The sequence below is a fragment of the Castanea sativa genome, chromosome 10, assembly GCF_040712315.1.
Source record: "Castanea sativa cultivar Marrone di Chiusa Pesio chromosome 10, ASM4071231v1".
Classification (NCBI taxonomy): Eukaryota; Viridiplantae; Streptophyta; class Magnoliopsida; order Fagales; family Fagaceae; genus Castanea; species Castanea sativa.
The window spans coordinates 33,078,446-33,150,534 of NC_134022.1; the positions used below are offsets into that span (position 1 = coordinate 33,078,446).

At 36.7% G+C, this 72,089-nt stretch overlaps 5 protein-coding genes and 1 long non-coding RNA gene across 12 annotated transcripts; all 6 read left to right on the plus strand.

Moving 5' to 3' along the window:
* The first annotated feature begins 24,672 nt into the window (after positions 1-24,672).
* LOC142612413 (uncharacterized) lies at positions 24,673-25,119 on the plus strand. The gene has a single exon (XM_075784511.1). The coding sequence runs from the start codon at positions 24,673-24,675 to the stop codon at positions 25,117-25,119; it is 447 nt and encodes a 148-aa protein (XP_075640626.1).
* Positions 25,120-34,864: 9,745 nt separating this feature from the next.
* Positions 34,865-35,596, plus strand: LOC142612414 (uncharacterized protein At4g02000-like). Its single transcript, XM_075784512.1, has one exon. The coding sequence runs from the start codon at positions 34,865-34,867 to the stop codon at positions 35,594-35,596; it is 732 nt and encodes a 243-aa protein (XP_075640627.1).
* Positions 35,597-36,741: 1,145 nt separating this feature from the next.
* Positions 36,742-37,263, plus strand: LOC142612415 (uncharacterized). Its single transcript, XM_075784513.1, has one exon. It carries the CDS (start codon positions 36,742-36,744, stop codon positions 37,261-37,263), a length of 522 nt encoding a protein of 173 aa, XP_075640628.1.
* A 486-nt stretch (positions 37,264-37,749) lies between these two features.
* Positions 37,750-38,824, plus strand: LOC142612416 (uncharacterized). The gene is made up of 2 exons (XM_075784515.1): positions 37,750-38,065; positions 38,187-38,824. The coding sequence occupies exons 1-2, from the start codon at positions 37,750-37,752 to the stop codon at positions 38,822-38,824; spliced, it is 954 nt and encodes a 317-aa protein (XP_075640630.1).
* A 9,351-nt stretch (positions 38,825-48,175) lies between these two features.
* On the plus strand, positions 48,176-55,961 carry LOC142614242 (putative WD repeat-containing protein C2A9.03). Of its 7 annotated transcripts, XM_075786818.1 has the most exons (12): positions 48,182-48,459; positions 48,715-48,880; positions 49,018-49,185; positions 50,152-50,238; positions 51,243-51,330; positions 52,130-52,201; positions 54,044-54,178; positions 54,282-54,392; positions 54,487-54,578; positions 54,656-54,761; positions 54,862-54,948; positions 55,038-55,961. In XM_075786818.1, exons 6-12 carry the CDS (start codon positions 52,199-52,201, stop codon positions 55,449-55,451), a joined length of 948 nt encoding a protein of 315 aa, XP_075642933.1. In that variant the 5' UTR covers positions 48,182-48,459; positions 48,715-48,880; positions 49,018-49,185; positions 50,152-50,238; positions 51,243-51,330; positions 52,130-52,198; the 3' UTR covers positions 55,452-55,961. The 7 variants fall into 7 exon arrangements, with proteins under 7 accessions (XP_075642931.1, XP_075642933.1, XP_075642932.1 ...); XM_075786817.1 differs by lacking the exon at positions 52,130-52,201; XM_075786815.1 differs by lacking the exons at positions 51,243-51,330; positions 52,130-52,201 and adding an exon at positions 48,611-48,624 and having other exon boundaries at positions 48,321-48,459.
* On the plus strand, positions 49,549-49,865 carry LOC142614243 (uncharacterized). Its single transcript, XR_012840385.1, has 2 exons — positions 49,549-49,685; positions 49,764-49,865. It is a non-coding gene; the product is annotated as an uncharacterized LOC142614243 (long non-coding RNA).
* Positions 55,962-72,089: the final 16,128 nt, after the last annotated feature.

Genomic DNA, 72,089 nt, shown 5'->3' on the forward strand with positions numbered 1-72,089 from the left:
GAGCTTATGTTATTGTTTCAAAGAGGAACCTCCGTTGAAGAATTCACCATGTTTCAATTGGCAACCGTTTAAGTCTTTTGCACCCACAAAGGATCGAATCAATTGACAGGATGTATATATACAATAAAATTGAGCCAATTCAACTGCCCTCAGCCCTAAGGGCTTTAATTGTCTTACATTTAAATATATCGTGTTAGTACATATCATGTCATTATATATTAAATGTGGATATATATATCTTTTAAATGTGGATATATGATATGAAAATGTGAACATTGCATGTAGGGAATATACATTATGATGGTGAAACCATTGATTCTCTATTGCATTGGAGGGACTGAGAGAGTGAGGGTAAATTGGCAGAACTGTTTGCACTAAGGCATAGCAATGAACTCCATAAAAATGTGGTAGGACTTTCGCCTGTTGATAGTTTTTAATTTTTTTTTTCAAGCTCAAATGTTTAATTCATTTCAGGATAAACTGATAAAAATAAAGTCTATCAATAATAAAGCTAAGATTCGTAGTTCAAACTTTCAAACATAGGGGAATCTTCTGGCGAAACGTCAAATAGAAAATTATCTTATTTTAGAGCATTAGTATCGGTGGTGCTAAAAAGTTATATTCATAGTTTTAAAAATCGTACCAGACCGGCCAGTCCGACCGGTTCAACAGGAACCAGCCTTCAATCCAGTCCAATTATGGCCTAAAAACCGACCAGTTCAACTTGAGAACCGAAAACCGGCGCGGTCAGATTGGTTACTGACTGGTTTGTCCATTCCCACCTAAAACTACGTCATTTAAGTGTTTAGCCCTAAAAACTAACCCTAACACTCTCACACTCTCATCTGATCTCAGTTCATCTCACTTCTCAGTCTCACTCTCTGTGTTCTCTCTCTCACGCCTCTCAACTCTCAAGTCTCACCGTTGCACACCTCGGCCTCTCACGCGAGTCACACCTCTCTACGACTCTACCTCGCCCTCTCACACCTCTCTGCCTCGCCATCTCACGTCGCTTACTCTCTCTGCCTCCCTGAATATCATGCATGTCGCCACACCCACGATCATGCCCTCAAGCATAACGGCCCCGACGTCTTCTCGCTTCGCCCACGATCATCTCTTCGCCCGATCAAGGTGTTATTGTATTCCTTTTCTTTTCAATTTTCTTTTCTTTTTTCACTTCAATTTCTCATTTCCATGCTTCAATTCTCGTTTGCAGGAGAAATTTCTAGACCTTAGAGCCAAAGGTTGCAATTTACTTGGTATGGTTGTGATTGTGGACCTCTGAAGTGCTAGGTTTTTTTTATTCTTTTTTCATTCTTGTTCTCACCCTCTGAAGTGTTCTGCTCTCTGCTTCTTGGCTTCATCAGGTAACATTCTTTTCTTTTTATTTTGATTTTGATCATTTTCTTTTCTCGATTCTTTTTTTTTTTTTTTCATTTCTCTCAGCTTCATCTCAGGTTCTCCGTTCCGTGACTTCACTGGTAAGTGGTAACTTCTATCTTTCAATTATTAGTTTACAGAGTATGTTGTGGAATTTGTGGATGTTGTGGATTTGATTTACAGAGCATTATTGTTTGTGAAATATAGTTTACAGAGTATTTTACAGAGTATGTTGTGGATTTTGTGTAAGTTTTGGATTTGATTTACAGAGCATTATTGTTTGTGAAATATTGTTTACAGAGTATTATACTATTATTTGTGTATGTTGTGTTGATAAATTTATTTGTTGATAAAATGGTTGCTGCCAATCTGAAATTGTTGACTTTGAGTGAAATGGAGTCCACCTTTGTACCATCTAATGAACATGCTTTTACAACCGGGTCTAATGCTAAGTCTTCATCTTTGAGAGCGAAATGTGATCCCGCATGGGATCATGTAACTGAAGAGTTGAAAGATGGAAAAAGTAGTTATAGATGTATACATTGTGGAAAAAGTTATAAAGAAGGGGGCATCAATAAGATGAAAAGACAACTAGCTGGAATTAAAGGTGATGTGGCTGCCGGTATAGGTGTACCTTATGATGTTAGGTTTCAAATGGTTGAGAATTTGAAGGAAATTCCTGAATCTAAAGAACAAATAAAAAAGATAAAAAGCATCTAATTATTCGCCATTAGAGGACTCACCAGAATTTGAAGATGTCCAAGAAATTACTCCTAGAGGTAGAGGGTTAGGTAGGGGAAATATAAGTGGTCCTAGCAATTTTCCACCAAGATCCAATCTTGGCAAGAGAAAGGTTGGTGACATTGGTAATTACTTCGCTCCTAGAACAACACTGGGAGCTATACCTTCTATTTAAAGTGTGCTTGCTGGCAAAGAAAAGAAGTGGAGGGTTGATATGGCTGTAGCAAGATGGATGTATGATGCTTGCATTCCAATTAATGCTGTGAATTCTAGTTATTATCAACCTATGTTCAATGTTGTAACTTCTTATAATCCTAGATATAGAGGCCCAAATTATCATGCCCTTCGAGTGCCTTTGTTGAGAGAAGCAAAAAGAGAAGTCCAATTGATTGTTGATTCTCGTCGTTCATATTGGGCTGACACTGGTTGTACAAGAATGGCTAATAGGCGAACTGATATTAGGCATAGAACATTGATTAATTTCCTTGTCTATTGTCCTAAATGAATTATTTTTATACATTTTGTTGATGCTTCTAACTTGGTTAAGGATGCTATTAATTTGAGTAACTTGCTTGATGAAATTTTTAATTGGGTTTGTCCTACAAATATAGTACATTTGGTCACTAACAACGCTGCAAATTATGTAGCCGCTAGAAGAATTTTGTGTGGAAAATATAGGAACATTAGTTAGTCACCTTGTGCAGCAAATTGCCTAAACCTAATTTTTAAGGAGATTAGGAAGATGGGTAATGTAGCTAAACTTGCAAAACATGCATCCAAGATCATAGTGTTCATCTATAATCATGTGACTTTGCAAGCTTTTGAGGACTAGAAAAAATTGTACGAAAATTGTGTGTCCAGGGCCAACTAGGTTTGCTACTACTTTCATAGCCTTAGGGAGTCTAAAGAAACATAAGCATGACTTACAAGCATTGGTGACTAGCAAATTTTATGTTGAATCAAGATATGCAAAAGATAAGAAAGCAAAGGCAATGGTGAAAATCATTCTTGACAATCAATTTTGGAATGATTGTCATGTAATTGTGCATATTATGTCACCATTGATTCGTTTATTACACATTGTTAATTCTGATGAAAAACCAGCTATGGGTTATGTATATGAAGGCATGTATAGAGTAATTAATGGAATCAAAAAAAAATTCAAAGACAAGAAGAGACTATGGGAGTCTTATGTTAATATTATCAAGGATCGTTGGGATAATCAATTCTATAGAGATATTCATGCTGCTGCTTATTGGTTGAATCCTGCATTCCAATATGACTTATCCACTCTTAATATGAGGCTAGAGACACAATTTGTTGTGACAGATATTATTGAATCAAAAGTTTCAGTTAGTTGATTAAAGTTGGTGGAGGAATTAAGGCTATTTCGAGAGCGTGAACAAACTTTTGGAACCCAACTTGTTCAAAAATCAGCCAAGACATCTCAGCCGGGTAAGATATTGTTTACTTTAGCTAATAATAAAATGAAAATATGTTTTAAAAATCATAACTCTTTTTTATATTTTTGGAATAAGTATAGTTGTGTTTATTGATTCATTGTATCTTTGTTTTGTGTTGTATATGGAAATTAAATGAGTGGTAGAAGTTGTTTGGATCTTGTGCTTCAACCTTACAAAAGTTTGCAATTCAGATCCTTAGCCAAACAACTGTCTCTTCGGGGTTTGAGTAGAATTGGAGTGTTTTTGAACAAATACATACCAAATAAATAAATAAATTGGAGCATCAATGATTTAATGATCCTGTGTATGTTCATTATAACTACCAATTGAAAGAAATGTATATATTATATAATCTCTTTGTTTCAATGTTTTTGTGGGGAAATATGAGTGATTCACTGATTTGGTCAAGTGGGTTCTTAGTAATTATGAAATATAAGTGATCTGGTTACTAATTATTCATTATATTCATCTTATGATATAGAGTCAAAAGGAAAAAGTTCAATTTTGATCCTATTGATTATGCAAGTATCGATAAAATTGAATTTTAGGTAGTGGAAGATGAGAAACCTCCATTTCTGAATCATGAGGAGATAGAAAATGCATTATATGAAGAGGGAACCTATCCAATCGAAGAAGGGTCTTCTAGCCATGTACAAAGAGGTTAGCTTATAATAATTCTTTGCTTAGTTGCATATTTTAATTTGACTATTTATGATTTATGAGAAATGATTATTAGAATCATTATTTCATTTTTTGTTCTTTGGTTTTGGAATTTGTATAGATATGGACAATGAAGTGATTGTGGATGATGATGACATTAATTTGGAATCATTTGGTGATGAAGATGATGCTCCTCCCGAATTTAGAGATAAAAATCATCCTATTCAAGTTGAAGATGAAGAAGATGAGAATGAGAATGATGATAATGATGCTAGTGGTGGAGCATTTGGTTCACATGATGATATTAATTTCAATTTTCTTCATAGGAAATGAGGCTTGGGTCTTAAAACTTAGTAGTTGTTTGTTTGAAACTTTAAAACTTATTTGCTCTTTGGATGTAAAGAACTTATTTGTTATTTGCCATTTGGATGTAAATGTAATGACTAATGAACTTATTTTATTTGGTTTTATTGAAAGTTTATTATGTTAAATATGATTGTTTTGTAATGTTATTATGTTAAATTCTTTAAAAAGATGTTATATACTTATATACTTGTATTTTTTTTAAATGAAACATATTTATTACTATTGGTTTGTTAGTTTTAGTATATTAAAAAATTATTACTTATTTATATAATTTAAATAATTAATAATTAAATTAATTATGATGTCACCGATCCGACCATAAAACTGGTAATTAGCTCTTTTTCCGATTCTTTCACGGTACCGGTTTTTAAAATCATGGTTATATTGCTATTTTTAGCACCACCAAATACAAAAATTATGACTACATTGGTGGAGCCAAAGCCAAATAATTTGGCTCCACAGTTACAGTACACAACCAAAAATGACTACACGGTAGATCATAGGTAAAAAAAAAATTATTAAGTTGTGTGTTCACACTGCTTTATATTAAATATGTTATTTTATTTATGTGTTCACACTCCTTTTTAGTGGATATATTATTTTATTGTAGTAGATATATTATTTTATTGTGTTGAAAGCTAAAATAAAACTACTGATGTTGGGTGTTTTGTAAAATAAGAAGGTAAGCCGCCGAAGACAAGCCCTTTTTTTTGTGTGCACATCTTTCAAGTTTTAACCCTTTTTTTGTTTAAAATTTTTAAAGTATATATAAAAAAAAAAAATCAACTTTGGCCTTCTCAATTTCTATGACACTGACACTATTGCACACTATTGGCATAATAGTCATTCTATAAGTATAAATTACTGAAGAATGGAGAGGCAAGAGCTAAGATTCAAATTTTCAAGAAAAAATTTTATAATTCACATACATATACTTGGATTAAAGTGAAGTAGGTTCTCTATATTAGATAGAAAGAAAAAAAATCTACAGCCAAAAAATATATATGAAGCCGACTAGGGAGGGAGAATCAGAAATTTTTTATCTTTATTTATGAATAGGGGAAGGGAAATGAAATATTTTTTATTTTATTTTATTTAAAATTTTATAATTCACATACATATACTTGGATTAAAGTGAAGTAGGTTCTCTATATTAGATAGAAAAAAAAAAAATCTATGGCCAAAAAATATATATGAAGTCGACTAGGGAAGGGGAAGGAGAAATTTTTTATCTTTATTTATGAATAGGGGAAGGGAAAGGAAATATTTTTTATTTTATTTTATTTATAAATAGGGGAAAGAAGGATTTAACATCTAAGGAGTCTTAGGTATTTCGTAATTAAAATTAAACAATATCAAGTCTAGAGAGTACGGACACAATGTTTTTCTTTAATTTTTTCCTCCTTCAATTGTTAACATTATCTTTTGATTCATATTAAAAATAGTTTCAATGATGAAATTAGATAAAAAGTAATATTATTTCAATGTTAATAGTTGTAAAAAAATAAATCTTGACATAGAACATAGTTTGGCAAGAAATAACATACATAATCAGATAATGCACTTCTATTCACGAAAAAATAAAAAATCGGATAATGGATTTTTTATTGTGCAACTAGCCATCTGCTTTTGAGGTCAAAAGGTAATTTGCTAGTGATATTCCTCATCCAAAAGGAGATGCTTCCAAACTTTTGGAATTGAGTTATTCTACAGTAAAGTGCCACAATTTTTATAAATATGATACAATAGATTGTGAGTAGATGTTTATCACTTTCACATAAACTCATTACATTTTTCTCCAACATTCACAATCAGCACATTAAGATTGTAACAAAAGTTGTCCACAAATTTCCTCTTTTGGAATTGAAAGAAATGATAGGTAAAATGTTGGCCATAACTGTATCACTGCGTACGGGCTTAGTCTCTTGTGGTAGAAACTCTAGTCGGTTTGTTTAATGACCTTGTTGAGAGCTCAAAAAATAAGTTTATGAACGCACTTAATTTTACACCTAATTAACATATTAATGCATAATAAAAACAATGTCAATGGTTAAAAGGGACGTTGCTTTCATCACAAATTGAAGTCTCTCGCATGATATGAAATTGGTGGTGTCCATGGTATGGACTTTGTACTAAAGGTTGCCGAAAAAGATTCGTCTAGTAAACAAAGCAAAGGGTTGTAAATGTTTCAAAGGCTGAAGAGAAAAAGTATCTTCTAAGGGGTAGCTCCAACTCAAAGGCCCAAAAGCTTGCTTATTCAGCCGAAATAAACTTTAGTTGGGCTTGGGCTTGGGCTTGAAAAAAATTCTGATGATCTAAACCCAATTAGATATGGCTCGACATAGCCGAAAACATGAATGAGGATGAGGTTTAGCACGGAAAAATCTGGCATGTTTTTTTATTATTATTATTTTTTTATAGGAAAAATCTGGCATGTTGTAGATGGTTGGATTAGATTATTTTTTAACTCTTTTGTACAACTCCATTACGAAGTTTCTAAAATTAAATCTATCAATTTTTAGTCCAATACCTTTTTTGGCTCTATTTTACTTTATAAAATAAATAATGAATTTACTACAATAAGAAGTGGAAAAAAAGGCAAGAGACTTATAGCTTAATTAGTAACTCTCTATGGACCCAATGCTTGGAGGTTTAGGGAAAAGGATTAGAACTGCATGGTTAGCAAAATATTATAACTATTTTTTTATAAAAAAAAAAGGAGAAAATCATTTTATGTGAAGGTTTTTGGAGACATATCTTTCACAATACGTGTGGGTTCTATATATATGTTATCAAACAGAACTCTAATGAGATATTTTTTATATAAAGAAAGGAGGTAATGAGCGAGTGGTTTGTAAGGTGATAAGGAAATGAAACACGTATATCTATGCACTATTTTGGATACAATTAAAAATATCATGGTTGTTTTCTTAATTATTTTCTTTGGGACTTGAAGAATTTTTTAGGAATTCAACCAGATTAATTCTTCATTGCTTCTTCTATAATATGGTCAAAGTTTTATTGGGGTTCATATCTTATATAAAAGATCCCATCAAGATCAGAACCATTGAAGAAAGGATAAGGTTTTTTTTTGGGTCCCTTTTGAGCTAATAAAGTGGTAATCTATCTAATAAGAGATATTATATTAATTTATGTTTGGCTGTAATACTGGCGGTAGCACTAATGGAATAGTTGATTTTTTTTTTTTTTGCGAAGTGTATTGAGTTTATTTAATTTTGATTTGACTCGTAAATACATTATATACTAATTTGATATAAAGTGATGGTATGGATATGTCAATTTCTGCCTTATAAACTATAAAGCGGTGTTATGGATAAGTCTTATAAACTAATGTACCAGCACAAAAAGTAGTAGACATTAATTTATTATCTTTTTGAGATGTTTCTAACCAAAAAAAAAAAAAAATCTTGTTGATGTGGTATCAATCTTATTTATTTTCACATCAATTTATAAATTTTTTTTTTTAGTAAAATTTGTAATAGTTTTAGTATTTTTCATAAAATAAAATCTAAAGGAGCCTAACAAAATGTCTAAAATGAAAATAAAAATAAACATGGTTGGTAAAAAGAGAGAGACTAAATTGTAATTTACATCCTAAAAGCTTAGGGTAATTTTGATTTTGCTCCCTAAAGTCTCAAAATTCAAATTTGTATCCTTAATGCTATATATATATATTGTAAGGACTAGAATTAGACCCTCAACCCAAAGGAAAGGAATGATGGCCCAACAAGCCCAAAACGATATATTTGTTAGAGAGTGGATTTTACAGGTACAAGATTCAGTAAATCAAGTCTATGCCACAATACGTTGGATTCGTGCTAGAAAGATAAGAAACACAATTTGAAGGGAATAACACTCCTCAATCAAGTCTAAGGATGAAATGTTCTTATATTTACTCAAGTTTTTTTTTTCTAAGTACAAAGTATTCTCTCTCTTTTCTCTCTCTCTCTCTCTCTCTCAGAGATTACATGCCTCATTTTTCACGGTGGTCATTCTCTTATATAGTCTTGTTCTTTTCAATCCCAGTCTTCCACTTGTTGATCATGCAGGTAATCTTTTGGATGCTTGTCCCATAAGAAACCTCTTGGAAACTCTGTGAGTAGCTGTGAACTGGAATATCTTTGCTCAGATTTCATCTCCACATAAATGTGACCAGTTGATTAGGTATAGGACATTTAATGTAGTGGTAGCAGCATTTTTCTCAGATTTTTCTTAGTTTATTATTGACTCTTTTCCTTGAAGCTTATCCTCAGAAGTATGGTTGCCCCTTGCATGGTAGTTTCTAGTTGTCCGAGTTCCAACCTTCAACAACACATTCCCGAGGATGCTTGGCTCCTCAGATAGCACCGTCTGGTCGTTATTATTCGTCCTTGTCCTCGACCCATTGTCCCCCATACTCATTCCACCATCTAATCATCATCGGGCTCTTACATGTCCTTAGGCATGGCCCACAACCCAACACTCTTGCTCGGCTCACTTACCCTCTCTCTCTCTCTCTCTCTCTCTCTCTCTCTCTCTCTCTCTTTCACACACACACACACACACACACACGCACACACAGATATATATATATATATATATATATATATATCAATTGGATTTAAGCCCTTCTATCCATGTGTTGTGAGCCTATGGCTATGATGAGGTCTCCATTAAGTGTCACCTCTATCTATCTAAAAACAACTAAGTTTCATGGATTTAAATTTTGATACTTTAGAAGGTAAAATCAAAATTAGACCAAACTTGCAAACTATTGATTAAAATGACATATTTTTGAATAATAAAAAAAAAGGCATTGTTTTGAGTTTAGTTAACACTTAGTGGGCACCTCATCATAACGTATTGGTGGCAAAAAATAAAAATAAATCTAAAAAATATGTAATTTTTGGGGCATAGATCCATATTTTGAAACTTAAGTGAAAAAAAAAAAAAAAAAAACCAAACCTTTAAGGATGCACATTGTAATTTAGTAAAAAAAAAAAAATCATAGAAGTATCCTTGACTATTTTATCCTATATGATAGGGTACGATAGAGCGCCTATCCTAAAGTCGTCCATAGAGGTCGTCCGTGACTCAGCCAGTATTGCAAGAACTCCTGAAAAACCTTACCTATAACTACCTCGTCCAAACAGGAAGAACCTTGGACGAGGTCCGCATGATCAGTGAACGAGACGCCTCGTTCTAAGAGTCGATAAGCTCGTCCTGAAGGAAATTCATCCGTAGGAGGAACGACCCCTATTTCTAAGCCAAGTACGCTCAACAAGAAGATACTAGGACGAGGCTGTCACACTTAGGAAAATTTTCGAGTGTAATGTTACGACTCCTTGTTACACGTATAACTTTCGGTAACCGTTGAGTGAGAAGTATATAACTCCTAAACGGTTATGGAAGTTATCTTTAAACCCTTACACCTCCTTGAATCTAGGGGAGGTTACAAGTGCGATAACCGTCTATTAGAATACTATATAAACGCTCATTCAGACAAAACAAAGGTACGCGATATATTTCCCAAAAAGTTGGAACTCCGAAAATATAGAGAAAAACTAATTTTGCCATCGGAGGGTTCTTGGCCGGCAGCCCCGGTCACCTTTGATCGCTTTTCTTTCTTTTTCAGGCCAGCAAAAGAGCAAGTAGTCCTTCCAAGTCCGGAGCATCCAGCCTACTGATTTTCTTCGCATTATCAGTTGGCGCCGTCTGTGGAAAAAACACTATTCACTGTTCTTTTCATTCGACTCTGTTTTTGTTGTCGAGAATTAGCCTTTCCTAGACAAAAGACTGAATGGTTCAAACAAGATCAAGGGCTACCAGCCCAGGCCACCAGGAGAGTAGGGATGCATCTAGCAATCCCCTTCGCGATTGCAGGTCAACACCTGTAATGCAACCGCCTTCTATTCAACATATACAATCCATGGTTGCCGCTATGGCAGAACTGACACGTCAGAATCAAGAGTTGAATAGGGAGATCAACCTTAGGAGGCAACGCTAAGATGGGCACACGGAGGGACGAGCCCAGAGTCAGGAAGGCGGAGGAGAAAATGTCGAGTCCGAAAATCAGACAAGGGGTACCGCTTCAAGAAGAGTGCCGCACTTGGAAAGAAAGATGGACCAGATGAGAAAAGCCATGGATGAGATGAGGGAAAACATGAGGCGAGTAAACCCGGTGGATAATATGGTTCACCGAATGGACTCCCATTTCACAGTTTCCATCAACGATCATCCCCTACCTCCAAAATTCAAAATGCCTTCTTTGGATTCGTATAATGGAAATCGCGACCCGTGCGATCACATTGCTACTTTCAAGACGACCATGCACCTTCAAGGGGTCCCGGACGAGATTATGTGCAGAGCTTTCCCCACTACAATTAAGAGACCAGCTCAGGTGTGCTTTAGTAAAATACCCCTAAACTCGGTAGAATCGTTTGAAGAGTTGAGTAAGTTGTTTGTCAATAATTTCATTGGAGGACAGCGCCACAAGCGTTCCTCTTCTAGTTTGCTGACTATAGAGCAAGGAAAAAATGAGAGTTTGCGATCCTTTATTACCCGGTTTAATAGGGAAGCCTTGACGGTGGACGAAATGGATGACAAGTTATTACTGGCCGCTTTCCACTATGGGGTCAATTCTGACTTGTTCATTCATAAGCTCTACGAGCAGGAACCGCAGACTATGGCTGAGCTCGTCCATTCGGCTCAGAATTTCATGAATGCTGAGGACGCCATCATAGCCAAGAAAAGAAAAAGGGCAGAACGCTCGGAAGTGGGCCACCATCGTTACTCAGTTTAGGGACCTCGTCCAAAGAAAGCTCGAGTAGACGAGAGGAAAGACAAGGATGGTAAGAAGGCAAGTTCCTTCGCAAGGAATCAGCAATACACGCTCCTGACTATGCCACTCAAGCAGGTTCTTATGCAGATCAAGGATGATCCGTCCTTGAAGTGGCCGAATAAGATGAAAGGAGATCCTAACAAGCGCAATAGGAGCAAGTACTACCGCTTTCATAGAGATCACAGGCATGACACGGACGAGTACTTTGATTTGAAGTAACAGATAGAGAATCTCATTAGACAAGAAAAGCTAAGGAACTTCCTTGGACGAGACCAAAAAGATGAGAAACTGAAAGCTAAGGTGGAAGAGTCATCATGAACCCCATTAGGAGAAATAAGGGTAATTATAGGAGGAAACTCAACAGCGCAGTCATCGAAGTCGAGGAAGACATACTTGAAGGTGGTGTAGAACATCCAGTTGTCTAGATGACCTCCTAAGACGAGGGAAGTAGACGAGCAAGCCGTTACGTTCACGGACGAGGAAGCAGGACGACTTCACCACCCACACGATGACGCGATAGTAATCACCCTACTCATCTCTGACTACATGACCAGGAGGCTGCTGATAGACAATGGTAGTTCTGCAGACATTCTTTAGTACCCTGCCTTCCAGCAAATGAGGCTAGAACGAGATCAGCTTCGACCAGTGAATTCGCCATTGGTGGGATTCGGAGGAATGAAGGTGCAACCGAAAGGCACCATCACATTACCAGTGGTCGTTGGAACATATCCACAGCAGATAACCAAGGAGGTAAATTTCCTTGTTGTTGATTGTGCATCGTCATGTAACGCAATTATTAGAAGACCAACTCTGCATAGCTGGAAGACGGTAACCTCTACCTACCACTTGTCCATCAAATTTCTGACCGAGTACGAAGTGGGCCAAGTACAAGGAGATCAATTGGCCGCCAGAGAATGCTACTTATCCATGCTGGCGATGGACGAGCACATGCAGGCAATGAGTATAGACGGGAGAAGGATCGCAGCGGAAACCACTAAAGTGTTAGAAGACGTCCCTTTGGACGAGAACCAGCCTGAGAAGTTCACTAGAATTGGGGCGAGCATGGAAGAAGGGGCAAAGCACGCTTTGGTCCGGTTCTTGAAGAAAAGCCTCGATGTCTTTGCATGGAGTCATGAAGACATACCTGGCATTGATCCAAGTGTTATTACTCACAGCCTGAACGCGTGTCCCTATTCAAAATCAGTGTGTCAGAAAAAAATGGTTTTCGCTTTTGAGCGAGACAATGCCATCAAGGAAGAAGTACAGAAGTTGGTTGCCGTGGAGTTCATCCGAGAAGTTTATTATCCAGATTGGTTAGCGAACGTGGTCATGGTGAAGAAAGCTAACGGCAAGTGGCGAATGTGCGTGGACTTCACCGACTTAAACAAAACTTGCCCCAAGGATAGTTACCCATTGCCACGCATTGACCAGCTGGTGGACTCGACGGCAGGTCACAGAGTACTTAACTTCATGGATGCCTTCTCAGGTTACAACCAAATAAAGATGGATAAAGCGGATCAAGAAAAGACCTTATTCATTACAAGCCAAGGGTTGTATTGCTACAAAGTAATGCCCTTTGGTTTGAAAAACGCAGGGCCGACTTACCAAAGGCTGGCTAACCACATGTTTCGTCCTCAAATCGGGCGAAATGTGGAGGTTTATGTAGATAACATGCTGGTGAAAAGTCCAGACGAGGACAATCATCTAGACGACCTTCAAGAGACTTTTGATACACTGCGGCGGTACAACATGAAATTAAATCCAAGCAAGTGTGCTTTCGGAGTTTCGTCGGGGAAGTTTTTGGGGTTCATTGTTTCGCACAAAGGAATTGAAGCAAAGCCAGACAAAATCCAGGCGATACTAAATATGGAACCACCGAAAAATATCAAGGAAGTCCAGTCTCTTATCGGACGAGTCGCTACCCTTAACAGGTTTGTGTCGAAAGCTACTGACAAGTGTTTGCTGTTCTTTAAAATCCTCAGGAAGGCATTTGAGTGGACGGACGAGTGTCAAAGGGCCTTCCAAGACTTGAAGACATATCTCATGACAGCGCCGCTGTTAAGTCCGTCTGTACCTGAAGAAGAGCTGTATTTGTACTTGGCAGTGTCCCTACACGTAGTAAGCTCAGCGTTGGTCAGAGAAGAGGGGAGAATTCAGAAACCGTTTTATTACACAAGCCGTGCAATAAGAGGAGCAGAAGGACGATACCCGATGATGGAGAAACTAGCATTTGCATTGATTACGGCTTCCAGGAAGCTAAGGCATTATTTCCAAGCTCACATCATCAACGTTCTAACAGATCACCCCATAAAGAAGGCAATGAACAAGTTATAAACTGCTGGACGGCTAATATAGTGGGCTGTTGAGCTTAGCGAGTTTGATATCAGATACCTTCCAAGGAATGCGATAAAGGCGCAGGCATTAGTAGATTTCATCGCAGAGTTCACCCCCAGCCAAGACGAGCTGGACAAGGACGAAGGAGTTGAAAGGTGGGTGATTAATGTAGACAGATCATCTACACTATATGCAGGAGGGATTGGAGTTATACTGAAGTCCCCCGAGGCTGACAAGCTGGAGTACGCGGCCCGTCTACAGTATCAAACCACCAACAACGAGGCTGAGTACGAAGCTTTACTCAAAGGATTGGAATTGGCCAAGTCCTTAGGAGCGGAGTCGATAACAATCAGAGGAGATTCTCAGCTAGTCATCAACCAAGTAAATGGAATGTGTGATGCTAAGGAAGATCAGATGAAGAAATACCTCAGCAAAGTGAAACGACTCGCACGAAAGTTTTCAACAATAAATTTTGTTCAACTCCCCAAGGAGGAAAATATGGAAACGGATGCCTTGGCAAAAGCAGCTTCGGCAAGAGTTATGGACGAGTGCGACAACGTCCAATATATGCCAAGCATAGACATTCCTGATATACGACAGATAGGAGGAGGAGAAAATTGGATGAGTCCAATAGTAATTTATCTTAAAGATGGAAGGCTTCTTGAAGACAAAAATAAAGCTAGGAAGTTGAGGGTCAGGGCAGCCAAGTACGTCCTCATAAATGAAGTGCTGTACAAGTGAGGTTTTTTTCAACCTTATTTGAGGTGCTTGGCTCCTGATGAGTCAAACTATGTTTTGAGGGAAGTTCATGAAGGAGCATGTGGAAATCATTCAGGAGCGAGATCATTAGTCCATAAGATCGTCCGTGCAGGTTATTATTGGCCTATAATGCAAGCAGATGCTAAGGCCTATGTCAAGGTATGTGATCAGTGTTAGTGCTATAGTAATGTCCCTAGACGGCCGTTAAAGTACCAGACCCCAATGATGGCCCCATGGCCCTTTGCACAATGGGGATTGGATATCCTAGGTCCCTTCCCCATGGGAACTAGACAAATGAAATTTTTGGTGGTAGAAATCGATTACTTTACCAAGTGAGTAGAAGCCGAACCTCTTGCAACAATCACCCAGCAAAACGTTAAAAATTTTGTATGGAAGAATATTCTATGTAGGTTCGGAGTACCCAGGGTGTTAGTATCGGATAACGGACGTCAATTTGATAACGTACCCTTTAGGGACTTTTGCAAAAATTTTGGGATCAAAAATCACTATTCCTCACCCTTCCATCCACAGGCGAATGGACAAGCAGAAGTAGCGAACTGATCCCTGTTGAAAATCATCAAGACTCAGCTCGAGGGGGCAAAAGGGATATGACCAAACGAGTTACCAGGCGTTCTTTGGGCCTATAGGACGACTATACGAACTCCGACAAGAGAAACCCCCTTTAAACTAGCCTATGGGAGTGAAGCTGTCATACCAGCGGAGGTTCATATGGCTAATCATCGAGTGATGGAGTATCAGGAGAAAGAGAATGGGGAACAACTTCGTCTTGACCTCGATCTTATTGACGATGTAAGAATGGATGCGAAGCAAAGGACAGCAAGATACAATAATCTTATGGCTAGACAGCATGATGCCATGGTGAAACCCAGACGGTTCAGTGTGGGGGACCTTGTTCTCAAAAGAGTCTCCTTGGCAACTAGGAACCCAGCTCATGGAAAATTGGGACACAATTGGGAAGGACCCTATAGGGTAATCAACTGCAAGAGGCAGGGGTATTACTACTTGAAAGCTCTGGATGGACGGAAGTTAGAGCATCCCTGGAACGTGGAGCACTTAAAGAGGTACTATCAGTGATAAGCAGGGACAAGGGAAGTCAATGACGAAGTTACAGTTATGGCCTGCGTGTTCACTTATATTTACTGTTGTGTTCTTACTACTACTATGGTGTGTATTAAGAATAAAAAGTGCACTAGTTCTTAAACTTTTGCACCACTTACGGACCAGCTTACGAAAGACGAGGTTATGTATTTAAGTATTTTCTTAAGGCACTAGCTTCTAAGTGTGTGCCATATTTATGGATAATGTTCATGCAATAATATGGTTTGAATTTTCAGTGTATTTTATGCACAAGTCTAACTCCCATAATAACACCTACAAGGGGGGCAAAACTCTAAGACGAATGAAAATCTCTAGACGCAGGGATGTAACGTTCATAAACTTTCCTCAAGACGAGGATAAAGTAAAGAAAGGCTAAGGCATAAAAGGCACAGTGAAACTAGTCCATGGACGAGCATCTGGCCAAGACGCTCAGATTCTAGGACGAGGAAAAAATACTTAAAACGTCTATACAAAAGACGGATGCCAACTGCCTAGCCCATGGACGAGGCAAAAGACGCATGATCATCATTGCCATTTCTGAGACGAGTTACACTTAAGAAAATTAAAAGTTAATAAAGACGTCCATACATAAGTAGATCGTCCATGAGAAAAATTCGTGGACGACCATACAACACTTAGAGTGCTCATTGTTTAAAAACTAATAACATCTAATGGTGAAAACAAAGCATAGATTCGTCCATACAATAAAATTCAGTACTGGATAAAAGTATATATTCATCGAAATTTAAAATAAGGGTAGACGACCAACGTCCGAAAACCACTACGAAGTAAGCCTTAAAAGGCAGTTGTAAATATACTCGTCCAGAAAATGTTGGACGAAATAATTGTACTCAAATACATTTGAAAAAAGGTCCTAAAAACAGTGGACCAAAACAAAGAAATAAAATGAACACTTTGAACAGATAGTTAAAAAGTCTTCAAGTAGCAGGGGCATCAGGCATTGGGGTCGTCCTAGGCAGGCTTAGTCGAGGCGTCGTCCTCAATGTTGATATCTTCAAAACTCGTCTGGAGAAAAGAACTAGCAGCACCCCATAATTGAAGGACGATAGAGCTGAAATCAACCTCGGGAAACTTCTCCTTTGCCTCCATGCGAAAATCTTCAAATTCGGCTGCATAGTTAGCGTCCAGAAGGTCGGTTAATTGCTTTAAAGCCCTAAATTCCTCCACAGCATCTTCCTTGGCCTTCTCAAGAGAATTGCTTAACTCGTCGGTCTTCTTTTGAAAGTGATTAAGACGAGTGTCTTTCTCTACTATGTCAGCTCTTAGCTCTTCAACGAGGTTCAGTAAACCCTTGGTTTCCTCCTTAGCCTTAGCCGCTGTTTCAGCCCAGCCTTTACAGTCATCCCTGACTTCCTGTATCCTCCTCTCCAATAAAAGCCTCGTCTTATCCAGCTCAGTAGCCTGCCTGGACGCGGCTATGAACTTGGACATAGCCTGCATAAGTGATTACGAATTTTCATATAAAGTAAAGGAAATAAGCGTATGACGAGGAAGATAAGAAAAAAAAAAACGAAGAGAAGTTTATATTAATTACCTTCAAAAGGTCGTGGACACCTAAGTGTTCAAACTCTCTCAAGGACATGTTATAGCATGCAGCCACGTCCTTGCCAGAAACTGCCTTCTCAAACCTCTCCCAGGCCAAGTCCTCACTCTCGAGGAGGTTTGAAGCAACTTCCATAGGAGGCTGGGACGAGGTAGGAACACCAGTTTTAGACGGAGGAGTATGGGTAGGCTCAGAAGACTCCACGTCAAGGATTTGGATGGACGGCGATTGAGACAGAGGAGGAACAGGGACAGCAGGAGTGACGACCCCAAGCTTGGATGACCTCCTATGCTTCGCTCTCTTCTCCTTCAGACGACTGGGGAGATTTTCAAGATTAATAGCCTTCGACAGGCTTCTCTTGTCACCGACAACAGGACGAGCCCGAGTTTCAACGTCTTGCCTATTGGCCTCGTCCACAACTCCCTTGCCTTTGTTCTCTTTCATAGTAGCCATTCCTGCAAAAAATAAATAAATCAACATATATGTACCTATGATGATATGATTATGGCGATGGCAAGACAAAAAAATGACGAGGAAATCTTAGGGCAAGAGCTTACGTCGACGGATTGTAATTTCGTGAGCTAGGGTTTCTAGAGAGGGTTCAGGGCCAAGTCCCCAAGTAGCAAGACGTTGAAGGGTAACCAAAGAATGGAAGTCCCTCTTTGGGTGAAGACGAGCTTTTTGAACACGTCCCAAGTAAAACTTGTTCAAAGACGGCTTTCTAACACCTACAGTAAGGACGAGGAGTTTAGTTAGTATAGAACGACATGCGATAAAGGTAATACTACAATAGTGATAAGCATACCTTCAGGACGAAGGTTCCCTAACTCTCCTGTATATGAGGCAAATGGATCCCTGCTCACCTCAATAGGGTGCCCTGCCCAAAAACTAGAGACAAAGAAAAACTCTGTCTTCCAATTCCTATCTGATGTGATCAACGATTTTATTATCCTACAATCTTTTCTCCTGGTTATAAATTGATAAAAGCCACGGGATTGGCTAATTTCGGAGGGTTTGTAGCGGAAAAGGAATTCGTCCACGGTAAGGGGACAATCCCCTTCAAAAACCTCTCTCCACAAAATTTGCATAGAAACGATGAGTCTCCATGCATTGGGATTGAACTGACACAGCCCTAAACCCAATCTGGTGAGCAACTCCCTAGCAAATGCATTGAGAGGCAACTTAAGACCTTCTAGAAGATAGGCCTCGTAAACTCCTATGCCAAAGTGAGGTTGGCAACACCACTCATCACGGACGGCCAACCTAGGATTTAGCCCATCTGAAATCTGATACCAGCTCCTAAGAGATGCTAATTTCTTCTCGTCTGTCTTAGCAGGAACCCCCACAGCACAGCTATAGATGGTCTCAACCTCATCCTTCTGAGTGGACGAGGGTGCATTGGAGGGACTAGCCCCAGACCCAGACGCCACTTTCGTCCTAAATTCCTCTTGGAAGACTTCCAGGGGAACCCCAGGAACCCCAGAAACGTACTCGTCTGTGGTGTTACCTCCACTACTACTGCTATTACTACTAGAGCCACTGTAACTAGTCGAGTTGTGGTATTCGTCTATCTCTCTATCAACACTATTACTAGACGAAGAAAAAACTTTAGACATTGTGGAAATTTAAAGGAAACCTAAAGATGAGTGTAGAGAAAATACCTGGCTCTAGACGAAGAAAAACTAGGGACGCTGGAATACTTCTAGATGAGGCGATGGACGAGAAATGTCAAACAAGAAAATTTGAAAAATGCAGAGGGTATGGGAGGAAATCTACTATTTATAGGCGTTGAAAAATGGAACCTGGAACGACGTGCTCAATCAGGAAGAACCACGTGGCAACTTTCTCGAAAACACAAATCGACACGACGGCTAACCAACATAGTGATGACACGTGGCACAATCCAAAGCCATGGGAACTCAACCAACAAGATCGAGACACGTGGGATGACATAATGAAACATGTGTTCAAAAACCAAGAGCTCTAGACGACCTTTGGACGAGGGGGCAACTGATAGGGTACGATAGAGCGCCTATCCTGAAGTCGTCCATAGAAGTCGTCCGTGACTCAGCCAGTATTGCAAGAACCCTGAAAAACCTTACCTATAACTACCTCGTCCAAACAGGTTGAACCTTGGATGAGGTCCGCATGACCAGGGAACGAGACGCCTCGTCCTAAGAGTTGATAAGCTCGTCCTGAAGGAAATTCGTCCGTAGGAGGAACGACCCCTATTTCTAAGACAAGTACGCTCAACAAGAAGATACTAGGACGAGGTTGTCACACTTAGGAAAATTTCCGAGTGTAATGTTACGACTCCTTATTACACAGATAACTTCCAGTAACCGTTGAGTGAGAAGTATATAACTCCTAAACGGTTATGGAAGTTATCTTTAAACCCTTACACCTCCTTGAATCCAGGGGAGGTTACAAGTGTGATAACCGTCTATTAGAACACTATATAAATGCTCATTCAGACAAAACAAAGGTACGCGAGATATTTCCCAAAAAGTTGGAACTCCGAAAATATAGAGAAAAACTAACTTTGCCATTGGAGGGTTCTTGGCCGGCAGCCCCGGTCACCTTTGATCGCTTTTCTTTCTTTTTCAGGCCATCAAAAGAGCAAGTAGTCCTTCCAAGTCTAGAGCATCTGGCCTACTGATTTTCTTCGTATTATCACTATATAAACCGGGTTTATAATACATTACATAATCTATTGTGATAAGATTCATGAAGTAATAGTTTACTACTACAAGACATTAAAGCAGCAAAATGTTTATTGTTTGAATTTATCTTTTTCAACCCGTTATGTGGTGATCAACAAATCATTGACTCATTAAAAAAATATTGTCACTAAAATTAAACATGAAATGTCTCTTTAGTTGCCATATAATGGGTTAAAGCAAGATAGTTTCAAATATGTTTAGAGTCTAACTTATTCTTCCAAGTTTTGGATCATTCATGTTTGTTAAAATTGCATTAGTTCAATTGAATGATTTTTTACTTTTATTAGTATAAAATTTGATAATTTGTATAGAAAATAAAACTTTTTAAGAATTTTAATATGAAAATGGTAAAAATAATTTTTATTAATTTTATGAAAGATTGCCATTAAACATAGTTTTAATTGAAAATATTGAACTTTTTTTTTTGTTGGGTGTGTGTATATATGTGTGTGGGGGTTGTCTTGATAAATATATTAATGCTGCAACTTGGCCCTTAAAACAAAAATTCCTAGCTCCGTGGACACAGTACACACAACCAAAATGGTGACCATGTCTATATTAATTTACCAGTCTGTCCCTGATCTGTCTTCTTCTTCTTCTTCTTTTTCTCCTAACTAATAATGAAGCTTCATCGTCTATAATTGAAAACTACGTAGAGAGATTACATTTCAAACAAGAAATGAAATAAGCATCTTGTGCTTGTCTTCAACCAGCTCCAAGAATCCACATGCTTTTCCCCTAATTATTCTCTTTCCTTTCTCTCTAATGGGATGCTACATTCATGTATATAACGATGCCTTGCAGTTTTTATTTTTTATTTTTTAAATCACACCATTCATTTGCAATAAATATATCTTCTTCTCTTTTTTCTTTTCTTTTTTTCTTTTTTCTCCTGTTTGATAAATTGTTACAACAAATAGAAAATGAGAATTTGAATCTGATTGTTCTTATAAATTAAATTAGGTTATGCCATTAAACTACAAATCCTTAGCATAAATATAAAATATCTATTATTCTTCGGAATGAAACCCCTTGCCCTCGTGCCCTTTCATTTTTGATTTTTTTGTGTCATTCTTTTTTTGGGCCGTGAATAAGTTTATTATATTAATATGTGCTTTCCAAAAGCAAAATATTACAATTAAGAAGTACAAAGTAATAAAGCTTTGTGGGGGAAAAAAGAAGAAAAGGAAGTGTATCAACGGTGATCAAGAGAATTAAAATACCAATTATCGAGTTATAAACCTGCCAAGATATATATTTCTTTAGTTTCATCATGGTGTCCCATATTGATTAAAATATGCATGTAGGTATAGTAGGATTAAAAGATTCCAATAATGAGTTCTTTGGCCTATATGCCTTTTTCCTCATAATTTTCTTCTTACCCCCATAAAAAAAAAAAAAAAAGAATAAATAACTTCTGGTTAATCATCATCATCATCATAACAAAATACAATGAAGTCAAATCGACGCTGGTTATTTTTTTTTGTTCGATATTGGTTTAAAACAATTAATGAAAGGCTTCAAATTGAGGACAAAAGCAACAAATGTACGTAATCATAATTAGGGTTATGATAATGACAATGTTGTTACAAAAATAAATAAAATAAAATAAAAATCTCCTAGCCGCGGTTGGTCAAGTTATTATTGATGATTAAAATAAACTAAAATTGGCTTACCTTTAATATTAATCCTCTTGAATATTTAAATGAAAACATTTTTATTTTTATATTGAGAAAATTTATACTATATGAGATTTTTTTTGCCAGTTGTTTTGTTTTGTTTTGTTTTTTTCTAGGTATTTGTCAAGGATAAGGAAACCCAAAAGATCATCAATCAACATAAAAATATAAAATGCTTGAATATTCTATGAGAAGACAAAAAGCTAAAGCTTATTCAGGTTAAACAATTATAAAGTTCTATAAACTCAATTGATAGTTTGACTCTATGAGAAGTGACAAGCCGTTACACTGGAGTGGGCTCATTATCGTGTGTGAACGATCGAGAAGTGATGTCCCATTTTTTATTTTCGTTAAACTCTGGTAGGGAAGAAGTTGATGCTAATCTCTTATGGGTCAATTTTATAATTTCATTGGCTAGGTGGCTGGCTACCTTGATTTAAAAATTTCAACCCATTGCCTTTCTTATCATGCCCCTTCCATGCTCGGAATGAGCTCCTAGAGGCTCAATCAACTACTTACACAAAGCCCATAGAATGATAAAAACAAAACTTTGAGTGGGGATCTCTTTTTGAAATAGGTGTAAAAATATGGAAAAGAAATCATTTAATGTGACAGTCTGACGAGACCTCATTTTCACAACATGTAAGACCATTTTGTAAGTGAATTCTATATTCTTTAAGATCAAGTAGGTGGTGTCTCGCAAAAGACGTCGTTTACATGTAAGACGATCTGACAAGTAAATTCTATATACTCTGTAAGACCAAGAAAGTAATGTCTCGCGAAAAGACCGACATGGAGGGACCTCGATCAAAAAAATAAATAAAAAATATTTCCGTTGGTTTTAGAGAAGTGGTCTAGTTGCAAAATTTGAGAGGCACCAAAGAAAATTGAAGAAAGAACACGTTATTATTCCTTCTCGCTTAAGTAACACGATTGTTCACACACTTGTACTAAAACTAGAGGCCGACCACGGGATTATGTTCGAAATGGAAATTGGGCCAATTAATTATGTTGCTATCATGCTATGTCACATTTACTTTTACGAAATAATACTCTTTATTTTTCTTTTCGCTGAAAAAAGTTAACAGGTCGGGTTGGTCATCACCGCCTCCAAACTGATGTAATACATGCTAGCTAAAATAAAAGATGTTTCCCAAAAAAAAAAAAAACTTGCGGATTTTAATATAATATTTTAGCCACTATAGGCCAAAACCATGCTTGATATAAAATGAGGAAATTGAATCCAGGAGGATTTCATTGAAAACATCAAGACGTGTGAGTTGAATTACAATACTTTTGATAGCATGAAATTATAAAACCACTTGCCCTTCAAGAAAAGTACCTAAATAGGACTAAAATCTCGTTGGAAACTTTTTTTTGCATAACCTAGTGAGATCCATTATTATAAGAGAAAAGAGTACATCGTTATTATACTTTAGAATATTGTATATATAGATTAGGGTTATAAATGAACTAGACGGTTTATAAACTGTTCAAGCTTGACTTGAAAAAAAAAACTTGTTTATGTTCGTTTGTTTAGAAAACAAGCTAAGTTCAAGCCTTAAGTTTATGCTCGATTGTCAAACGAGCCAAACTCAAGCATAAAAATGTGCTCATAAACAAGCTTGATTTATCTATATATAATATTATATTTTTATGTGTATGCTTTTTAAATTTTATTTATATAGATTTTAAAAAAAAAATTTATACAAGATAGAATTTATATTTTAGCCTAATCTAAGTGTATATGTGTGTGAAGTTCTCTTCTGGAGATTTGAACCCCGACTCTTACCCCCCACACTCCACAAACATTTATACTTGTAGAGTGACCACCGCACCAAGGGTGCGCGGTGGTTATATAAATTTAAAATTAGATTGTATAAGTTTGTCAATAGTTTTATATGATAATAAATTATTATTTGTAACTTATTAATGATATAAATAGTTTATTCGTAGGAAAATCGTGTAATTGTGAAGAGGTAAACCTTACTCTCTATTCTTCTCTTCATCCAACCTTCCAAACATAGTGTTTGATGGGAACGACGAGAAGGGCTCACAGACGGGTATAATGCTACAGACGACCTATACTCCCCCATGACGAGAGAAACATTGCCACGTCACTGACGATGATACCAAAATGATTCAATGCCGGCAGTAATACCTCGAGCGGTTACGACGCCAGCTGGGTAGACCGTTGGAAGCATATTAAAGACCCATTACTCGGCCAGGAGCACCATTAAGCCAGGAATTAATGCCACAACGACTAGACACCAAAAAAGGTATATAAAGCCTTTGCACCACCCACATAAGGGGCAGAAAAACACAATTATATGAAAAACAAAGCGATTCCTGTATAAAACTCTATTTTCTTTTGTGCTAACTTTGGCATCGGAGGTGTTGTGGCAGGCACCGCACCGGTGACCGAGTAAAGAAGCTTCTATCTTATTCGCAGGAGTGATACAGTCATCACCTGGACGAACCCTCCTCAACTGACGATATTCTGCTTCATCAGTTTGGCGCCGTCTGTAGGGACAACGTTCTCGTACTACGATCCGAAAGCGCAGTTCCTACCAACTTCAATATCCAGATGGAGTCCAACCAAGACTCAGCAGCCTTGGCTCAGCAAGTTCAAGCTCTTGTGGCCACTGTGGAAGAGCTCACCAGATAAAATGAAGAAATGAGACAAAAACTTCAACAGGAAGAGAACCAATCGAGAGTGGTCCAAGAAGATGAAGGAGATAGCCACGAGAGAACTGACCGACGAAGGACCATCACTCCGGAGGAACAGCATTCTGATCTCCTCCAGGAAATGAGAAAGGAGATGAATGAGCTGAAAAATGTCATCAAGGAGAAGACGGATTGGAGCCTAGATAGGATGGTCAGGGCAACAGATTCACCCTTTACCATGGCAGTTTTAGAACGGCCAATACCAGCAAAGTTTCGGTTACCTCAGCTCGAACCCTTTGACGGACTCAAGGACCCCCAAGATCACCTTAATACCTTCAAGACGACACTGGGTCTTCAACAGCCCCCTGACGAGATAATGTGTCGTTCCTTCCCTACCACGCTAAAGGGGGCTGGTAGGGAATGGTTCACGAGGCTGCCCACCTCATCTATTGACAGCTTCGAACAGTTAAGTAGCGCCTTCCTGCGCCATTTCGTCGGAGGGCAACGTCCTAAGAGACCCGCGGATCACCTGCTCACTATTAAGCAAGGGGAGAAGGAGACCTTGCGCTCGTACGTGAAGCGCTTCACTCGAGAGACCCTAGAAGTGGACGATGCAGACGACAAAGTACAGCTGACGACATTTAAGGCAAGGCTTAGGTCTCGGGAATTCGTCGTCTCGTTGGCAAAGAATCTGCCTCGGACGATGGCAGAGATGCTCTTGAAAGCGCAAAAATACATGAATGCCGAGGACGCGCTGGCAGCCATTATGGACGAGAGCAGGTCAAAAAAGGAGGGAAGGCACGAAGACGAACGTAGGGGGTAAAAGAGGGAACGTCCGAACCGTCGGGGAAGTGACGTAGACAAATGAAAGGATGAAAAGACGCCACGAACGGTAAAATTTACCCCTCTGATTATGCCTATTGACAAAATTTTGACACAGATCCAGGATCAACACTACCTTCAGTGGCCAAGGCCTTTACATTCATCTCCTAACGTGCGGGACAAGAACAAATACTGCTGATTCCATAAGGATCATGGCCATTACGCGGAGGATTGCCGAGACCTGAAAGGACAAATAGAAGAGTTGATACAGAAAGGAAAATTGCAGAAGTATGTAAAGAAGGGAGAACCCAGCAGGTTTAGAGATGAAGGCAAGGGCCAGCGCGAGTATTCGTCAAAAAATGGGGTCAGCACTTCTCAACTACCACAAGACGTGATTGGAGAAATACACACGATTGCAGGAGGGCCACCGACGGGAGGGTCGTGCAAGTCCCTCAAGAAAGCATGCCAGAGGTAAGTGAATAGCGTCCATATGCAGCCCCCATTCAAGCAGAGATGAACAAACCATGACATATCTTTCAACGAAGAAAATGCCCGAGGAGTAAGGCAGCCACACAACGACTCCCTAGTTATAACACTCACGATCGAGGGATTTAATACCAAGAGGATACTTATAGATAATGGCAGTTCCGCAGACATTATGTACCTGCCAGCCTTCCAGCAACTGAAACTTGATCCCAGGAGGCTACGTCCCTTCGACTCCCCTCTCGTCAGCTTCAGCGGGGACAAGGTATACCCCAGGGGCATAGTAACACTAAAAGTCACGATAGGAACATACCCAAAGCAACAAACACGTCAGTTGGACTTTCTGGTAGTAGACTGCCCGTCGGCGTACAATGTAATCATTGGTAGACCTACGCTCAACAGATGGAAGGCGATCACGTCCACATATTGCTTAAAGGTGAAATTACCAACTGAGGATAGTGTTGGCGAAGTTAAAGGAGATCAAGTCCTGGCTAGGGAATGCCACCAGGCTGTAGTGGCCACAAAGAAGAGTCACACATGGACGATAGAGAAGGAGAAAGAAGACAAAGCATAGGCTTTGGAAGCCGTCGAGCTCGTTGAGGGGGAAACCGCGAAGATGACGAGGATAGGGACAGCACTAAGCCCCGAAATGAGAACGAAGCTCATTCAATTCCTTAGGAAAAACCAGGACGTCTTCGCATGGAGTCATGAGGATATGCCCGGCATATCACGACAAGTGATTCAGCACAAATTAAACGTAGATCCCGAAAAAAAACCCATCCAACAGAGGCGTCGCGTCTTTGCCCTCGAGCGAAGCCAGGCGATCAACGACGAAGTTAACAAGTTGTTGCAGGCAGACTTCATCAGGGAAGTGTATTATCCCGAGTGGGTTGCCAACGTCGTGCTGGTAAAGAAAGCAAACGGGAAATGGAGAATGTGTGTAGATTTCACGGATCTAAACAAGGCATGCCCAAAGGATAGTTTCCCCTTGCCTAGGATAGACCAGCTGGTGGATTCCACGGCCGGACATAAAATCCTGACGTTCATGGATGCCTTTTCAGGATACAACCAAATAAAGATGGCTGAGGAAGATCAAGAAAAAACCGCCTTCATCACGAGCCAGGAGCTCTACTGCTATAAGGTAATGCCTTTTGGACTGAAGAACACGGGGGCAACGTACCAAAGATTAGTAAACAAAATGTTCAGCAAGCAAATCGGCAGGAACATGGAGGTATATGTGGATGACATGCTCGTCAAGAGCAAAAAGGAACTGGCACACCTGGACGACTTGGAAGAAACATTTAACACCCTCAGGAGATATCAAATGAAGTTGAATCCCAGCAAGTGTGTTTTCGAGGTAGCATTAGGGAAATTCTTGGGATTCATGGTGTCTCAAAGAGGGATAGAGGCAAATCCGGAGAAGGTACAAGCAATACTAGACATGACATCACCGAAGTCCATCAAAGATGTCCAGAAGCTCACGGGGCGGATCGCTGCACTAAATAGGTTCGTCTCCAAAGCAACGGACAAATGCCTCCCCTTTTTTAAGACGTTGAAGCAAGCTTTCGCCTGGACTGACGAATGCGAAGCTGCATTTCAAGAGCTAAAACGCTACCTAAGCAATCCACCCCTACTAAGTCCGTCAAAGGAAGGGGAAAGCCTCTACCTATACCTGGCAGCGTCAGCCACAGCCGTCAGCGCAGCCCTGATCAGAGAGGAAGACAAGAAACAGCTGCCAGTTTATTACATAAGCCAAGCCTTCCAGGGAGCAGAAGCCAAGTACCCCAGGATTGAAAAAATTGCATTCGCTTTAATAGTAGCTTCACGGAAGCTGCGACCATACTTTGAAGCACACCCAATATTGGTAATGATGGACCAACCGATCAGGAAATCCATGAACAAGCCAGAGGCAGCCGGGAGAATGGTTCAATGGGCAGTGGAACTTAGCCAGTTTGACACCGAGTACCTTCCTAGAACTGCCATCAAAGCCCAAGCTTTAGCAGATTTCATTGCCGAGATCACCCCTAACGACGATGACAACCGCGAAGATGCTACAGAACAATGGATGATCCAGACTGACGGATCATCAGCCCAAAAAAGGGGGGGAGTAGGGATCGTTATAACAACTCCCGACGGAGAAAAACTCAGATATGGGGTTCAACTTAAGTTCCCAACCACCAATAACGAAGTAGAGTACGAAGGAATATTAACAGGGCTGAGACTAGGGAAGGCAATCGGAGCAAAAAACCTGGTCGTCCAAAGTGACTCGAAGCTAGTAATAGCACAGATCAGAAAGGAGTACGAAGCAAAAGAGGAAAGAATGCAGAAATACCTCAAGATAGCAAAGCATTTGGCCCGGGAATTTGACAAACTGGAGTTCGTGCAGATCCCAAGAGGCCAGAATATGGAAGCAGACGAGATTGCGAAAATAGCATCGTCAGAAGAGGAACCAGCATGCGCGGAGCTGACCATGGAAATACAAGAACGTCCCAGCATCGAAGAAATCTCGATATTCACAATCCAGAGAATAAACAGTTGGATGGCGCCAATCATATCCTTCCTCCAAGACGGGCACCTCCCCCAGGATCCCAAAGACGCCAGGAAAATCAAGCAGAGAGCAACCAGATTCACCATTCTGAATGATCGACTATACAAAAGAGGTTATTCCCTACCATACTTGAAGTATGTCGACGAGGACGAAGCCAGGTAGATCTTAGAAGAAATACACGAAGGTGTGTGCGGGAACCACGCTGGCCCCAGATCCTTGGCGAGCAAAGTCATCCAAACAGGTTATTTCTGGCCAACTGTCCAAGCGGACGCATCGCAACTCGTCAAAAATTGTGACAAGTGTCAGAGATTTGGGAACATCCAACGACTCCCGGCGGAGAAATTGACGACCATATCATCCCCGTGGCCATTTGCACAATGGGGAATCGACATCGTCGGACCACTACCCCCGAGAAAAGGACAGGTAAGATTCCTACTCGTTGCAATTGATTACTTTACAAAGTGGGTCGGAGCCGAGGCAACGACATCCATCACCGAAGCACGAATCCAGAGCTTCGTGTGGAAAAGTATCATCTGCAGGTTCGGGATCCCACGGACGATTGTCACGGACAATGGGCGGCAATTTGATAACCAAGGCTTCAGAGATTTCTGCTCCGGCCTCGGCATCAAAAATCAGCTCTCATCCCCTGGGCATCCACAGGCGAACGGGCAGACAGAAGTAACGAATCGGACATTACTCCAGATAATTAAAACCAAGCTGGACGACGTGAAGGGTGCCTGGCCAGAAGAATTACCCAACGTGTTATGGGCCTACAGAACCACGGCGAGAACTCCGACAGGCGAAACCCCATTCAGGCTTACATATGGCACTGAAGCAGTAATCCCAGTCGAAGTAGGAGTAACCAGCATCAGACGAGAAGCATTCCACGATGAAAACAATGACCAGCAGTTATGAGTAAACCTGGACTGCCTGGACGAGGTAAGAGACAGAGCCTCGGACAGGATGGCGCAATACCAGAAGAAAATGACCGAGTACTACAATAGAAGGGTGAGGCTCAGGCGACTCCACATTGGCGACCTCGTCCTGCGGAAGGTGACGACAACAACTAGAAACTCCACCCAAGGAAAGCTCGGCCCCATATGGGAAGGACCATACCGAGTCACTCATTACTCCATGCAAGGCAGTTATCACCTGGAAACCTTGGACGGGAAAGTGCTTCCTCGACCATGGAACATTGAGCATTTAAAGAAGTACCATCAAAAGGTGTAACAAGCTAATGTATTCACTTTTCTGAAAATAATAAAAGCATTGCCTACCCAATACAGTCGTGCTAACAGGCCAGTCCACATTACTGACGAGACACAAAGAATGTCTCCCAAAAATCTAAGTAATAAAATTCCGCATCGACGAATGTACATTACTGACGAGACACAAAGAATGTCTCCCAAAAATCTAAGTAATAAGATTCCGTATCGACGGATGTATATTACTGACGAGACACAAAGAATGTCTCCAAAAAATCCCTAAGTAATGAGATCCTGCACTGACGGATGTGCATCACTGACGAGACAGAAAGATTGTCTCAAAAAGTCTAAGTGAAAGGATTCCGCAATAACGGATGTATATTACTGATTAAGTGATTGCTTTAAGTAAAGGCAACAAAACATGTAGTATCCTCAAAATATGAATAAAATTGAAGATAACAAAGCAAGTAGCTACGAAACCAAGAGATTACTTTGAAACGAAAGTAGCATTCACAAAATACGAATAAAATTGTTCTCAAATTAAAGCCCAAAATACAAAGGGCGCGCCCAAAAAAAAAAACAGAAAATATAACAAGTTTCATTCGTCGTCTCTTTCATCAACAGGAGGAACTTCCGCTGGGGCACTAGCATCAGGAGCCGATTGCTGCGCGGCCTCGTCAGCAGACATCTCTTTATCCACCTCCTCCATATCCAACGTCTCCAAGTTTACTCCAGAGGGGTGCTTGATCAGGTATCTCCGCAGCAGCTCGAATCCTTTGAAGTACCAGCTGAAGAGGACAGAGTTGTACTCTTCAGTTTGCTGGAAGCCCTCTATGGCCCTCACAGTAACTCCCTTTAGCCTCTCCCGAGCAGAAGCAAGTTGTTCGTCCTTCTCTAGAACCAACTGCCGCTCAGTTTTGAGGTCGTCCTGAAGCTTCCTGGCCTCTTCCTTTGCAGTATTGGCCTCACCCATGGCAGTTATAAGCTCCTTCTTCAGCTTTGAATTATCCATCTCCAAGACCGATATCTACGATAAAGCAGACTCGACCTTGGCCTTTTCCCTAGCTAAATACTCGGAGGAAAGATGAATACTCTCCCCCAACACCTGTAGAACGCACAGGGAGGTCACATTCAAAAAAAAAAAAGAAAAAGGAAATGGACGGGCATATGAAGCAAAAATGACACAAGGGCATTACCTGGACTAGCTTGTGCAAATGACGATCCACGAGGTCCTTTGTCGATGAGCCTGAAAAGACCCTCAAGTCCTCTACCGTCACAACCTCACGAGCCCTGTCCACAGCTAGTTTCTCGTCGTCCCAGATTAATGACGAACGAGAATCAACCTTCTCCTTCCCCTTGTCTAAAGTTCACTGCTTCTTAGAAGCAGGAGTGGGGATCTCCTCGATAGAGGCAGCGGGAGAGGCAGACCTCGTCGTGTCAGTCCCGGAGGCAAGATGTGTGACAGAAGCCGCAGAAGTAACCGGAGGGCCCTTCCCGGTAATGCGTACCACCTTCTTCCCAAGGTGGGACACAGGTTCGTCCTTTTTGGCTCTCATCTTGTCATACGTGCCTTTGTTAAATTTGGTCGTCATCTCTGCAGGAAAGAAACATACATGTGAAAGAAACATACATGAGAAAGAAATACACGAGGAGAACATTACTTTTTTTGCCCTCAATCCTGAGGTTGCGCAAGACAAAAGCAGAAGGTTCTGGGTCGAGGCAATAGAACGCGAGAGTTCGCGGATCCACCAGGTCGTCCCAATCCTCAATCGTCCGCGCGTACTCGATCGCCTTCTCTACACGTTCCTTATACCTGCTCTTGAGCTTAGGGCGCCTTTTTACTGCGCAAAACAATGAACAGAGAAGTTAAAAACTAGAAAAAATCAAGTTCAACGAAACTCGGTTGACGGGAATAAGTAATGACGCACCTAAGGTTGGGGTCCTCCACTGACGAGATAGCCTCGGGAGTTCACCCCAAACCCCTCCAGAGGGGGTTTCAAAATCGTCCCCCGACACAAAGAAGAACCGGGACTTCCAGTACCTGAAAGACGAGGGTAGATTTCGGACGATCCTGGTCCTCTTTTCCCATGGGACTAGCTCATAGTACCCGAACTCTTTAGACTCCTTTAGACGGTACAAATAGGTGAGCTCGTCCACCCTAAGCTCTCCACCATCCGTAGCGGCCAGCCATATCCCTATACAGCTGACCAGTATTCTCCAGGAATTAGGCATAAGCTGCCTCGGAGCAATACCGTAACGTTCTAACAACTCCATGAAAAAAGGATGGACCGGGAGCCTCAACTCGCAGATAAAGGAAGACTCATAAAAACAAACCTCCCCAGGAAAGGAATGACAAGCCCGATCCTCCTTGGTGGGCAAACGAACCCTAACCCGCTCCGGGAACTGAAATCTATCCCTAAATCGACCTAGAGTCTCGGAATCCAGCCCACATACCTCTCTAAGGGCATGGAAAGCCCTGACCTCCCGAAAGGAAGAGACGGCAGTGTCTCCCCCCACTGGGTCGTCACTAGACGACAACTCGGTCTCGAGCTCACTAGTCCTCACCTCAGACATCTCTACCCACTCCCTTAACAAATTCCCCAACCAATTGACGGACAGACGAAGCAACGGCAAAAAATTGGCCACCATTACTCCCAAACCGTTACCATCTGAAACAAAACCCTCAAGGCTCGGAAAAACACCTACAAACCCTCCTAAGTGCGCAAAAAGGAAAGAAACTTAAGGACAAATGGTCCAAACCTCAGAACTATCTATCATAGAAAGACCGAAAAAGCTTTAAAAAAAAAAAAGAAAGAAAGAGGGAGAAAAAGGGGGTATCAGAATTTCATTATTAAAAAAAAAAAAAGGGAAAAAGAAAGGAAAGATCGAAAGGGGAAGGACATACCTCGGACGGAGAAGATAGAGAACCCTGCCTCGCACCAACTTTGGAAAAATGGAGAATGCGCGCCGGTTTACAGAAGAAATGAAAGAGATAGGAAAGGTCAGAGCACAAACAGGGAATTTTAGGAGATGAAAAACAAAAAAGAAAAGGAAATGAGGGAGTTTTTAAACGAAGCCCAGGAAAACCGTAAATCGGCGGGAAACCCAAGGGTCGCACAAAAGAAACAGTAACTGCACCCACCAGTAAGCGCCATGTGGCAACAACCAGAATGGTGCCGCCACTACACCTTTATTACAGCACGAAATCCCAAAAGTCGCCTGCGGCTCAAACGATCCGCATTCTGTGGACGACGTGTTCGAACGATCCGCATTCTGTGGACGACGTGTTCGAACGATTCGCATTCTGTGGACAACGTGACATGTCACATCGACCACATGATCCGGGGGCATCTGATGGGAACGACGAGAAGGGCTCACGGATGGGTATAATGCTACAGACGACCTATACTCCCCCATGACGAGAGAAACATTGTCACGTCACTGACGATGATACCAAAATGATTCAATGCTGGTAGTAATACCTCGAGCGGTTACGACACCAGCTGGGTAGACCGTTGGAAGCATATTAAAGACCCATTACTCGGCCAGGAGCACCATTAAGCTAGGAATTAATGCCACAACGACTAGACACCAAAAAAGGTATATAAAGCCTTTGCACCACCCACATAAGGGGCAGAAAAACACAATTATATGAAAAACAAAGCGATTCCTTTATAAAACTCTATTTTCTTTTGTGCTAACTTTGGCATCGGAGGTGTTGTGGCAGGCACCGCACCGGTGACCGAGTAAAGAAGCTTCTATCTTATTCGCAGGAGTGATACAGTCATCACCTGGACGAACCCTCCTCAATTGACGATATTCTGCTTCATCAGTGTTAAAGATAAATGTTAAAGAAATCACAATATGAGGAAAATGAGTAATAAAAAAAACAAAAAACAAAAAAATCTAACTGATTGTCTTGAGACATTGTAAAATGGTAGGAAAAAAACTACTTTTTTTTTAGTCTATTAAAGGAGGAAGACTAGCAATATAGAATGGTTCCCCCATCATCTACAAATCACCAAATTATTCTTTATTTATCATAGAAGTAGTCTGCTAGCTTTGTCTCTTAAGTCTTAAGAGTAGGCTCAAAAGTTGATCCTTCAGGAGTGTAAAATTGAAATTTCATGCACTTGTACTAGAATTTCAATTGAGATTATCTTGAAGTGTTTTGTACTATCTTCTTCGATTCATTCAACTAATTAAGTACTAGAAATTTATTTATATTGATTGACTTGCATTACTCTATAGTGCTCTCATCACACGCACTTCGCGCGTGCAATGAGGTTTTTTTTTTTTTTTTGTGGTTGTAGCAAAAAAAAATCTATGTTTTTTAGGCAATGTTTTAGTGGAAGTTAGGGTTATATTTTTACCAGATTGTCCTTTAGTTTTGTCTCTACTTAGACATAGGGATGTAGGGGTATTTTAGAACAAAAAAATTCGGTCCAAACAGAGAAAGCCTCTTAAATAGTAGTATAGATATCTGTATAATAATCTTTATCTATAATATTATTTAAGGGGCTTCTCCTATTTGGATTCCTCATTTTTTTAGTTAAAAAATGTCCATATACCCCTATGTTTAAATAGAGATATAACTACAAGACAATCTGGTAAAAATGCAACTCTAACTCCCACTAAAATATTGCCTAAAAAATAGGACTACTTTCTTGTTAATTTTCAAATTACTTTATCAACTTATAAATTAGATTTTCAAAATAAAATTATATATTTAAATTAAAAAAATACATTTTTTTTTACAAAATAGGACCACTAAAAAAGAACCTCATTGCATGCGCTTTGCGCATGTGATGAAGCTAGTTAGTATTATTGTGTTTCCAAAATTCTCTTAATTGAGACAATATCAAACCCATCCATTTGAAAATATAATTTAAAATGAGGAATTTTTTTTAGTAAAATTAGCAATTAGTTTCAATAACATAGCCCCAGTCTTAGAGCTAAAGGAAAAAAATAAATGCATAAATTTGATCTAAACCAAAACATTAACTTCAGAGATATAACTATATTTTTTTCTCTTTTTTTTTGTTTTTGTTTATTGAGATAAAAAGATGATAAGTTGCTAACTATAGAAAGTGGCATTTATAAAATAAAAATAAGAGAAAGCGGTGTCAAACCTAGTCAAAATCAAGAGCAAATTTACCAATTCACCCGATTGTAAAAACTACAAAATATTGCTTAGGACCTAGGTAACAATACTCAAACAAAAAACAAATTAAGAAACAGAAGTATGACACAGAAATTGAAGTCCCCCCCCCCCCCTTTTTCCACCTTCTCACTTATCAACTCCTCACAGTAATAACTCTGAAGAGCAAACAAAGGACTAGGATATTGAGTGCTTTCTTGCCCTAGGGCTTGTAGATGAAGGTGAGCGTCTTGCAACTATTGTGAGAGTTGGGTTGACTTGACCTTCCTGGGGTGAGGTCATTGTCGTGTTTGTGTTTGGCTTTTCATGTAGCTTTCCCACCTTAGGGTAGTAACTAGTAAGGAGGATAATGGCTGAGGAGCTTGAAGAGCTATGGAAGAAGCTATCTTTCACGGAAGAGGAGGCTGAAGACATTGAGCTTGGGAGTGGTAGTACTAGAGTAGCAATAAAACGAGGAAAAAATTGTGTTGTCCTGAAGGTTCTATCACACAGAAGTATTAGTCTAGACACCTTGAGAAAGAGCTTGAGGATGATGTGGAAACTAAATAAGGGAATGCAAATGTTCGAGATAGAGGAGGATCTTTTCTTGGTGGAGTTTGGAGATGGAAAGGACAAGAAGAAAGTCCTTGACATAAGCCCTAGGAGCTATGAGAAACAACTAGTGTTAATCCAAGATTTTGAGGCAGAGCTAACCCCAAAGGAGATAGAACTGAAATGGTCCCCCTTTTGGGTTCAGATGTTTAATCTTCCTTTGAAGTGTAGAACAAGGGAGACAAGGGTAGCAATTGGTCGTAAATTAGGGGAGGTTTTGGAAGTGGACGTCCCTGAATCAAGAGTTCAATGGGCAAAATGTCTTCGAGTGAAAATCTGGATAGATGTTACAAGACGACTTGTGAGAGGGAAAATGGTCACCATAGAAGGAGGAGAGAGTAGGTGGATTAATTTCAAATACGAGTGGCTCCCAAATTTTTGCTACAATTGTGGTATGCTTAGCCATGCTCTTAGAGATTGCCCAAATAGCTCTGAAAATCTTCTACAAAAAAACAACAACTTGCAAGACGGGGTTTGGTTGAGAGGATAACCGATTAGAAGAGGCACCAAGGACTCCTCCAGACCGAGTATGGATGGAGATTCAGAAGGTAAAGGGTTGCCAGCGCTAGATAGGAGAAAGGGACAACGTAGCCTTGCGCGTCCGGAGTAGAAGGTGCGGCAGGTAGCATTCACGTGCCTAGGCTGACTACTAAGGGTGACGCTAGCCCTACTTGGGATGTTACAAAATCAAACTCCCTAAAGCACCTGACAGGAGAGTTGCATAAAGAGGGAAAGGTCAACGTGGAGGAAGGAAAAACAGACGATAAGGGAATACAAATTAGTGAAAACCCCAAAACCTACAAGCAACCCAGTCCAAATCACCTAAGGGCATTTAATGGGAGAAAGTAACATGCCATGTGAATGAGCCAAATTTTAAATTTGAGGTGATGCCAAACCAGACTTTATGAAAACACAAGACAAGCCTAAGTAAACCCGATGGTATGCAAGGTCCAATGGCTATGCTGTTTGACTCAAAAGTGGGCTAGACTGCAGAAAGACTAGGCCTAAAGAGCGGACATTGAAAACGCTTGATAAGGGAAGGGAAAGGAAAGTTAATACACCCCGTGAGGGCCTTGGCCCAACAAACCATAAACGCGAAGGCCCAATACCGCTACAAGATCTGGATCCAAATGCACTTGACCAAAAAAGAAGAAAAGGAAAGAATCAGAATAAGGTTACCCTAGAGGATAAGGAGCAGATGGATGGTGATGAGGCGGTGGCTGCAACGCAGCACCGCCGAGCCCAATGAATCTTATAGCTTGGAACTGCTGAGGTTTGGGGTCAACCTTGGTGGTTCAAACCCTTATTGACGAGGTGAGGTCTAGGGAACCCCTGCTGGTCTTTCTCGCCAAAACTAAGGTTAGTGTGAGTAGGATAAAAGGAATCCAGTTAAAACTAAACTACACGCAGAGCATCGTCGTTCCATATGATGACAGAAGCATCGGCCTTGCCTTACTGTGGAAAAAGGGTGCGAAGGTGAGCTTCAAGAGTTGTTCGAACTCTCACATAGATGTGGTTATCTGCGAAGGCCCATCATCAACCCTATGGCGGGCTACGGGTTTCTACGGTCAGCCCGAAACCGAGAAAAGGTTCATTTCGTAGCAACTATTGGAAGTCCTGAAAGCCTAATGCGATATGCCGTGGATCGTATTCGGGAATTTTAACGAGATTGCTTATCCACATGGAAAATCAGAAGGCTCGAATAGAGATGGAAAGCAAATGGAAGGCTTTCGAGATTACTTAGGTCGGTGTGGCTTGTTTGATTTGGGTTATGTGGGTCAGCAGTTCACTTGGTGTAACGGGCGCCTTGGAAATCAAAGAACGAAGCTCAGGCTTTACAGGATAGTGAGGAATGAAGATTGGCTGTGGATGTACCCCAAGTCAAGTGTGCATAACTTCTCGATGTCAATTTTCGACCACTGTATGTTGATTCTCGCCCTTAATCTTAGTCAACCAAGGAAGCCCGTGAAGAAGCAATTAGTGTTCGAGGCCATGTGGACGAGGGAGGAAGGGTGCAGGGATGTTGTTGAATCGGCTTGGGACCCACTTTGGTGCGATTTAGGGTTAACAATCACGGATAAGCTGAAGCGGTGTCTGGAACAATTGCAGAGGTGGAATATGAGGGTTTTTGGGAATGTGAACAAAGTGCTTCAATAGAAACAATCCAACCTCCAACAACTTGAGGCCACAGAATGCACCAACGAGAAGGCAAAGGAGATTCAAAAATTGAGGGCAAAGATAAATGAGACCTTACTTAGGGAGGAGATTATGTGGAATCAATGGTCTAGAGCTCTCTGGATCAAGTGGGGAGACCAAAATACCAAGTTTCTTCATGCCACAACTAGCCAAAGGCACCGAAAGAATAGGATTGTGGGGTTGCAAGATTCGGAAGGGATGTGGCAAGAGGAACAGGGGAGGATTGAGGGAATAATTTTGGATTACTTCGCTGCCATTTTCAAGTTAGACCACCCTGCCATTTTCAAGTTAGACCACCCAACCATTTTCCTTGCCAAACAAGGGTGGAGAATTCAACAAAACCCAGACACTTTGGTCCATAAAGTCTTTAAGGAGAAATACTTTGCGGGAAATTCATTTAGGGAGGCTTAATTGGGTAGTAGACCATCCTACACGTGGAGAAGTATCATGGTAGCCAAGGATATAATTGAGAAGAGATCCAGATGGGTCATTAGTAATGGGAATCGGGTTAACATATGGAAGGACAGGCGGATTCCATCTCCGGATTCGTTTAAGGAGGTCAGTCCAAGAGGTCCACTTAATAATGTGGTGATGGTGTCGAGCCTTATTAATAAGGAGGCTTGTGGTTGGGATGTTGCCTTGGTGAAGAACACCTTTCTCCCCCATGAAGCTGAAGTTATTTTGGGAATTCCAATTAGTCCTCGGCTCCCCGAAGACTCCCTGACATGGGTGTGGACTCCTAATGGCAGATTCACAATCCAAAGTGCTTATCGAGTAGCTCAAAAATCTGTGTAGAAGAACAATCATCAAGCAGAAAAGGGTGAAGTTCAGATGGGTCAAGAACAAAGCCATATGGAAGCTTATTTGGGGTCTAAACTGTCTAGATAAGATCAAGCACTTTATGTGGAAGGCTTGTAAAAATATTCTGCCAACCAAGTGTCGTTTAAAGTCAAAGGGGATCGGATTGGGAACTTGTTGCGATTTGTGTGGAAATAATGAAACTTTGGGTCATATTCTATGGGGATGCACAGCAGCAGCGGAGGTGTGGAGTGCAACAAATTTGAAGCTTCCTTCCCTACCTGAACCCCACTTGGATTTCCTAAACATAATGTGGGAAATTAGGGAGAGATGGCCGGTGGTTGATTGGGAATTGTTTGCGATTACAATGTGGAGTTTGTGGAATAATCGAAATTCTGTAAGGCATGGAGGGCGAAGCAAAAGGTATGATGTTATTGTCAAGGAGGTAGCAGATTATGTGAAGGAAGTTCGACAAGTCCAACTAGCTCAAACCAGACACCCCCCCCCCCTCATGGTAAGCCTCCGTGGACCCCCTAGACTGGGAAGGTATAAAACTAATGTAGATGGGGCTGTCTTCAAAGAAACTGGTTGCTGTGGGGTGGGATTCGTGATTAGAAATGAGAGGGGACAACTGATGGGCGCAATGAAAAAAGGAATAGAATTGCCACTGGGTGCGCTAGAGACTGAAGCTAAAGCTGTGGAAGAAGAGGTCCAGTTGGCCTAGGATCTCGGACTGAGACTAATGCGCAAACGACGGTGAATGCTTTGAAGGGGCAATGTCTAATGGCTAGTTCTATTCAAAAGATAATTGAAGGCGTCCAAATGGGATGAGCCAGTACGGAACGTGGGAGGTAGCTCACATCAGTAGGTGTAGCAATGTTGCGGCCCACTTATTGGCTAAACATGCCAAGTGGGTGAATGATTGTATCGTTTGGGTAGAGGATACCCCGCCCATTATTATGAACCAAATTCAGCATGATGTAATCAACTTGAATCTTTTTGAGAAGGAAAAAAAAAAGATGTGAAAGTAAAGCATATGCTCTATATCAAAAAAGAAAGGCGTAAATGCACTTTTGGTCCCTACATTTTGGGGTCATTTCTGTTTTGGTTCTTACATTTTTATTTCACCATTTTTAGTCCCTAAATCAATTAACGCGTTTCATTTTGGTCCTTACCGTTACTCACTTAACAGAATTTGCTGACGTGGCAAACGGCGTCCACTGTTGGCAAATTAAATGCTGACATGGCCAATAAAATAATATTAAAAATGCCACGTCAGCTTATAAATTTTTTAAAAAATTAATTATTTATTTTAACTAAATAAAAAAAAATAAAAACAGATTGTTTAAAAAAGAAATTAAATTAATTAATTTTAAAAAAATTACATTATGTTCTTCCCAGTAGTTCTTCCTCAAAATCAAGAACATGCCAACATGAAACACCCAAAATCATGAAACACCCAAAATAAAAAAGTCACAAATCTACAAAATAAAAAGACCAAAGATTCAAAACACAATGCACGACCAATTTCCCTTTGAGTCAGATCCGACACTTCTTCTTCACTCTCTCTCTCTCTCTCTCTCTCTCTCTCTCTCTCTCTCTCTCTCTCTCCCCAAACCCACTCAAACCTCCGACCCATCTCCCTAAATGGATCGCCCGGGTCCGCACCACGCCACCCGACCCAGCCCTGGATCTAGATCCCGCGACGGAGGAGAAGGAGGGTGACGCGAGGACTGTTGGAGCGAAAAGCGACGGAGACTCTAATCGAAGTGTGGGAAGAACATCCAATGCAAGAACCGTCAAAATGACGATGGAGGAAGTCGCCAACGCCGTCAACAACCGTCAAAACGGCGTCAAGCCACGTAAGACCGACATCCAGTGCAAGAACCGGCATCAGATTCTGACTCAAAGGGAAATCCAATAGAAGAAAGAGAGAGTAGTTTGGGGATCGAGCTGGTGGAGATTGAGAGAGAGGATGGAGGAGACATGGGATGGGGATATGGAAGGGACTAGTTTTTTAAGAGATGGGTGTTTTCGCCAATCGAGGCGTGAGAGGATTGAGAAGATTTGGGTGGGGAGATCGGGTTGTAGAGGGTCTGGGTTTAGGTTTGGGTCGTGGTGGTGGTTGACGGGGAGAGAGGCGTCTCCGTCTGCAAATCCGTTTTGTTGAGTTTCTTCTGGGTTTCTTCTTTTTTAGCTAAAGTTTTGGTTTTGTTGAGTTTCTTGTGTTCTGTTTGTTTGCTAGGGAAATAGAATGATTAGAAAGAAAACTAATTGCTGGGGTTTATTTAATTTTAGAAACAATGATTTTTTTTTTTTGTGCTGATCTAATTGTGCTTTGTTTGGTTCCAAAGAATAATGAAAAGAAAATGGAAAAATGAATTCTTGGGTATTGGAAACAGATGATGAATGTTGGTTCAGCTGAATAAAAGAGATTTATTCATTTTCTTGATTATCATACAAACTTTTTATTTGATTTGATTTTCATAGATATTTACGATATGTTCCCTATGGTAACCAGGGTTATGGATTATGGTCAACAAACAGTACGAATTGCAAGATATATTGGTCAAAGGGCCCTATGGAAAATGTGGTCAGAAATCCATAATAGAGTCCAACCACAACGACCGAATTGATTATCTTCATGCATAAGGATACTGGATTACCTAGTATAAAAGATTTTAAAATCTTCATCGACGTTGTTTTTCAACCGGATGTGTGGTTTTTGATCTGTGTCAGTGGGCTTGATTTGGTTTTTGATCTGCGTTTTTTACGATATTGAATGGTTGTTTGTTGTTGTTGTTTTTTTTTTTTTTTAATTTCTGGGTTTGTGTTCTTAGATTTGGGTTTGGCTTCTTGTTGTTTTTGTTCAAGCACTTTTAGATCTCAATTAATATGATTTTTTGTTTTTAATTTTGTTTATTTAATTAAAATTAATAAATTTTTTTTTTTAATTTAGATGCTGACGTAGCAAATTTTTAATACCAAAATAGATTTTTTAATTATTATTTTACTATGTCGTTAGCCACGTCAGCAAATTCTGTTAAGTGAGTAACAGTAAGAACCAAAATAGAACGCATTAATTGATTTAGGAACTAAAAGTGGTGAAATGAAAATGTAGAAACTAAAATAAAAATGACCCCAAAATGTAAGGACCAAAAGTGCATTTACGCCAAAAAGAAACTGAAGTCCCCATTGCTAGTGACATACCAAATTAAGTTGCTTCTGCGTCAGCACTTGGAAGTACTTATTAGTTATTAGTCAGGTAGATGGTGACTGGGTTTGCTGCTTACTAGCTATAATGGAGTATAGTCTAATAGACTATTGGTCATGGGATTGGTTTTTGTGGCTTTTTGCGTGTAGTCCATGTCTCCTAGCACAACTGGTACTCCGGGCTAAGTCAGTGATCCTCGTGAAAATACAGTGCACAACATTTTATATATATAGAAAATTCAAGACGAATACTTTTTTTTTTTGTGAGTAAAAGACGAATACTTTATTTGATTTATTTGTGTAATTATTTATAAAAATGGATATTTTAAATAAAGGTTTTTTAAAATAAATTAAAAATTACACATTAGAGTGTAATAATAGTTTTAGAAAGCATGAAATATATACAAATCAATTCATTTTAAATAAATTAAATGATAAATGACATTTTATATGCCTAAATAATAATCTCTTCTTTTGTTTATAGGCGATGGAGTATAAAGAGCTCTTACTATTTTAAGCATCATAGCATATTTTCTTTTGATGTCAAAAGATAAAATAAAATTAAAAGCATAGAACAATATAATTTTCGATACCGAAAGCGTTATTGTAGACTCACTAAATTATAGAATCACTCAACTCAATAGCAGTAGCTTTTAAAGGCGGCACTTAAAATAAATTGATAATAGAATTTTTCACATCAATTATATACTAGCTTTCTCATATACACTACGAACATGTTTTGAGACTTTTGTTTTCTTTTTTAGAGAGTTTCAACTTATGGCGCCCGCTTTTAGTAATAGCTCTTTATTATCAAACCAAGACACCAATCAGTTTTTAGTATAGGTAGAAATTGAACCCCAAATCTCTTATACAATCATCAGAAACTTTACCAGCTAAGCTAACTGGAACCCACAAGACTTTTGTTTTCTTCATAAAAATAAAGGGGCACCAAAGTAATAATAAATAAATATAAATTTTACTAATTTAAGTTGGTCATATAGGAAATATCAAGAGTTTAAAGGGACCCATCTATGTATATCTTTTAAAATTTAGATAAATATTAGGGTGACAAAATAATTATTGAAAAGTTTGGACGTTAAGTACGATAATATTCTTCCTTAACAAATTCAAATTTAAAAAATAATATAAAATAAACCTTTTTTTTTTTTTGAGAATCATAAAATAAACCTTATTGGGAAAGCATTGGGCACATGCATCCAAATCCAATGTCTCAACGTAGCCTTGTCAAAATGACAAAATGGGCTAGGCATTTCGTCCCCACTCAAATGCTTCCTCGAATGGACAAACTTCCAACAAGGACCCATATTAGTGGGCCCTATTAATGACCGACCTAAAGAGAAAGAGAAGAGAAAGCGGTGGACGCTAACCCATCACCCATTTTCACCAACTAAACTACTCTCTGTATTTCGGACCCACAACTAACCATGGTTAAAAACTAACGACACCATACACCAACTCCGTCATGACGGGAACATCGAGGCAAAGAGATAGGGAGTAGGGACCCATCGTCTGGCAAAGCCACGTGGTGGGATCTGGGTTTGCCAAGCTTCGAGAACTCGTGGTGTGAACCATCCACGTGGATCAACGATATCGTAGTTAGTGGACTCCATCACTGTACTCTTTTTTTTTTTTTTTTTAAGATAATTGATATGTCTATAACATTTTTACAACAAATTTTAAGTGGCAAGTTGTTACTGGTTATTACTGTTGAGGCAAAAATGTAATCTTAATGTTAGATTTAAATTCGAACCAATAAGAATTAACCACTTACAATTTGTTATAAAATTATTGTAAAAATATTGTGTAGGTTGCAATTTTTTAAGCAGGTAAGCTGGAATGACAGCTGTCAGGTATCGGGTCTACCTAATGCTCAGAGTTTACGAGGTCCGGACTGATTGGGTTGGTCAAACCGTATAAAATTTGAGCTAAAAGCCTAAGGTGAGTCGGTGAAATATTAAAATAGTTTTAAAAAATCAAGCCTCACGCTTCGCCCGTGAGACGAAGGTTTTTTTTTTTTTTTTAGTGGCCGTAGCAAAAAAAAATTTATATTTTTTATTATATATATAATTTTTATTTTAAAAATCTAATTAATAAGTAGATAAATAAATTTGAAAATCAATAGAAAAGCAACTATACTTTTTAGGCAATGTTTTAGTGGAAGTTAAGGTTGTATTTTTATCGGATTGTCCTTTAATTTTGTCTCTATTTAAACATAGTAATGTAAGGGTATTTTAGAACAAAAAAATAATCCGGACTGTCTTTTTTTTTTTATTTAGATTTGTTTTTGGATAAACGTAAGGTGTTTAACTTATTTTTCTATTAAAAAAAAAAACAATAAACATATAGTTACTTTGAAGAAGTGAGTTAATGGAAGAGTGTTCCTATTTTGTAGGCAATATTTTAGTGCAAGTTAGGCATGTATTTTTACTAAACTATCCTTTAATTTTCTCTCTACTTAAACCCAGGGGTGTAGGGGTATTTTGGAACAAAAAAAATCTGATCCATATAGGTGAAACTCCTTAAATAGTAGTATAGATAATGCTTGGATTATATCTTTTGATGCAATTTGCTTACATGTCCACTATTTTTATTTCACCAATTATAACTTATCATGTGAGTAAGTTGCAACACAAATTTTAATAAAAGTTATAATAGTACCATTTCTCATCATTAAAAAGCAATTGTCATGCAAAACAGGGATATGGATGTGTAATAGTACTACTTAATTTTTCATTTCTCTATATTTTTTTTCCTAATATATATTATCTCTATCCCAATTTGTTTATTCTGCTTAAAAAATCTAATTTTCCTAAAATAACATCTTTTGCTGTATAAAACGGTATAAGTTTTTTATTCATGTAATTTCCTCTTATAAAGAAGAGTATCCCATTAGCACAACTCTTAAGATGATGAATGAATTATTATATGCATTTTTTAAAGAAGATTTTAATATATGGTGTATGCTCTTAATAATAACTCTTTACTATCAAATTAAGACACTAAACAATTTTTTTTAAGATGATGAATGAATTATTATATGCATTTTTTTAAATAATGTTTTAATATATGGTGTTTGCTCTTAATGATAACTCTTTACCATCGGATCAAGACACTAAACAATTTTTTTTGTAAGCGAAAATTGAACCCTAGATCTCTTATTCAACTATTATAAAATTTACCAGTTAAGCTAACTGAAACTCATTTGCAATAACCAACATGATTATAAAAAATATAATAAAAAAAAACACTAAATTACATTAACAACTAATGAGTATTTCTTTTTAAAGATAAAAGATAAACAAGGTAAGTGATGTTGGTGGACAAAAAGATTTTAGTGTAAGAAAGGGAATTTCCTTACCCGAAATTGGAAATCAAATTTTCCCATTTTAATGTCACTGTTGATAAAAAAATAAAAAAAATTACACTTGCCCTTGTCGCTTCACTTCAACAACATAAGAAAGTTTATGTATCCAACAAAATTCCATAATTTCAAGTTAAGTTTGTTTTTTTTTTTTTTTTTTGTACTAGGTGCCAATTATAAAAAGAAAAAGAAAAAGAAAAGGCATGGTGCCAATGCGATCTTATTTTATTGGGTAAATTAGTTTTTAAACCTTAGGGTTTTGGGTATGTTTAATTTAAACCTTAAACATTGAAAATGTATCATTTAAATCCTATAGTTTTTAAAAATGTTTTATTCACACTATTGAGGTACAAAAAGTCATAACATTAAAGCCCAAAGTAGCACAGTGAATGCACCCCATGGAAAATAACAATAAAATTGTCAAAGCTCCCCACAATAGGGAGGGGAGTAAGCCTAAGACCATTCAAAAGGATTTTAAGCCCAAGATTCATGGAAGGATAGACCTTAGGGCCTATCAAATGAAAGGGAAGAAGGAAAAAAGCCTAGCTTATCAAGATCAGAAAACCAAAAGAGTCCAGCAGTAAGTACTGAGCCGGGATACCCAGAGGACGCCAGGGGCTCGGGGTCCTCGAAACGTGCAGAACAGCTGAGAATGAGATTTAGACAACTCAAGAGGAGTACCAAGAAATACAGGAAACGAAGAGCAAAAGCATCCTTCCCAATCACCCGATGATGCAAAAGGGAACCAGAAGGATTGGAAAATAACAACTCGTGAACAAGGAGGCTAGTACCTCAAGGAACCTAGGAATAAGAACTATGAAGGGAAGTAGCTAGGGGGAGTTTCAACCTGGCAAGGATAGAATCGACCCACTTAGGAAAAATGACAAAAAGGAAGGACGGCCAAAAGGCTAAGTTTGGAAAAGGAAGATAGAAAAGCCTTGGAAGAAGAGAAATCAAAGGTCAGTTCCCCCGAAGACACCTTAGAATGGAAGGTCAGCAAGGGACTTTTGGAGAAAAGGCACCAAAAGAAGAAAACTATAAGAAACAAGGAATGGACTAGCCACCAAAGCTGTTGGCACGCTACAGGTTCTGTTACCCAGGAGAGCAAAGAGAGGGAACCAGTGGTATCTCTGAGCCCTAAAATGACACTATAAAAGGAGGAAGCAACAATAGTGAATGACACCTAGCAACAGTGAATTAGAATAGAATCATTGAAAAAAACTCTGTTAAAACACTTAAAAAAAGTAGTAAGTAGAAAAGAAATATTGCCTGGTGTACCAAGGCAGCCACTGTATAACATACTTGGATTCATACGGGTTCAAACTTTGCAAGTCTTAAAGGCTGAGAGGGTCGTCTAAGTCAGTAATTTTTTAGTTCATTTGGACCTTGTAACATGTCTTAGTGAGCGCTTTGTGATTCCTCAATTTAAAGCAACAAAATATTCTTCATTGATTTAAGGATCCTTAACTTCCCGCGTTCTTCTTTAAGTACTGTTCCTTTACTGTTTTGCTTGCTGTTCAACACACACACACACACACAAAACCTTGCTTGTTAGAATATGTGTATTGTAGGATCCCCGCTCTGTGCACCACTTGGTTCGTAAAACAACCCTTTTAGTTGCGGTGAACCAAGCTCAATTCCTTAACACAACAGCAAGGCCCAGGGTCCTCGCTTCTATTGCGGGCCTAGACATTTTGTCGACAAAGGACCCTCACACACACCTTATAGTTTCAATTAGTCTTATTTAAATCATAGAGTTTTGCATAAGTTTCATTTAAACCTTGAAAATTTGAAACAAACTTTATTTAATCCGATTGATCACATGAAGTTTAATCGGGTTATCAAAAGAATGTGCTAGAAAATTTAAATAAATTTTTTTTAGATTCTTTCATGTTTTGTGGGTTCTAGTTAGCTTAACTGATAAAATCTCTAATGATTGACTAAGAAATCTGGAGTTCAATTTTGCATATATCAAAAACCGATTGGTGTCTTGGCTTGATAATAAAAAACTATTATTAGGAGCATACGCCATAGATTGAAACTCTCTAAAAAAAGATTTTTTGATGTTTAAATGAAACATACTAAAAACATTTTAATTTGTAGTCTGTTGATATTTCAACTTTTTAATTTGTAGTCCGTTGATATTTCAACTTGTAAATTTTTATTGTTATATTAGACATTGCAACAATTTTTTTTACCATAGTAGTAAAATTAGAGAAAATATGGGTGATCAAGAGAAAATATGTGAATATAATCTTTGTGCCACAACTTTTGTTCGACAAATCGTGACTTGTAGAGAAAAATGAATGAGTTCATGAACAAAACTTTATTTTTCCGTGCATGTAATATGTTTTAAAATTAATATTTTTAAAATGTTTAAACTTTCCTTATACATTATTTTTACGATCAAACTTATTAACAGTAATAATCATTCCTTTATAATATTTTATATTCTCAGTAATTGTGTTTTGAGAATCAAAGAGTATCTAAATATTTTCAATAATATTACTATTCATAATTTTAATGGAGTAATAATTCTAGAATCACAAATTATTTCATAATTTTTTTGTTAAAATTCTAATGTAACAGACTATAAATAATTAACCATCAATAACACGTGGATTCATTATTTTTTCCTCACCAAGATTTTGTGGTCTTAAACTTTTTATTCTTAAGATCTATTTGAATACCGCTTATTGCTGAAAATTGAAAATACTGTAGCAAAATAATTTTTAAATGTGTGAATAGTGCCGTAAGATACAGTTATAATGAAAATTTTGCTAAATTCTGTACTTGTGAGTCCCGTAAACAGTGCACGAGACCCACTATTTAAACGCTAGATGCAAAGACGCCAGACCCAATCCAAACTCATATAATTAGTGTGAGTTTGAGAAGCGCATTTTGCGCATTCCCCAACGTCTATTTTCTTTTAGTGAGTTCCGTACATTGTTTACAGAACCTACCAGTATTTTTTTTCCAGTACAAACAACTTTAAAACTAGATCTCACGGTACTATTTACACATTTAAAAATTATTTTGCTACAATATTTTTATTTTTAGAAATAAAAATTATCCAACTCTTAAGGTCCGTTTGAATAGAACTTATTACTAAAAACTGAAATTACTGTAGCAAAATAAATTTTTAATAGGTAAAAAAATACTGTTTACTCTTTTTTTACTCTTCGTATACCTTGGTGCACTGTTCATGTTTCATGAACAATGCACCAGACGCTGGTCTTTTTTTTTTTTTAAAAAAAAAAAAACGTAAACGCCACAGGAAACGCAGAGGAAACGCGTACAATGAATGTATTTGAAAGGGCCAATCCGGTAAAAAGGGCCGGTTGATTGGGACCCGCAGGCAGAACCCGGGCACTGGTCCCACCAACCCCACCACTCTTTAACTCTTCACTCGCACCCTGAGATGATCAGTCACAAACTCACACCTTCTCTCTATAAAGTAGGCCAGCAAGCCTCGCCAACCTCCTTGCGCTTTTTTCGCGAAACCTCTCTCTACCATACTCTCTACACACTTCTCCCCTTTTCCCGTCATTTCTTCACTCTCTTTTGTCCTCAGTCCTCACACACACACACACACACACACGCTCACACTCAGTGCCTTTGTTCACAAGATTGAACACACCGTATTCCCGATTCTTGTTTGTTTCTCTGGAAAATTTGTTTTCCGCTTTGTATTGCATTGTATTTGATCTTTCGCTTTCAAGGTCTCTGTTTCACTCCGATCTAACAACTCTTGCTATTAGGAGGTAATTTTGCATATATATGAATTTTTTTTTATAAAAATTTTAAATTTCGTCTGTAATATACACTTCCATATTAATACTCTGTTATAGATAGTTTGGTTTTATTTTTTTTCACCTAATTTTGCATTTCTTCGTTGTTAATAACTCTGTACAGGTACACGTTTGACTGTACGTAATGTCGTTTAAGCTCTTTATTGAGTTTATTCAAACTTCTCTTTGAAATTTTCCCCCAAATTTGAACACCGTTTACGGTTGTAGGTTAATGGCGCAATTCGACAACGGCGACCTCGAATATGTCGTAGACGACTTATACGACATGACCGGTTTCGAAGACGAGTACGACAACCCTTTCGCCCAAAACGAACCGGAGACGAACAACGGTTCGGATCCTCTGGACTCCGACTTTGAAGACGACTTCGAATCGGTACAAAAGCCTTTGTTGTTGTTGTTGTTGTTGTTGTTGTTGTTACATGAATTCAATCGCTGTTTCAAATGATGATGACGATGATGATGATGGTGATGATGATGATGATGATGAAATTGAGTGTGTGATTTTGACAGAGTAAGCCGAAGACTGATACATCGGCTTTAGAAGCGAGGAATGGGAAAGATATACAAGGGATACCATGGGAGAGGCTCAATTTTAGCAGAGACGAGTACCGCGAGACACGGTTGGAGCAATACAAGAACTACGAGAACCTCTCTCGCTCTCGCGAAGACCTCGACAAGGTATATTTATTTTGTTGATTTGTTTAATTTGTTGGATTTCTTTTGTCTCTGAAAACAAGAACTTTGATTTTTTTTTAGTTGTTTATTTAAGGATTAAGTTGCGTGTGTCTTAAGATAATGAAGAAGTTTAGTTGGTTATTTATTTATTTGCTTATCGGATTAGGATATGTTATCATATTCTTTCGTTGTTTCAATTGTTATTTATTTATTATGCGACCAAGTAATACTATTTTTAATATACACAAACCAGATCAGGCCATATGTCTGTAATTGTGATAAAGAAATTTGTGGTCCTAAATTTTGTTTTTTGTTTCATGGATCTGGGGTGTTTTGTAGTCTGGGATTTGATGCATAAGCACCTCAACAATGGACCTTTTTTTTTTTTTTTATGGAATTTTTGCCAGAGCTTTGTAGCTCAATTGGCACCTCGTGTTCTTTCGGGATATCCAGAATTCAAATCTCCATCCTATTCTAACTTTTGTATTATCAAAAAATTAAAGGTAGCTCCTGTATTTGATGGTGATATGGGTTTAGTATAGAGCTACCCCAATATAAATTCAAAATTTTGTGAATCACAGGAACCTTTGCCTCCGCTTTAATGTCAAGTTTTGGACACTGCTTAGATTGATTTGGGTGGGTAAACCATGGTTTCTATAGATTTACTTTAGAAAAAATAAAAATAATTGTTTCTCCATCCTTTGGAACTAGTTGACACGATAATACTGGAGTGATTGATTTTTATCTTGGTTTACTATGTATATGTTTTAGAAAAAATAAAAATAAAATTGATTCTCTCCATCCTTTGGAACTAGTTGACATGATAATACTGGACTGATCGATTTTTAGGCATACTGCAATTTTTTTTTCATGCTTAGGACTAAAGGAGTATGCGCAATATTCATATTTATTGTTGTTTATGTTGCATCTTTCTTTGTGTTTTCTTGCTAAAACATGCTCTGTTTACAGGAGTGCTTGCAAACAGAGAAGGGAAAGACCTTCTATGACTTCCAGTTTAATACAAGGCTTGTCAAATCAACAATAGTGCATTTTCAGGTAGAGATTCTTCTTCATGGCTCTCTTTTCTCTTTGAAATGGTTTATGTTTTGTCGTCAAAACTAGTTTCTACCTATTTTGGAGTCCCAAGCATTTGATTGTTTTCGTGTGTTGTGTTTCCTTGGGCTGTCCCTCTCCTTTGTATTTTGAAGTATGTCTCTTACACAGATTACTGTGATAAATTCATAATAGTAGCCATCTTCTATGGTCTATACGTTACATATTTTTAAACTCAATGTCCATGTTGCATAAGCACATTTCATTTTTCTTCTTCTGTTTTCTTTTTCTTTTTCTTTTTTCTTTCAATAAAAATTCTTATTCTAGAGTTTTGAAATTAGTATTACTTAGATGCTCACTTGTACTTCTTTATTTCATTGCCTGAAATTCTATTTCATAGCTCATCATAGATATTCTTGCTAGTAGTGTTTCCTAATACGAACTGTAGAGCACATTGACCAGATAAATTTCAATTTTTCAGTTGGCTGCCCTTTTGAACTTTGGTTATACACATTATCATTAGTCTAGCAGTCCTGCAGGTCTATAATAAAACCATTTAAGGGTTTTCTATATGTGATTATAGCATGTGCGTCAACCATTAATTGGAAGGTATGCAGTTTACAATTGCTCTATTATATTAGATTTAAGTACAGATTTTATCAGTTAATATATACTTTATTTACCAACAAATAAGAGGTTTGAGAACTTCTCCAGAATTATCTTAGGAAAGTGAGGCCGGCATAATAGTCTCTTTTAAGGCCTACAAACTGGTGACAGAATTTTCCCTGATGTGGAGATAATTTTATACCTAGGCAAAGAAAAAAAGTGTGTGATTAACTTTATTTTTTGTGAGGATTGTGCTCGCTTCTCTCATAACAGAAGATATGTGAAATGTTTCAATTTGTAATTTACTAGTCTTTGTACCAAAATTCTTTTTGAATTATGATATTGTGCCCCACTTAAAGGCAGAAGCTGGGGTTTGTATTTACAAGATACTTTTTTTGCAGATACATGATGAAGGATGCTTACTTTATACTTGCTCTTGATAACTGTTCACCAAATCTTAATAAAATTAAAAGATACAATATGTTGAAGGTATAGTCTTGAATATGTGCCAGATTTATTTATGGACAGATGATTTGATGCAATTTTGGATATTGATGCATCATGACTATGGTATGACTTGGCATTTGTAATGATTGCAACATGATGCTGGTGTTGGTGTACTTGTGAATTGCCATGAACACACTATAACATTAAATAAAAAAGGAATCTTTTTACGTATTACATCACATACACACATGCTCACTCTATTGCAATGTTTGAAACATTTCTAACCTCATTACTATTTTTTCTTTAATCAGAGCTTATTTTGGAAATTGATAGGTTGAGCTCTGTTATAAGCTGAAGGACTGTCTATACTCTCCTAGCTGCTATTAGAATATAAATGGTTTGTGATTATAATCTATTAATGTAAAAAAAAAAAAATGTAGAAAGGTAAATAGTAAGTTAGAAAAACAAAATTATAACCCATAGAACTATCAACGCAGGCACTACCAATTTACTACAGTTGAAGCAATTATTGAATAAAACAAAGAAATTGAGAATAACATGAGGAAGCATCTGCAACCTGTTGGCTATATCCAGTTTGTCTCTTCAATAATAGTTATTTTTTGTTTCAACCTGTGTGTGTTAAGTAGCCTGATGGGCGTGTTCATCATCCTTAAAGTCAAGTTGCATTAAGTTTGAATCTGTGGTTTTTGTCCTAACATCGTATGCTTTAATAATTACTTACTGATTTCATTAATCTTTGAATTCAATATCTGGTTGTGAATATATTGTTTCTGTTGATATCAAATATAATTATATTGCTTTAACCCCTTTTTGCATTTAGGATTGCTACTTCTCCCTTTATTTCAGCCTTTAAAGCAGGGTGGAGAGCAGCTGGCGCGGCGTTGTTTATATGGTATGATAGGATAATATCTGAGCATTTAGAGGCCTCTGTGGCAATTCCTGTAATTTTGTAGAATTGGTGTTCCTGGTGATGAGGGGCCTCTGACTAGTACTATCATTGCACCTCTTCATGTTGGATCGTGTTGAGAATTATGAGATTCATTGCAGGCCTTGACAATCGTTGAATATTTACATAATTTCATCTTCATGTTGTTGTTGTGATCCATCTGATATAGTTTTTGATGATCTTTCTTGCAAGCATGTTGATTGTGTTGTTAACATGTTTGCAAGAAATATCGGTTTTATTGCTTTGGATTTGTCTTTTTCATAGACCATTTAATTTTTAATTTTGTTATGCAATTATCTCTTCTTTTATTTTTTAACTCTTGAAAATGCTATGCATGATGATTGTGAATTTAGCTGGTTTTGTTGTGGTTCAGGCATAATTGTGTTGTTATTACTTTCTTTCTTGTCTAGTGAGGGGAAAACATTTTTTCTGGGTTCAACCGTTACTGTTCTAGCTTTCCTAGTTGGATGTATCAGCTTTACGAGTAAAATCTCTTTTGTTAATCTTAGTTTCTTACTTTTTAACATTCCACCTTTTTGAATCCCCAAGCTCAAATGTTACTTCTCAAAAAAGAAAACCCCAAACTCATATAGCAAATGTGCACTAGTCTGGTTTCTCATACTGGTAACAACATGTGTACTGTTTTTTCACTTGTATATTTCTACTTGGACAATATGCTACATGCATCATTTTTATTTTTCGTCACTTAAGTGCAAAGTCAAGCTCTCATACCTAATGGTATTCCATATTTCACATCCTTGTGTTCTCTAAACTTGTTTGGTGAGGGTGGTGAATGAGGATCCAAATGTTTGCATGGAGATAAGACGGTCCAGTGGGAGATGTTATTTGCATACACTGCTTCTTCTTTTTTATAATTATTTTCCTTATTATCCTTTTTTCTTGTTCTTTTTTATTTTTTTATCTTTTAAATATATTATTTTTGTTTCGGTGATGAATGCAATGGGACTAAATGTTGCGTGAGGATATTGCTGACCACAGTCTATTATTTGTCCATCTTGTTCATAAGATTTTGTTTTCCATTTTTTTTTCTTGCTCTCTCCAGAGGTTAAAATAATTTAAAATTTTTTCCAGGTCTGACTGGGTTTACTTGCTGTCTGGAGAATCATGTTCATTCAATATGTTTTTAGTGTTATATGTGTACACCTATCACTTTTCTTTCCTTATTCTCCTTTATTTTTTGTTCAAATTTGAATCTTTTTAACTTTTCTGTTTCGGTGATGAAGGCAAAGGGACTCAATGTTGTGTGCAGATATTACTGACCACCATATTTGTCCATCTTGTTCTTAAGATTTTGTTTTTCATTTAATTATTTTCTTGCTATTCTCCAGAGGCTAAAATATCTGAACTTTTGTCCAGGTCTGAGTGGGTTTACATGCTGTCTGGAGACTCATTCATAATTCATTCAGTATATTTTTATTGTGTCACTGGCACTCATATGTTAGTTTGTTAGGAGTTCTGAAGCTTCTATATCAAAATAACAAACTTCTTGGGGATTTTAAATCCTTGCATGTAATATAATATACATACTATTTACTGACGTGAATGTTTTGCAAAAAGTGCAAGAAAACCGACCGTACAGATTCAGCGTTTTAATTGACTGGAATGTCTGTTAATATTTGGTCAAATTATTTGCATTTGTATGCTTACCTTGGAATATAGCTTCTTCTATATGGTTGATGGTCTCATTGTGTTGATTTAATGTATTTTAATGGAATGCTGGACGTGGTTATTGAATGTACCCATCAATGGTTTGTTCTTCTGGTGCAGCTGAGGAATTTGTTATGGGCAACATCAAAGCATGATGTATACCTGATGCAGAACTATTCGGTCATGCATTGGTCCTCATTGCTGAGGAGGGGCAAAGAGGTGCTAAATGTTGCTAAACCTATTGTTCCCACCCTGGTAATCAGTGACTTCTTTGACCAAGATAGACCCTTGATTTTTGTAGCTCAGAGTTCCTAGTGTTTTATGGTTCTGGACTAATTTAGAATCTTTTTTATCACAGATACGCCCAGGATTGTTGTCTCAATCACTCTCAAGAGTGCAGATAAGCACCATGGCTGTTAAGGAGAATTTTCTGGTGGCAGGTGGGTTTCAGGGGGAGCTGATATGCAAGGTATGGGATTGAGTTGATAAGTGCCCTCTTTAATGAAATGCAGTCTGTTGCAGCAGTTTATTTTAATTTAACTTGGTTCTTGTATGTGTACCAGAACCTGAATCAACCTGGAGTTGCATTCTGCACTAAAATTACAACAGATGAAAATGCCATCACCAATGCAGTGGATGTTTACCATAACTCCAAGTAGGTCACTTTCTTACCCCCCAAAAAATATAGAATCTGTCTCTGAGTGGACATTCAACTGAACCTTCTGTCTGCAGTGGCTCAATGAGGGTTATGACTGCAAACAATGATGCTCAAGTCAGGGTTTTCGATGCTGAGAATTTTGCTTGCCTTAATCGCTTCTCCTTCAATTGGTCTGTCAATGTGAGTGTGTTATCTGCAGAAACGATACTTAACAGTTAGCGTGTTATTTGTTGTAATGTTTCTCACATTTGTGCACTTCTTCATAATGGTTTCTTTGCAGAACACTTCTGTTAGTCCGGATGGAAAATTGTTTTCAGTTCTTGGTGACAGTGCAGAGTGCTTGATTGCTGATGCTCAGTCTGGAAAAGTAAGTTGCTCGTTTTGATTGCTCCTTGCTTGCTTCTTCATTTGTGTGTAAGAAATATGTTCAGTTTCTGATATATGTATTTGGAGCAGGTTGTTGGGAACCTCAAAGGGCATCTGGACTATTCTTTTGCCTCTGCTTGGCACCCAGATGGACAAATTTTGGCTACTGGGAACCAAGACACTACCTGTAGGCTGTGGGATATAAGGAATCTGTCCGAGTCCCTAGCTGTAATAAAGGGAAGGATGGGGGCAATAAGAGCTGTAAAGTTCAGCTCTGATGGCCGGTTTATGGCAATGGCTGAGCCGGCAGACTTCGTTCATATTATTGAGACAAAGTCGGGATATGTGCATGCACAAGAGATTGATATGTTTGGGGAGATTGCTGGAATATCTTTTAGCCCAGATGCTGAAGCTCTTTTCATAGGGGTATCTGATCGCACATACGGCAGCTTGTTAGAGTTTAACAGGAGGCACTATAACCGATACGAGGACTCCATCTATTAGTGGTTTGCGCCCTTAAATCTAAAGCCAACCACTCCACCAACTTGGACTGATGGATGTGCATAATTTTTCTGCAGAGGTTTTTGTTTGAATGTGTGAAGCTTAGTGTTAGAATGTTCGGTTCCCCCTGGTAACATATTGGGGTTATAATCTTGTATTACCTCCTGGTTTTGGAGACTAGTATTCTCTCCTGCCTTCGGGGAACGCATGGCTTTGGGGAGCTATTCCTTGCGGTCGTTTGGATATGTAGAACATAAATTTTGCCCTTTGTAAAGCGTTTTGCGGTTTGTTTTTTTTTTTTTTTTTTCAGTTACCTTGTTATCTTTTGGTCCAATTATCAGGCATCAATGAAGAAAATAGAGAAGCACATGCTCTTGTTTTATCATACAAGGTACTTGGGAAACATGTAAATTTGTGAGTACACGAGAGATTATTGTCAAAGTGCACTTATCTCTTGTTTTATCATACTAGGTACTTGGGAAACATGTAAAATTGTGAGTACATGGAAGATTATGTCTAAGTGCACTAATCTGTGGTCTCTCTTCAAAGGGTATCAAACATGTAAATTCTTGGTTTCATTAGCTATATGTCAGCGTTTCTTTTTCTTGGATGAGATCAAAGTAAAGTCAATAACTGTCATGGCCTAGAAATTAAAAACGTATAGCACCTTAAAGCTCATGATGAATCTGAAAATTGGGTCTAGGTAACATTTAAACACTGAAAAATGTATTTTTATAACACTGTTTAATTCACGTATTTTTACAATACTTAAACAACGATACTAGAAATTTTTAATTAACAATTTTTAGTGTTTAAATGATATTACATGTAATTTTATTCACATAATTTTACAAAACAACATTATTCGAAATTTCTTACCAAACAGGCCAATGAATTCTTGGACCAAGACAAATTCCCTGTGTAAGGAAAGCATCCACGTGTTATTCGATTGCCACCCATGTTTGGTCCAACACCAACACCCTTCAATGCCTTCATGCATTGTTTCTTGTAGATAACAATAAACTCATTTTCAGATCCTCTGATTACTATCGTCAAAGTGGGACAGCATCTGAGTATTGTGCTGACAATTTCTGTTGAATTCTTATGCCGTGTGGTATGGGTATAAGAAATTGGAAGTTAAAAGTGGTCACTAGTGTAGTGCTTAACTCAACCAAAGTTTGATCAGACTTGATAATTTCTTATCTTAAAGATACATTTGGATAATGTTATGACCAAAGCAGTGTCAGTAGCATCTATTAAAAACTGTCCTTGATAATGACCCAGCCAAGAATACGCTTCATCTGCTATAACGTGCCGTTTATTCTAAAATTCGCTTAGAAGTAAAAGCGACGTTCAAAGTGGCTTTCAAGTTTCAACTACACAAAAAAATTGAACATAATCTTAACATGTGGCTTTCCTTCCTCTCTCAGTCTGAGAAGTAATTTTTAATAGACATTAGGTTTGAAAGTAATAACCTTAGTCTAAGAATTATCCTCGGTAGTTGAACGTTGATTCCTTAATTTCAGTTGTAACTTGTAAAGAAGTCGGTGAAACGGAATAAATATTCGAATTTTTTAAAGGCAATTTTCTAATCTATCTATAGAAATTAGACGGTGTCCAATTTTTCATCCTTGTAAGTTATTCTATAAAGAGTCAAAGTTCAATCTTTCTTTCTTTTTTCTTTTTTTATTCTTTTCTTTTTTCTTTTTTAGAAACTTCAAAGTACAATCCACATGCAAGGAAATGGTGCCGTGCCCAGTGTCTGCTTATTCTAATTAACTGACTTGTCAAAATGGTTGTTGTCTAATTAACTGCTTATTCTAAATAACTGTTTTCTATGGACACATTTGACCATATAATTTGGCACAATTTACATATTTGTCAATGTGTGGTTGGATTGCATGTGTCACTTGCACACAGGTCTACTATTGGTACCTAATGAAAAGTAATATAATCACTGGTTGTCACGTGTCTAAGTTGTGTCAAAGTGTGTGGTTCTAAACTTTTTGGTTGTAAAAATGTGAAATTTTGTTAGGCTATAAACAAGTTAAGCTTTATTGAGTAGTAAATGTTTGAACTTGGTTAAACAAGAAAAGTAAAATGTTCAAACTCAGCTCGAGTTCGAATTAAACCTACAAATAATGTTTGAACTTGAACTTGAACTTGTCAAATTTTCTAAAAGCTTGAAACTTGGGTTAAATTAGCTTGATTCATTAGTTAAGTCAAGCTCAAACTCAATATCAAGCTTTTGAACTTGAGTTCTAATACAAGTATATCATCGAATCTAATTAAGCTTTTTATCAAGCCCATTTGATTTGAAAGAGGAGTCCCAACTTCTAATTATCTAATGTTTTAGTAAGATATGAATTTTTTTGATAAAGTTGTATCAAGCTTATTACTAAGCTCATAAACGAGCCTAAGTTTAACTTGTGTTTTTATTGAAACCAAATGTTGATGAGCTTATTTATGAACAATATTTTTATATTGGGCTCGTCTCATTTACTGAACAAGCTTAAAACTAAAGCTCAAGGTTGACTTATTTATAAACAAACATAAACAAACTTTTTATTAAGCCAGACGCAATCTTTTTATGAAACTGTTTAGATTTTGTTGTACTCTATACTTTCTCGCTTAATATTATTCATATGCCATTCTAGATTTCTGGGAAGTCAAATCCCAAATTTGAATCTAAGAAGAGATTGGGCTTTTTTGGTGAAAGAGATTTGGGCTTTTGGCTCTGTTGCCTTCTAAACCCAAGACAGCTTATTTTGGATCAGCACCGACCTATTCATTGAAAAGTCAATGGACCCGCTAACTACAATCATTCCAATCAAGTTGCCTCCAAACTCGTTGCGTGAATATGTTACATGTGCACCACCGGTAATGGAATATTTCATTCAACCTTGCACCAAAGATTAGGATTCCAATTCTTGGATATGGACCATAAACTATGCCTAGGCATCTGATGAAATATTGGCTCCTTATGGGTTATCATTATCTCCTCTAGCACGAGTTGTGTCATGTCAGCCCAACCTTCTGTAGAGATCAAGCGTCAAAGAGCACAGTTTTATAATGAAAAAGCCTAGAGATATAACTATGGCATATGTGACAAATTGTTAGTGGTAAACTAGTAGTTAAAAAAGTGGTGTCAATGATAGGCTTAAGTAAAAATTAGTAAAGTTTGCCAATTCAACTAGTGCAAATTTATTTATTTATGGGTTGTGTTAATGGGCACCGTAAGGTGCCCATTAACAACATATTTTGAGTAAATTTTTGGGTAACTTTTTCAACTTTTGGCAGTCTTTCAGTTTTTGACAATTTTTTTTTACCTTTTTTGACAATTGTTTTGACAGTTTTTTTTTTCTTTTTTTAAGTGAAACACAAAAAAGAAAACTTTAACAAGCACCGCCAGGTGCTTTTTAACATTTCCCTTTATTTACTTATGTTTGCTATGTAGCAATACTCTTTTATACAATAATTTAGGAATGTTATGAAGATTTTGACTTAGAAAGATCGAACTAGAAGCTACGTTGTTATAATAATTATCAACTGAGTTACCACCTTAATTAATTATAAATATGTTTAGCAACGTAAATATGTTTAGTTCACTAATTAAACACGACTTGTTAATATGTTTAGCAATGTTTTGCTGAGTAACATATAACCCCTATTTTTCTTTTTTGTTTGAGAAACTATAACCCCTATTTTTGATAAAAGCATATAATAACTCTTGTGACATATGTCACTTTAAATTACTATAAGCCCTCCCATTTCACTTAAATTCTGGCTATAAATTGAGCCACCAAGCAAATAGAGCTAGGTAATATAAAGTGGGATCTGAGACAACCGACCACAACTTTCAAACATATCAGAAGTGTCATTCAAGATCTTGCATTCAAATTAAACCAAATGTTTCTTACCAATTGAAAGATGGTCTGGTTGAATAAGTGGTAAAATGCATTGGTTAAGGTAAGAATTTTATTACGGTCCACAAGCTTTGTTTTAGGGAGTTGAGAACTTTGTTTTATTACTTTTCAATGCATTAGAGCCCACTCAATTCTACATTATTGGGTGTACTTCAACACTTGTTAACAAAAGTCTTGTTAAAAAAAAAAAAAAAACTCATTGTTTTTTATCCTACTTTATCAAAATATGCACTAAATTATCTCATGTCAAAAGAGCATTAAGCAATAAAAGAAATATTGTCAAGAACTTAGTAATTTAGTAGCATTGTTTACTCTCCTTTATAAGGAAAACAATTATTCGAATTCTCGTCTTCCAATATACCATTGTTTAACTCTTTTAATCACTGCACATTCTTAGCGTAATGGTCACTCTATAAGTATAAGTGCTTATGAGGGGCAAGGGTTGAGGTTCAAGTCTTCAAGAGGAAGTTTTTCTCTCACATATACACTTAGATTAGGTTAGAGTAAAAATTTTGTCTTGTATATATAAATTAAAAAAAAAAAAAAAAAAAGTATAAGAAGGAACTACGTACAGAGCTTGGAAGGAATATCTCAATATCTCCATTTATCAGTTCTTGGTTATAGTTTTTCCCAAAGTCCGGCCCAATACTGTCATAAATACATTAAAATACGTTTGGGCTAACGTTGGCCCAGCTCAAAATGTTTTTTTTTTTTTTTGGTGAATGAACGATTCATTAAAACAACTAAGAAGAACTTACAGAAACAGAGCAAGGTCTGTTACAAAACACCCCATTACAATCATCCTCAACCACCCTTAAGATGTCCACAGGTGGACTACTAAGGACGGTAAATTCTACTTCTAGACTAGAACTCATTCTTGCAAGACCATCGGTACACCTATTTTGAAGTATTCTAGTAGGTATTAAGTAGCGGTCCTAAAGCTCGGAAAAAATTCTTAGGTACTGACGTAATGTAACAAAATGAAAAAAAATTGTGTTTACACCTCTCTCACGTTTATAATAGACTTGTGTGTTTCAGTTAATTTAACTGGTAAAATCTTTGATGGTTGTATAAGAGATCTGGAATTCAATTCTCGTTTATACTAAAAATTGATTAGTGTCTTAGTCTAATGATAAAGAGTTATTATAAAAAGCGAACATCATAAGTTAAAACTCTCTTAAAAAAAAAAATCCATAATAGACTTTCATCAATTTAACGCTTGTGACCCAGCATAAATGTAATAGCCAAATGTACTATTTTTGGTGCTTGAGAGTATTGAATAATTACACCAAAAAATCGAAAACGTACTATAAAAACAACTAAATAATGTGTCGGCAGTGACCAAAAAGGCAACCCAAAAAAAACGTTGTCGGCGGTTCCTTCGAGTCTTTCGAGATATTGAAGTCTAGCCGTCTAGGGAACACAAAAAAAAAAAATAGCATTACTATAAAACAGAAAATGAAATTTTCACCTTGAAATTTTGCATTTTGTTGTATTTATGTTTATTGTTATTATTTGTCTAATACTACAACCAAGCTGTATCATTAATTTAGCCACTGGATTCTTGGCCTGATCTATCTTTTGCATTTATGTTTTATCTTCTTTTCACCTGCACTACTTTTTTATCCAAAAGTATGGATCATATATATATATATATATATATATTTTTAAAGAAACAAACACACACAAGAAAGAGAGAAAGATGTTTAATACAAAGGTACATCATAATTTCACTAAAAAATCATAGTAACTTTTAAGAAAATGTGAGACAAATTATACTATACACAACATACTCTCTAAAGTAATGCAGGACAATTACCTTTTTTTTTTTTTTTTTTATCAACTATAGTTGTTCTTAAAAGAAAAGGTAAAAAAAAATGTTGTATATAATCAAATGAGCTCAATAAGATCTTTAAAAAAATCAAACTAAACACACATTTAATTAACCAATATAATCAAATACGGGGTAATAGGTCCTTAATGACCCATTCATATAAATTTTATCATAGTTTTTTCAGCTTCAATTTGAAAGACAAATAAGATCCATCCATCCATTATTCCATTCAACATCACATCAAAAAAAAATTCAAATAAAAAGAAGAAAGGAAAATAAGAAGGACCCATTCAACATAATTTATATCACACCTTAAATACCCTTTTGCAGTTTTGCCAATGGGCTTGTGGCCAATGGCACATTCCCCCAACCCCTTTACATTTCAATTCCCATGTTGCCGGTCCAAACTAGCCTGCCCCTATCCTTCCAAAAAAGAAAAAAAGCACTTGCTTCCCATTATTTTTATTATTTTATATAAACTCCCCCATTCTAACTAATAAACTATATATGGTTATTATTAACCTTGCCCTAGAAAAAAAATTTCATATAGAACTTGACTAATCTATTATTGTTGCCCATAATTTTATCAACCGAGCATTTTTGTAATTTTGTGAGAAATATTCTTATCCCCTCTCTTCTTTTGTTGTGACCATGAAGGGAAAGAAAGATAGGGAAAATTGCATTGATATTGTAGTTCTTGTTTTTCATCAATCCCTTTATTCATAGAGAGAGAGAGACAATAAAATTGTTAAAATGTGCATGGAACGAAGGTGGTTGCTTAACGTTTTACCCAACCAAAAAAAAAAAAAAAAAGTCAATTGCTTAACCAAGTTAACTCTTTCAAACTTGGTTGTAGGCTCCAATACTCTTTATTTTCTTAATTCATTAACTTTTGAGAAAGTCTTTGATTGAAACGATTCAAAGAAAAATTAATGGTGATTTTTCATAAAAGTATCATATAGAAAAAGGAAAACTTTTTATTTCATTTCGATTTGATCTTGACGCGCCCCTGATGCTCAAAAAATGAACTTGATATCAGATATTATAGGTAGGTAGGTAGGTGGACACACAAGAACAAAAAGATAAAAATAAAAAAATAAAAAACTTTATTGGGCAATTCATATGCTAACCTTTTTCGCAACATTCCAACTTAGGTCCTGATTTATTTTATATATAGATATTTCGTAGGGTTAAGTTTAACCAAAGCCTATTTGGTCACCAAATGAATTTGATTGGTACAAAATGTGAACCAACTTCCAGCTCGATCTGATGTTAAACTTTGTACCCACTCAACCAAAAAGAAAGAAGCAAGATCCTTAGCCCGCGGAAAAATAACAAAAGAAGCTTGAAATAATCAGTATAATCACCTACAAAGCCATATGCATTATACAATGTCGTGTAAAAGTGAAATTAGAGACTCCCCCACAAAATGAAAAAGTGAAATTAGAGACTCCCCCACAAAATCACCATGAATATCTTTAGCGATATAATGACAAAGGAGCTACCCTGAATATGACAAGATTTTATTGCTTTGCTTGTAGTCCTAAAATTTATTGACACAAATCATTTGTCAATTACAGTGTCTTCCCCTACCTTTGCCAGCTCAAGTCATGAAAATGGGACGAAGATTTGTGCAAGAAATTCTAAGGAAAGTAGTAATCACTTTGACCTCTTAACTTTAGGACAAATCATTGGTTGTTTCATTTTGATTCTGTATCCTAATTCTTGGCCCTGCTTGTGTGTGGCTCAGGTGGCCAATTTGTAACCTTAACTCTATCAAGGTTGTTTTTGAATTGGTCAAGACATTTGGCCAAACTTTTCGTGCTGAAAATTTTGCAGGCTAGATCTTGAAAATCAAACATGTCTTATGTGTCCTCGGGCTTGAAGCCTTGAAGTCAGAGCTGCTGTAATCTAATTGTCAAATTGATGTTGGATTATTCCCACCGTTGAGTTTGATATTATAAATGAGGAATCTAAGGTTTTTCACCATTACTAATTGTGGTGAGCATTTATTGACCAAAGGAAGAGGTGCATATTCAATTCATGTGTAGAAAATTAGGTGATTTATGAATTGAGAGGTTCCTAAGGGTTGAGGGTTGAGAGGTTCCACAGGCGAAAACCATCTGATAAAGGATACATGAATTAGTAATTGTCTAATAAAATCGTACAAGACTTATGGAAAAAACTTTCAAATACTAGTCCTTCTAGGCCAACAAATAGGTTGTAGGTCAGAATTGTACAATTTTTAATTTTAATGACCTATTCAATAGAGTGAGCGTACATTACTTAAATATTTAATATTCAAATTCTCTCACCTTCCACTGTCAAATTATTCAAAAAAAAAAAAAAAAAAGACTACAAGAGATAAATGCTTATTTCCAATAAATCAAGAAAGACATTGCTCAATTTTGAAGTTTGTCCTAAATTTTATGAAATCTCAAATTCTAATAAGAATATTGCGATGAAGCAAAAGTATGAATTTATCACAATTAGTTTATTGTTTTTTGTAAACCAGACTCAATGATATTTAGATGCTGGGTCTTGATCTTTTTATATAAAAAATTGGAACCTATGAAGTTGACCCAGCCAACCTAACGAACAGTTTCCTTTATTAATTTTTTTTTTCAAGTGATCGATCATGTTACGAATTTTCCCAATAAAACATATTTTAGCCTTATTTTCCAATAAATAAATATAAACAGTGTGAGTTGGACCGAAGCTTTCAACCTACCCTCCCCAATTTCGTCAATCATCACCTCGCTTAGATATTATCACTTTATCAGTTAGGAACTTAGAATATCAATTATTAGCTCCCATAAACTATCCTTCATGTTGGGTTGATTATTTATCATGCTAAAACGTGCTTCTTGATTTTTTTTTTTTTTTTTTAATTTTTGCTAAATTGACAAAAGCATGCATAAAATTAGGAAGAACTACAAGTCAAGCTAAAAAAGCTTTCCCTCAAAGCCAATATCAAGCATGAAGGGAAATTATTAGAGCGCAAGTTGCGTGGACAATTAGATTCAAGGGCTGAAAGGTGCATTTTGTTGGCAATCACATAGAAAGCTGCATAATATTCTGATGTCAAACTTTTGTTTCGACCCAATATACACGTACTGGATAATTTTTTTATTTGAAAAAAAAAGTTAATAATTATACATATATATAGTCTTTAATTAGACCATATTTGTGTATAATTATTTGATAATATTAGACTTTACCATTTGGAATCCACAGTTTTGATTAATACGCGTAGGTAATAACTAATAAGGAGAGAACCGAAAAGTTGGAATCTTACTAATAAAAAATTATCCTTCTAATGCTAAAAATACAAAGTTAGCATCCGTTTTAATGTTGGCAAGAATAATGAGAGGGAGCTCCAACGATGGAAGCCAGCTTGCTGCATAAGTTTAGTATTGCTTTTCTAGAAAGTTTGATTAAAAAAACCAAAGAGTGCAGGATAAGTTTTCTCAAGCAAATACCTTTCTTCCCTTTTTGACTAAAATCAGCCTATCAGGTATTTAGTTTGTGATTGGACGTAAATTAAAATTATAGATTATTTTATTATTTAATTTATTTTTGTTATTATTTACGAGCTCTATTGCATTTTTTGGAACTATTTATGAGCCACACTATATTATTTCAACTAACTTTTATCTTTATCTACAATATTTTTAGCAATAATTTTTTAATTTCAGTAAAATAAATAATACCTAAATAGATTCTTAATTCTCGAACAAGAATGTATAAAAGAAGGAAAAACATCAGAAGATAATTTAATAGAATATGAAGTTCCTTCGACAATATTAATCTTGACCTTCATTTATTTATTTATTTATTTTTGAGAATCATATTAATCTTGACTTAGTCTTCATTCGTCACAAGCTTCTCATTTAATTTTTAACTTATTTTGTTTATTTACAGCTTCGTAAAACTTTTTTTTTTCTTTCAAGTACTATTTTAACCTAACTTTAATAATAATATAAAATTAAAATTACTTGATGCCCATCGGACACCAGTGACATTTCTCAACTTGCTATATAGGGGATAGCTTGGATTTGGATTTTGGGAAAAATTGTTTGAAATTGTTCAAAAAAAAAATCATATGATAGTATAAAGAGGGAGGAGGAAGAAATTTCTATTTTTTAATCATTAAATATGTCAATTATTACCTCTATTATAGCAATTAAAACTTAAAACAAAGGAAAAGGTTAACTTATATTTGAAGGACATTGGTTTAAGTGGAATTTTTATAAAAGATTTATGAAAAAATAATAATTAAATTTTTTTGACAATTTTTTTATTTTATATTTCTTATTAAAGCAATGTCATAATTTTCTTAAATTTCTCAAAATTGCTCTACTCTTATGCAAAGAGAGGAGGTAATAAAAACGCTCACAATTTATCTAAATTTTCAATTAATTATTCAGCTTATGTTATGTGGATGAAACATCTTTATGTGGATCACCACTCATTTATTCGGTAGTTTAAATCGATATAACTAATTTGATTTAATAAGATTGGATGTCTTTCTTCTAAAAAAATTCTTAAAATCATTGTAAAAAACTTTAAGGCTAAGTAATAAAAAAAAATAAAAACCTTAGAACCTAATATTATAGCAGTTGTCTCTATGGTGTACCTATCCTATTAATGTGGTTGAAGATTGAAAACTATGGTGGATGCCATTTTGATGAGTGTGAAGTTACATTTGCCTGAGCTATAGGTCAGTCTACAGCTAGATAGCAGGCGTAACTTAGTGAACCCATAAATTAAATTCTGACATGGTCAGATAGAAATAGATGTGGTGACTTTTAGTGTAGCATTAATGTGAGGGGAAGAGAAAGTCCACAACCTGCAACGACCATCACTCTCCACTTTCGTCAAAAAGTCGTGCCTCCCGTTTTATGAAGGACACGTGGCAACGTTACAGCGGTTGCGGGATTGAAAGAAAAACGGCCAAAGCGTGAGACAAGTGATACACTGTGTATTATAAAGATGGAGATGGGATGAGAGAGAGAGAGAGAGTGACCCAAAACCGCGTGAAAATTTTGCTTTTCTTTGCCTTTTCCTTGGTGGGTGGGTCCCCCCTCAAACATTCCGGACAATTTCGCTTCTTCCTTACGCTTACGCCTTTATATGTCTGCAGACTCTGCACCGCCAATTTCTCTTTCACTCTTCTCGCCTACTGCAAAATCGATCAATTTCTCCCCCATCTCTTTCCGGGTGTGTTAAAAATATTTAAGAGTGGGTTGGAAAATGAGGGTGAGTTAATGTGTATTTAAGAGTTTTGCCAGTTTGGATATAAATTATTATAAGTTTTTTTTAAAAAAAATAGTGAATTAATTTTACATTAAAAAATGAGTGAGTTAAAGAGATTTAAAACTTATACTATGTGTCCAAGAGTTAGATCATTTTAAATATACATCATCTTTATGTTTTTTTTAAAACTTACTCTCATCTCTCTGTCTTAAAATTATTTAATATTAAAAAAATGATTATTATTTGAAAAAAGTTTAGTACTAAAAATTTTGTGTCCAATCCCTCCTCATTAGATGTCATTTTAAGACCTCTTTTTCCACCATTAAGTCGAAATCATACCTCATCATTGGGTTTAGCTTTTAATCCGTGTTTACAGCTATCTCCAATTAGGCAATTAGCTTTACTTTTTGCTTTTGGCCATCCATTTTGTCTCATTATAAAAAAGGGAAAAAGTAACGAATTCTAATGTTATTAGTTTAGATAATATTTTTAAAGAGTTTTATAAAAAAAGAAAAGAAAAAGTAATTAGTTTATTTTACCAGTTTTTAATATTTATCTATTAACAAATGCCTAAGGACATCCATTAACCTAACCTTTATAATAAATATTTTAAATTATATATTCCTTTTTTCTTTGGTAATTATCTAAATACTATGTCCATTTTTCTAAAAAATTAACCACTCAATCTTTTTGAAAGTTAAAAGACAAATGGTAAGTATAAGACAATTATAAATTAACTCAATTAGTAAAATTCTTTGATGTTGAATAAAAAATTTAAAATTTATTTATCACTTACGACATTAATTAATTAGTGTGTTGATATGATAATTAATAAAGAACAATCACTATACCTCACGAGGATAAATAAGGAGGGATACATTGATCTTGGACCTAGCTCTTTAAGAACATTTAAAGTATACTGACAATCCAAACCAACTCCCACAAAGCCAAATTACTATGCGCTTGATTAAGAGATTGAGGGAATCCCTAGGCTCCTCCATATGGTCTTTGAGCATCTAAGTCAACATAAGATTACCCATCAATTGAAAATTATACGAGCTGAGGAGTGGCAACTTTTATGGAAAGACCATCTTCACCTTCACATTCATTACTCTTACTTACTAACATCTATCCAAAATTAAATACTTAATGGCCTGTTTAAACAGTAAGGGAGACTAATTCAAGTCTATAAAGGATAAATCCTTCCTAAACCTAGCTATGGCACAGATAACGAGGAGATATCCCACTACTACAATTCCTTGTTCTTGATTGGAGATTTGATTTTTTTGATTAAAAGAATACAGAGATAGTGATTTCCAAGGAATAATTTTTTGTTTAAAATAAAAAGGAGTGTCGACTGTCGAGCACAAAAAAGAGGCATTAGCTTTCTAGGTTGCATTATGGTTTTGCCCAGATAAATAAATACAGGAAAAAATTAATAAATGCCTTAAAAATATTAGTTTAAAAATATTGATTTAAAAGTCATTTTAAAAATATTTTATGAGAAAAAATAAAAGTAATTGTTTTTTAAATAATTTTTTACATTCCATATAAAAGCGATATTAAATTTTTATAAAATGGTCTATTATGTTAATAGCACTCATAAATATATTCTATTAAGTTTTGTTTCTTCTTGATTCAACCACGCAGCAAGTATGGTTAGAAGAGGATCTTGCTTTGCTTGTAAGGGCATCCACATTGTTGAAGACATAAATTTAGCAATATAGTTCTACAAAAAACTATTTTATTTATTTTACCTTTTCATATTACAATACATCCAACATCAATAGATCTATATTTTTAACTATTTGATTAAAATAATATTAAAATTCATTAAAAAGTCGAGTGAACACAACCAAAAGATATTTTTATATATTAAAAAGTAGTGTGAACACAATCATTTAATAATATATATATTTTTTATATATGAAGGAAAAAAAAAATGACTTTGGCTCCACCAATATAGCCACATTTTGATATTTAATGATGCTAAGAATAGCAATATAGTTTTTTAGCACTACTCAGACTACTTCCCTAAACCAACTAAACATTGATGTAGAGCATCTAAATTATAAAATGATATTGTTTCTTTAGTAAAAAAATTTAAACTTAAATAGAAATTAGTATTACTTTTTAAAGAATATCGTCTCAATAATATTTTCTATCATCCACACATTTTATACTACTTTAAAAGAAAACCTGAAAGATAGGAGCAGAAAAAAGAAAGAAAAAAAAAACTTCTAACAAAAAATAGGAATAGAAAGCAAATAATACTGCTTCCAGTCGTATAGATTAATCATGGAGCTTAGAATACAACGTGACTTTGAGGAAACACATGACTTAATTGTTTGAAAATTGCGGCTCCACGTTCCCTTCGGACATGGCCCAAGATTCATTCCGGATTCTCTCAACCCAATTTGGTCAACTAACCTAACCAAACCAACACTCCCGGGTCTAGTCACCCAGGTCACTGTGAATTTCACCTGCACACGAGCACACAAAATTATTTCGCCTAAAGAAAATCGTGCGCCTTCCGTCATTTCACTGCCAACGCGAGCTCCAAAAGCGTGAATTCTACCTTCCGTCTCGACAATACACGTGACTACCGCTACCTGAAACGTGAAAAATTATACCATAAAACATTTCTCTTACAGTATATATGACTGGCATATATTGAGATACTTCCCCACAAATGGAGAAGATTATGGTTCCAATACGCTATTTGATGAGCAATGCTTATATCAAGTTCTCTTGAATATTAAACTATACTAAATCTCATATAATGGTGATATGCGATCATTTTTATTTTTTAAAATTTTTTACATCGTGTCAAGTTCAATGCATTAAAGCTTCAACTCAAGCTAAACCCTCCCCCCATTTTATTTTAGGAGAAATAAAATTTAAAACTTCTCCTTGGCCTCTTATTACATTTTACAATTGAACAATTTAAAAAAAAAAAAATGTGGCATAAAAATAACATTTTAAACAAATAAACTGTCTTATTTACCTAAAATCGTTTTAGATCTCATTTATTCATTCTAACATGGATTTGCTTTAATATGTCATGATACAATGTTTGCTTATCAATTGGTTAATTATAAAAAGAGTAAATTGCAAATTACACCTCCAAAAGTTTAGTAGTGTTTAGATTCTAAAACTTCAAGTGTAAAATCTAAATACTCCCAAATTTTCGGTAATAAAATCTAAATACCCTAAAATATAAGAGGTCAAATCTAAATTCTGAAATGTCAAGATTTAAAATCCAAATACCCTCAAATTTCAGCAGGTTTAAACTCAAATTTTAAAAATTTAAGGTGTAAAATCTAAACATCATCAAACTATATGAGTGTAATTTGCAAGTAGCCCTTATAAAAAAGTTGTCCTCTATAATTTTTAAGAAATTCTACACTAAAAAATATATAATTTTGGGAAAAATTAATAAATGTTCTAAGAGTATTTTTTTTGTAAACTATTTTAAGAAAGTTTTAATAGGAAAAGGAATAAAATAATTATTATTTTGACAACGTTTTTATTTTTCATAAAAATAATATCAAAATTTTCTTAAAATATCTTATTAATAATAATCATAAGGGAATCTATTAACATAATCCTATAATTTAAACTATTTATTTTTAAATAGATGGATTCAATTTTATTAAGAATTCGGTTAATATATGCCCTTAGGGCATACATTAATAAATTCATTTTTTGTAAAAATTTTATTCGATGATTAAAAAAGTTGTCAAAATTTTTTCAATACTCAATAAATTTTTTTCAAAAATGATATATTATTATGTACTCTAAAGACACCCGTTAGTAAAATTCTTTTATTAATATAATGATTCAATGATACTGCAGGCTTCTTCTTTTTTGATACTGCACGCTTCTTGCCTTCTTATTCGTTTAGATTAATCATAATCCCCTGTCATTATCTGGAAATACTCTTCCAAATTTTTTATCTAATTTGTTAATTTTTCTAACAAATGAGAAGGGGATTTTCTTTTGTTATACGCCGCGCGTGGGTCAATGAGTAATGTCTCGATCACATCACAATATCCGCAAGATCCAAGGGTGTATCTTGCAGCATCTGGCGCCGCAATAGTAGAGCTTGTCGTCCTCCTCGCACGTGACGTGACATGCCCACTTGGATGCTATCTTGCGCCGTAACTCCCGCCCGCCGTTACCAAACTAGGGTCAACGAAATTAAACCATGGTTTAAACTGTTCATTTTGCCCAAAGTGAGTATTATTTGGTGCCTTTTGTTAACGTGGGTTCCTCGTAGACATGGACCATCTCCGACGTTGGAAATGGTCATCATGTCGTCAGATCATTTTTTAGGTGGGCCTCTTTTTCATCGAGCGGTTGTCGAATCACTTGGCTTTGGATTCTTGAACTTTTTAAGTCCATGTCAGTGTGACCCAACTTAATTAATACCTTTTTTCTGGGTTTCGGGTTGAATGATGTTGACCATTTTCGTTTAAACAGGCTGATTTTTTATTGGAAAAAAAATTAACTGAATATTAGTTTAAGAAATATTTTTAAAAAATTTATATGAAAAAAGAGAAAAATAACTTCTTCTTTTTTTATTTACTTTATATATATATATATTTTTAATTTGTCTAATAACAAATACCCTAAAAGTATCTATTAACATGATCTTTATTTTTTATTTGTGGCAAATCATCACTTGTTGTATTTTCATTTTTTTTTTCACTTAATTCCCTTGAATTTTTGAGATAATTTCAATTTTATTTTTGTTGCCATCTATCTCACAATAAAATATTAAGGTAGCTAATGGATTGTTTATGTGTCACTTAATGACAATAAAAAATAATTTAAGTAGCATTAAAAATGTTACTTCAATTTTTACAACAACAAAGCCTTAGTCCAAAATTTTGGAGTCGATTATGGATCTTCGACATATTAAATCAACTTAGCTACATTAAAAAGAAAAATGAAAAAAAAAACTACATTAATATTTCAAAAAAAAATTGTAGGGAGAGAGAGAGAGAGAGAGAGAGAGAGAGTAGTTTTTCTATTAGTAGAAGCTTGAGCAAGAAGTAATAAGGTTAAGGAGTAATGAATAATGATAGTAAGGAAATATAGAAGAATCATTATGGTTGAAGGAAGTGTCGTGTCATTGTGGTTGAAGGAAGTGTCATGAACAATGTGTGGATCTTTAAAAATAAAAATGATAAAATATTACTCTTAAGCTAATTCAATAATTGGCATAGTTTTTTTTTTTTTTTTAATTCAAATTTTTGGTGAAAGATTTAAATCATGAATGCTTCTACTACACCATTGAAAACACAATAATGTACTTATTGAGCAATAAAGCTATTATCAGGTTTGTAGAGTTAATTGTCGTCACTGTAGTTTGTGAAGTATTTATAGGAAAAGAGGACTAATAAAAAACGCCAGAGGATACAGAGTTACACTGCAAGGAGGATGAGATGTTTGTCATTATTAGTTAATGAGTGAATTTAATGAGCTTTTGCTATATTTTTATATTTTTATTTTAGAGGCTTCTCATTATTATGGTTCAACTTTTCTCAAAGATAAGCTCCTAGTTCTCTTGCTTCAGATTCCTTTTCCCACTTATTGCAAAAAGTTTTTTTTTTT

Excerpts from the sequence above, each read along its gene's own strand:
- LOC142612413 (XM_075784511.1), top strand. The coding sequence starts at position 24,673 with ATGTGTCGTTCCTTCCCTACCACGCTAAAGGGGGCTGGTAGGGAATGG.
- LOC142612414 (XM_075784512.1), top strand. The coding sequence starts at position 34,865 with ATGGCTGAGGAGCTTGAAGAGCTATGGAAGAAGCTATCTTTCACGGAA.
- LOC142612415 (XM_075784513.1), top strand. The coding sequence starts at position 36,742 with ATGCCGTGGATCGTATTCGGGAATTTTAACGAGATTGCTTATCCACAT.
- LOC142612416 (XM_075784515.1), top strand. The coding sequence starts at position 37,750 with ATGGTAGCCAAGGATATAATTGAGAAGAGATCCAGATGGGTCATTAGT. Across the intron at positions 38,066-38,186 it reads TGGCAGATTCACAATCCAAA|ATAAGATCAAGCACTTTATG; the intron begins GTGCTTATCGAG and ends TAAACTGTCTAG.
- LOC142614242 (XM_075786816.1), top strand. The coding sequence starts at position 48,719 with ATGGCGCAATTCGACAACGGCGACCTCGAATATGTCGTAGACGACTTA. Across the intron at positions 49,186-50,151 it reads CTCGCGAAGACCTCGACAAG|GAGTGCTTGCAAACAGAGAA; the intron begins GTATATTTATTT and ends CTCTGTTTACAG. Across the intron at positions 50,239-54,043 it reads CAACAATAGTGCATTTTCAG|CTGAGGAATTTGTTATGGGC; the intron begins GTAGAGATTCTT and ends CTTCTGGTGCAG.